The following is a 72,089-nucleotide window of genomic DNA, read 5'->3' on the forward strand; positions in this document are numbered from 1 at the left end:
GATGTTTCACTTTTATTTTACTCAAATTAATTAGTATAAATCAACTTTACATTCTCATTTTGTTTTAGAAAGCAGTATTAATATCTTTACCAATTACTGATTTTTGTTGGAAAATTAATTATATTAATTTTTAGTGGAATACTTTCTTTTCAATCATATATTATAAATATATACAAAACTCAAAAGACAATATTTTATTCAAATTATTCAGTAAATGGCTTGCAAATTGTAATGGTCTGTCGGATTCGGGAAAAATGTTTTAATTATTCATATGTATAATATACTAGTTGAGCGGCATAAAAAACATTTTTGGTTGGAAGCCATAATTAGTCGGAAAATCTTAGTACAAATTAATATTATGCCTTTTGTAGGAATCTTAGATAAACTAAAATAATCTATGATGTATAAGTGAGATAGTCATTGTTTTATAAATGAGTTCTCGAATAAATTGAAATTTTATTTTTAATATAATTCAGAATTTATCCTAATGATATATAATAATTAATTAATTAAAAATAAAATAAATTTATAATATATATATATATATATATATATATATATATATATATATATATACACGAGTTTGCTAATTTATGTAACCGATTAAAGTGTACCAAATTTTAATTGACAAAAAAATTGTTATTCATAAAAAAACATCTTTAAAACACATGGTATTTTAATAATTTTTATTTTTAATTTAAAATAAAAAAAATTAAAAATTATTTAAATATTCTTAACCTTAAAACTTATAATCCATTGAAGATATTTTTGTCAACTAAAATTTGGTACACTATTACATAAGTTATAAAATATAAATGAATATAATTTTTAACTTGCAACTTAGTTTTATAAAAATAATTAGACCTAAATTTATTTTTTAATATCTTTTGCTGACTAAATTCTAACTTTGGACGCATCTATATGACAATATTCCTTTATTAAAGAATAATAATAATGATAATGATAAATTTTAGGAAAGCTAAATTATCAATTAAATAAGATATAGTTAATTAATTTGATTATGATCATCCAAGGCAATTGATAGTCAATATATTTTTAATCAAGTAATTGGAATCTAACTTTTTTGAGTTTATAATGAATAAAATCTTGATTGTATCTCAATTATACCTTAATTTTTTTCAATTACTATAAGTAACGATTTTAAGACACTGAAAATATATGAATTTTTGCACCTCTTATATTTCCATTAATGAAGTACATAAACGTAGCAATCTGAGATTGGTTTTGCCAAAATGAAATTGATGCATGAGAAATGTGGGAGTATGCTTTGATGAACTCACTACAGTTTGATTTGAAATCTCAGTGGTGTATCTATTCTGTAAGCACTATAATATTTTTTATATAAATCTTTATTATAGCATCATAAGGTCATAATAATTTAATAAGGAACAAGTTGCCTTTCCCTGCCAATCTTTTAAAAAACGTTCACCTGCATATTGGTGTTACGTTCTGAAACTAATTAATGATTGATGTTGGTAATTAAGAATTATGACTATGTGCGTGTGTTTAACATTTTTTTCAAATTTATATTTTAAATCTATATTTTTTTTCGTTACGTTGTTATCTAGATACTGTTAATAAAGAAGCTTGGAGTTTTTATTATTAGATAATGTTATAAGTATACGACACTTCATTATTTTATATTTAAATGCTTGAAATTAAAATATAGTTTTGTTTGCATATTCACGCAATTCAACCTTCTACCAGTTAAACTTTCAATTACTTAAAAGAACATTCTAATACACCAATAGGTTTATATTTTTAATATTTTTTATATTTGGCTTCATGTCATATAAACTTCTATTGATCTCTAAACAACCAATATAGAGGTGTATAGTATGATATCTAGGTCAAACGGTTAGCATCCAAGACCGATCGGTCTATCTACTATAGCAGCGTTCGTCAATCAGGTCAAACCAAGTTAAAAGGTGTTGAGCCACAATCGAGCCAGCATTTAAATTATTGGGGTAATAATCCAGTAGGGGACAAAATAATCAAAGATATCTGATTAAAGATATTCATAAATCTGTTTATGAGCAACCGACCGGATTTTAAGGTAAATCTGTTTAAGGTAAGTCTGTTTATATTTTATTAGGCTTGTGAGAACGAACGGTTCGAATTGAAGGAGCGCGAGCAGTCCATATTGTAGGAAAGCGAGCGACATAGACGTCCAAAGGCGGCAAAGACACGTCAGCAAGGTTAGTCTCTCGGTCCCACACATCCATACTGAAACATTTTGGCGCCCACCGTGGGGCCGGAGATTTGAAGACACCCAATGGTGACCACAAGAAACATGGAAGAAAACAACACCATGATTAGAGAGTTACAAGCTCAGATAGAGGCGCAGGCAAGGACCATACAGGAATAGCAGGACAACAGCGCAAACAAGCAGAAGAAATTGCGGCGTTAAGGGCGCAACGACCCCCACCTGAACTATCTGCCCTTAACGCCGTAATTTCTTCTGCTTGTTTGCGCTACGTCTCCTGCTGTTCCTGTATGGTCCTTGCCTGCGCCTCTATCTGAGCTTGTAACTCTCTGATCATATCTTTGGTGTTGTTTTCTTCCATGTTTCTTGTGGTCATCATTGGGTGTCTTCAAATCTCCAGCCCCACGGTGGGCGCCAAAATGTTTCAGTATGGATGTGTGGGATCGAGAGACTAACCTTGTTGACGTGTCTTTGCCACCTTTGGACGTCTATGCCGCTAGCTTTCCTGCAATATGGACCACTCATGCTCCTTTAGTTCGCACCGTTCGTTCTCCTTCACTAGCAGAGGGGGATGTACCTGCAGAAGACACTCCAACGCTCAAGTTAGGCGTAGGTTATGGAGGCTTAGCTCTCAAGAAAGTGATCTTGTTATCACTGTGGAGTATTTTCGAGTGTGAGTAGAACATACATGGCTTTTATCCTTGGCCCTGTATTTATAGGTTATCACAAGCCTAATAAAATATAAATAGACTTGCCTTAAAAAGATTTACCTTAAAATTCGGTCGGTTGCTCATAAACAATTTTATGAATATCTTTAATTAGATATCTTTGATTATTTTATCCCCTACTGGATTATTAGCCCAATAATTTAAATGATGGCCCAACACCTTTTAATCTGGTTTGACCTGGTTGACGAACGCTGTTACAGTAGATAGATTGATCGGTCTTGGATGCTAACCGTTCGGCCTAGATATCATACTATACAAGAGGTATTTAAATTTCCCTTTCCTTCTCTATAATAATAAACTTTTTAACATTAATTAGGAAATCGTAACGTTAAGAACGTGTTCGGCAAAAATCAATAAATTATCTACTCACACTTGTTTGACAAACTTCATAACTTACTTTTATTTACCAAGACAAAAGTGTTAGGTAAGAATTTTAAAGTAGTTTATTTTGTTAACCTTTAATTAATATACAACTTTATTTTTAACTTTATAATTAAGTAACAAACTATTTTATTTTAGTTTTTTTTTCTTACAAAAGTGTAAATTCTAAGGTACTCCTGAATAAATCCTTCCTTATATCAAATTAGTGATAGAAAAATTATCAACTTCCAAAATTGGCTCTTAGGATTAAGGTTAAAATAGAATTGATTCACTACAATGATTTAATTAAATTTAAAATATATTTTATAAAAAAACTTGATTATTTATATGAATTGACTTTTGATTTTGGACTTATTTGATTTTACTTTTAGTTTGGATTGACTTGATTTAATCTTTGATTTAAACTTATTTAACATTACTCTTTAGTTTGAGCCAATTCACCTTAATTATTGACATAGGTTGACTAGACTTAAACTTACGATTTTGGCCGACTTGTCTCGACCTTCAATCTGGACCAACTTAGCTCAACCTTCAATATGAGTCGACTTAACTCGGTCTTCGATCCAAGCCAACCCAGCTTAACCCTCAACCCCAATCGACTCAGCTCAACCTTCAACTTTGTCCACTCAACTTAATTTTCAGTCCAGGCCAACTCAGCTCGACCTTTGAAACAACATGAAACAACCCTTTGACCCTAAGTAGACTCAATTCGACCTTTGCCTCTATTATCTTTTTCTTATGTGTACTTTTAAACCTTATGGACTTTTTTAACCTTAACCCATGTGGACAAGGACCTAGCCCTGTGAGTTTGACCAAATTGACATGTCTAATTTTTAGTTTATTAATTTTATTTTATTTCTATTCCTTAAATTTTAATATATTTTCTTGTTTTCTTCTACCTATTATTAAATTTATTTCAAAATTTTAAATTTACTTATTATTGTTTATTTGGTTAAGCATATTTTTAATCTTTAAACTTTGATGCGGAATTGAAATTCATTCTTATACAAAACTTTGATACATTATAGTCCCTAAACTTACAAAATGAATAAATATAATCATTTTAACTCAATTACGTTAAACGTTTTTTACATATCAAACGTGTTTTTCAGCAGATATTGAATCGGGAACATGTCAAACGATGTAAACAAATCTAATAGTAGCATGAAACACGATCCATGCATCACAAAAAATTAATTCAATTGGTTAAAATTATTATAATTATTCATTTTTAAATTAAGTACTAAAATGTATAAAAGTTTCAAAGAGAGACTAATTTCAATTTCAAGTCAAAATTTAGGGACTAAGAACGTAGTTATCCTTTCTTTATTTCTTTTTACCTATTATAATTTTTATTACCATTATTATTTGAATGTTATAAATGTATCATCCCATTTTTACCAAAATAAATACGAAATTTAAGAATAAAATCCTTGTTTATTTGAAACATCATTCTTGTCAAAAACATAGAACGAATTTTAAATATTACAACTTAAAACATTTTTCTCAATGCTTTCCAAAAACTTCCAAAAGTTCCCTAGGGTGTCTTCTCACATTTATACGTCTTCAACTATATTTGTATCAAAATTTGCTCCCATATAACATACACGTTAAAAAATTATCATCCAAACACAAACAAGTAGAGGTGAGCTAACATGCACAAGATCATTCATAAAGTGGGCATAAGGCTATTACTACACATACTATATTTATAATAACAATATATCATACGATAATCATACTAGACTCCGTCATCTGGATAAAACATTGATGTGAAATCTTAGGGGGTCGTAAACTTATAGGGGTCTGCACTACTCTTACAAAATCATTGTCAATACAATACACTGTGTCATCCACGAGATTAGCCCGTCAACACCTATGTCCAAAATCGACACATAGACTAGCACCTTATCCCACTCTCACCACATAACTTATCTGATAGCAACCTCCCTAGCTAGGTTGGGCCAAAACTAGGAGATGTGCATGGAGAGGGTGTTTCCTTGGAAGATGAGTGAGAAAATGGAGTAGGAAAAGGTCAAAGGTTACGTAGCTAGGGTTGTACAAAGTGATATGCTCACGGTTTTGGTGAATATGGTAATGGTGAGGTGGTGTTTGATGGCTCCAAGAGAGGTGAGGCCAACTCAAGGGTTGATTTAGTCTTGATTTAGGAAATGTATGGCCATAATTTGGCAACATAACATTACATTAATCTAAGATGAAATACAAGGGTGGAGACACCTTTATTTATAGGCCAAGGGTGTCTCCTTCTAACCCTAAAAGCATAATCTCCCACATTTTCTCTCATTGACCAAAAATGAAGCTATCTAAGGAGCGGACAGGTGTCCACAAATCCTCTCCAATGATGGGAGGACATGTGGTCACTCACAAAACATAATCCTCTCCATTCTTAGAGTGTCATGTGGCCACTTCTAAAAAGCAAATAATCTCCAATGGAAACATGACACATGACACACACTTTCTACTTGGTTTGGATGCCTGACTTAAGGAAAATTCAATGCTACTTAGGCCTTAATACAAGCCTTAAACAAGCTTACACTACATGATTGAATATCCTACACTACGCTTAAATTCATGCTCCATGATGGCTTCAAAGGTGGCTAAAAAAGTTGAGTTGATACTTCATGGATGACTTCCACTCTCTTAAAAGTGTTTGACAATGGTTAGGGGATTTTCCATCATTCCCTCCCTCTTGAAAAGGATTTGCCCTCAAATCTTCAATATGGAACAAGGCAAATTCTCTTATCTTCTTTGGAGTTTTTGTGCGCTTCTCCACCAAGGTCAAATAGTCATTTTATAACACAAGCTAGAATAAATATTATAATAGTGAATATATGAAGGATATAGCTCCCAAGAAGGATACACCTTGAATCAAATGAATATATAAGTTAAAATTATATTAAATGGTTATATTACCAAGAAAATTGTGTTGGCTTAGTGATATGTCTTGTATTGGTGTGCGATGTAAGGAGACACAGTCTTAAACTTGGCTGAATCCAAACGATGTTTTTATTTGCTACAGGTATTTCTTTTCTTTTTTAAAACACATTATAGGCTGAAACCCGCGAGAGAGAAAAGTTATTCGAGAAAACCTCTTCTCTTTTCTTTCTTCGTTCTTCTTCATTTCATTTTCCCTTCATCAAAATCACAAACCCTAAGAAAGGGGGAAGTGTTGGTGAAGCTAGGGAAAGAAAAGTATTGAATGCTCGAGTAGAAATCGTTTAGGTGAGTGAATGAGAATTATATAGAAAGAATGTAAGACCCAAAAAATGTGTATCCTTCTATACATAATATACTTATTAGAATATTTTTCAAATAATTTTTATTTTAGTACCTTGGTATTAGAAATTGTATGATTTCTTTTCATTCTATACATAATATACTTATTAGAAAAATTTTCAAATAATTTTATTTTAATACCTTTTATTAGGAATTGTATGATAGGAGAAAAGTCTTATGTATCCAATAGGTGAAAAAGAAGACGTTAAGAAGATATTAAATAGGTAGTATATAAGTGAAAGTAAACTGCCTTATGGCTAGGGATGACAAAAAAATTTGCGGGTATCCGCGAGTAAAATCCGTGACGAGTAGTTACTACTCGAGAATATTTATTACCTTGGGGTAACGGGTATTTTAATACCCGCATCTAAATGGGTCGGATGCGGGTATTAAACTATCCGTCCCGCGGGTACCCCCTACCTGCAAAAAATAATAAAAAAATATTCAATTTTTATTTTTTAAATTAAATTTAATTAAAAAAATCATATTTTATTAGGTTAAATTTAATTAAAATTAAGTTTTAATTTATATTTCATTTACTTTATATTATATATATATATATATATATATATATATATATATATATATTTTGTAATTTTATTTAAAAATATATAAAATATATTTTTTTAATTTTCTGTGGATATCCGCGGGTACCAATGGGTTTTAAAATATCCACGGTTATTTTATGATTTCTTTTCATTCTTTACATAATATACTTATTAGAAAATTTTTCAAATAATTTTTATTTTAGTACCTTGCATTACAAATTGTATGATAGGAGAAAAGTCTTGTGTATTCGATAGGTGAAAAATAAGACGTTAAATAGATATTAAATAGGTAGTATATAAGTGAAGGTAAACTGCCTTGTGGCTAGGATTGACAAAAAATTCGCAGGGTACGAGTATCCACGAGTAAAATCCGCGGCAGGTAGTTACTACCCAGGAATATTTATTACCCGCAGATATTTTAATATCCGCTTCTAAACGGGTCGAGTGCAGGTATTAAACTAACCGTCCCGCGGGTACCCGCTACCCGCAAAAAATAATAAAAAAATATTAATTTTTTGTTTTCTAAATTAAATTTAATTAAAAATAAAATTAATTTATATTTTATTAGGTTAAATTTAATTAAAATTAAATTTTAATTTATATTTAATTTTCTTTATATTATTATATATTTTTTTGTAATTTTATTTAAATTTTATTTAAAAAATATATAAAATATATTTTTTTAATTTTTTGTCGATATCTATGGGGTACCCTTGAGTTTTAAAATATCTATGGATATTTTCTAAGCGGATATCCGTGTAGGTAGCAGACGGATTGCGGATCAATTTTTTTTTACAAGTCAAATTACAGGTAGGCACTATCCATACCCAACCCAAACTATTGTCATCCCATGAAAGTGTGCCTCTGCATATCATTGGAGCATAACTTGTATATTTATTTTTGGTTGCATTTTATTTTTTTATTTTTGTTTTGGGCCAGAGGTAGAAGCCCATAAGCGTAAGAGTGGTCGTTAAAGTCACTGGAGTTGCTCCCTCCACCACCCCCAAATCCCTACACTTCCCTATTATTTTTTTATTCCAAAAAGCTTTAATAGCCTATTTTGTCCCCAATTTTACTGAATAATCTCAATTCAGTCCCTCGTTTTAAAAGTGTTTGAAAGTGGTCCTCAGTTATTAAATTTTGCGTCAAAATTGTCCCTTCCGTTAAATAGAACCAAACAGAGTTAAGGCAATGATGATCTGGCACAGTACAGTGGTAACGTGTCAATTTAAAGTTGTATACGTGGTGACATGTTACGTAGTTAGACGACATGTAAGGTTTTTTTAATTAGGGAAAAATTGATTTAGGGCACAACGATGTCATCCTCCTTCTCCTCCAGAACTGCCCCCAGTTCGTCTTCGCATTCTTGGGCTCCTCCTTCTGCGGCGCCACCGTCATCATCGCTAACCCCTTCTACACTCTGGCGGAGGTGGCCAAGCAAGCCGTGGCAACTCATCATAACATATGCGTCCTACGTTTATGCCACCCATCATTTTGGCGATTGCGAAGAGTTCACCGATAGTCCATCTGTATCCCTTACCTACTCCCTTTTAGATTTCCTCCTGTCACGGCCACCTGTATCCAGCCTACCATTAGTCCACCGATATCCCATTTTGGATCTACACAAGAAACAATAATCACAAATAAAAAGTAAAGACCGCCACAGGAGAGTGGGTGCACTGTTTACTAAATCAAGGTGGAAAAATGAGCTGAAAGGAGAAAACACAACAGGAACCCAATTAGGAAAAAAAATACTACCTTGTTGAAATTTAACTAAAACAAAACATGGAAAATTGTTATGAATTAACATTGTAATCAGATCCAAAAAACCCTGGCTTAAACAATCTAAGAACAAAACCACGATTGGGAAATATTATTGTATAAGAACGTACAAAACCTTGATGATAGGAAGAAGAGAGTATACCCTAGGGAAAAAAATGTTGCTTGGTGAGCGTGGCGCCGTTTGTGCCACCCATCATTTTGGCGATTGCGAAGAGTCCAGATTTGCAGCGATACGACCTGTTGTCGATTCGAGTGATTATGTCTTGTGTCGCTCCTGTGGGAAAGGAACTTGAGGATTCCGCATGGCCAAACTTCCCAACGTCATTGATTCAAAGAGAGAATCAAAGACGAACAACATTGACTCAAAGACATTGTCACTTCAAAGAACCCTAAATCAATTTTTCCCCAATTAAAAAAACCTTACACGTCAATGTCTAACTACGTAGCACGTCACCACGCATACAACTTTAAATTGACACATTACCACTGTACTATGCCAGATCATCAATGCCTTAACTCTGTTTGGTTCTATTTAACGGAAGGGACAATTTTGAAGCAAAATTTAATAATTGAGGACCACTTTCAAACACTTTTAAAACGAGAGACTGAATTGACATTATTCAGCAAAACTAGGGACAAAATAGGCTATTAAACCGTCCAAAAACTACCCTTTTTACTTTAACTTTTTTCTTTTTTACTTTTTTTATGAAAACCCTAAATCTATACCTCTCATTTTCACTCTCACATCCGCAGAGCCCCCCAACTCTCACTTTCTCTCTTTCTCTCCAGTCCAAATTCGTTTCTTCTCAACTCATTCTTCATATTCGTTTCCACTTCTTTAATTTTTTTTCTCCATTTTGGTCTCTTAGTTGTGCGGTGTTGGTGCGATGTTGGTTCGGTGTTGGTGCGGTGTTGGTTCGATGTTGGTGCGGTGGTGGTGCGGTGGTGGTTCATTGGTGGTGCTTCATTCCTGGGTGCGCCTATTGTTCAGTTTGGTCTACTTGTGGCTGCGTTTTCTTTTAGAGCATTTTCACTCAACTATATCAACTTGTTTGTTCGTTTTTGCTCAATAGCTTTAGTTTTTTGTTCAGTAACACTATTGTCAACTTTGGGACCTATTCTGAAATTAGCTTGATCTTTAGATTTTTGCCCCTTGCTCCGCAATGTGTTTTAAAACAAGCTTTTTCTCTTCCAATTTTGCTTTGATAATATATTTTCATCTAAATCTTTAATCAAACAACTTTTGTTTTCAAAGAAAACTTTTTTAACCTTTCTCAAGTAGTTATCTTACACTCAACAATTTTTTATCAATTTTAAGAACATATACTATTCCCTATTTTCTTGGATACAAGTGAAATTTTTAGTGTGTAATGCTTCATAGGATTGGGTTGGAAAAAAATAAAGAAAGAGTTAACAGGAATGATCCAGAAAAGGATAAAGACTTCATAAAAAATAAATGTCGAAAAAACTAGTTTCTGATTCTTTTAAATAAAGATTTTCTTAAAAGAGATATCCATCTTCATTTGTTCTTCAATGTGTTCATTTGACATCCATTTAAGAAGGGTAAAAGAGGAATCGGAAGGTGCACAGAGCAGTGGGGCGGTGGAGGGAATAACTTTCTCTTTCTTTCATTTTTTTCTCTTTTCTCGTTTCCTCCCTCTCTTTCTTCTTCTTAGATGGAAAACCCTAGGGTTTGGGGGAAACAAGGGCCTGAACGGCGCACGGAATCCAATGCGCAGGGGAAGTAACGGAAAGGAGAAATTAAGAGGAGGATAGGTGGGGTTTCGAGAGGAGTTTTGGAGAAGGAGAATTAAATTCCAGGGTTCGAGTTCTTTTGGGGTGTGCTAGAGAGAGCTTATAAATAGGACAAGCAAGTGATTTTAGTAATTACGAGTGAGGGTTTGAGTGAGTGGGAGACGTGTGGGGCTTACGGAGTTGGTGGAAGTGTTCTGCGGAGAGGACGAACAAAGTTTCCAGGTTTGGGGAGCTTGTCTTTTCTTGTTTTCATAAGCTGTAAATGTCTAAAAAAAATTGGTGTTCGTGGTTTGATTCTTTGGGTCCAGTTTCGTTTATGTGGGTTGTACTAAAAATTATACATATATGCTGTTATGATATCAGGAGCTATCTTGGTTTGAATTGGGTGTTCGAAATGTGATAATGTATGATTTCTATTGATTCGTAATTTTGTGTTTAGTGTTAATCTTAAATGGGTAATATCTCTGTTAAGTAGAAAAGTGAATATGATAGTTGGTGGGTGGAAATAGATAGATCATGTGTTTTACTTTCTAGATGTAAATTAAGAGTTGGATGTTCATATTGGACAAAATTATGAGTTGTAATAATAGGTGTATGTTTGGGGATGTTTAAAGGGTAAAATTGGATTGTATGAATGTAATTATTCTGATGAAAATATGTGTATCGGTGTTGTTATTTTCGTTTGGGTTGTAAAGTCATATGTTGTAAAGTGTCTATGAGTGAAAGTTGTTCTGCAAAATGTTCTTAGTTATGCATTCTCATGAATTGGTGGCTTATTAAATTGAAATGAAACTAGGAAAATCTGTGAGTGTCGTACTGCTGTCTGCCTGAACCAATGGAAGATTATTTTATTAACTTGCTCAATGTACTTCACTGAATTTTGTGGACATGTTAGGGTATGAAACGGTGTGATGCAGGATTTAATTAATGTTTACAAAGTTGCATTAATCTGTCTGGTTGTTATCAAAACTACATGAGTATCTATATTCGGTTTTTTGATATCAAAGATGATTGCAATATGCAAATAATATAATCCTACTTGCTTTTAAGACTGTAGCAATAAATGATAGATATGAGAAGGAAACGTGATTAGCTTCTGGTATGCTAGGTGATTGTTGAAATTAGTAAAACTGTTTTACACATGATAGCACTGTATAAGAAGAGTAGGTATGATAGTGTGACACAAACTGTAATAATTGTTGATGAACTTGGTTGATGGATAACTAAAGTAACTGTCTAAAATAATTTATTTGTATAGAATCTAATGCTTACTAGGTTAAATTGTTTGGAAAGCATATTGTATGTATGATCTGTAATGAGACGCCTGTGTAATCTCTTTGCTGCATGATTCTTATGGTAATTAGTTTTACACAATTTCATTGGGTTAGTAGTTTTGCGGAGCGTAAGGGGTGCTAAACCTTAGTGTTGGATGTAAACAAAATTACAAAGATTCTGTGGATGCACGTGAATTTTCTTATGGATGTGAATGTTGGTTGGACAATTTTTTTTTTCTGTGAACACTGTTTTATTGGATTTAAATATATAATTCTTGTGCTGTTAGTGTACTGGAAGTAAATCCAGGTATGAAATTTTGACTTTAGTTTAAGGAATTAATCTTTCTGTCCAATTAGTTGGTTGTGGTATTGAGATAGGCTGGAAAGGCTGGTTGTTTCTGGTTGAGAAGAAAATGTGCATCTGCTGTTTTGAGGATAGGTTATTAGTGCTTGTGTGGTTACATTTAACGAATCCAAACTTTGCAATTTCATGTATTAAATGGTGTTAAGTTCTGAAACAAGTATTGAAAAGATAATTTGTGTTTGGAAGTTGAAGTGTAAGTGGCTGTTTTTAGTTTTAGGTATGCAACGTGATGTCTGAAAAATTAAATAAACTCCTGATGCAGAGTTGTTTTGTTCTTGTTAGGAAATATTAGTTCTAAACTTTGAAATGGTGGTTTCGTGCTTAAGTTGATGGTGCCTTTTATCTCTTTTACTTAGATGTTTATTGGTTAAATGATTGATAACTTCCTCAAAAATCAGTACATAGTCCTTGACTGTATTTTCACGTGAAAATTGGTGTGCTGTTGAGTTTGATTTGCTGTTGAATTATCAATACCTGAAAATTGGGGATGCCATATGAATGATTTAGAAGCTGTTTTTTGTGACATCCGGGCACTGACGACGGCAGAGAGTGATTGCCGGTGCAAGAGGCACGATGTGCAAGGGGCACAGACAAGGAGCGGCTCCTGGCAGGCTTCCAGTGGAAGGGACACATGGATGAATCGAACATACACCGGAATGAGAGGGATCTAGAGACTGTGTAGGTATGGGACTATGCAGATGAATGATAGCTTAAAGAGATTGATTTGGCTACTTATATCACCAAATGCATTTGCTTTTTGGTAGCCTAACCCATAAGATCTTCATGGTTAAGCGTGCTTAGCCTGGAGTAATTTAGAGATGGGTGACCTTCTGGGAAGTTTTCCCAGAAAGTGTGCGAGTAAGGACAAAACACATTGGAAAGCCTTGTGGTGATGTGTGGGGTAGTCAATATTCTCTGTAAGTTGTCGGAGTCTTACAAGTATGTAAGACTCATGAAAAATATTTATAATACTAAATTTTAACATTTTATTAGTAATAATAATTTAAATTGATAGAAAATATAATTAAATAGAAAATTATGGCAGAAAAAAATTTAAATTTTGGATATAAAATTATAGTAATTCTAGAAGGAGAGGTTTAAATTTTTGATAACTTATTTAGAATCTTTTTAAAGAAAATTAAATAGTAAATAGTAAAAAGTGAATAATAAAAAGTGAATAGTAAAAAAAAAAATTTGAAAGGATAAGAATTCTTATTTAGGATTTTTTTGAAAAAAATTGAATAGTAAAAAGTAAATAGTAAAAATTGAATAGTAAAAAAAAAACTTGAAAGGATAAGAATTCTTACGTACCAATGGAAGGAGTTAGGATCAGATTTGATCAAATGGATGATTAAAATATTATTTTAAAATAATATTAAAATAATAAATAATATTAAAAAAATATTAAATAGTAAATTTTTTAACCATAAATAGTCATGAGAGGGAAGTGTATTCTGCACATAGAGAAGAAGAATCAAGAGAGAAATCTTGAAATTTAGAGAAGAAAGAGTTGGGAAGAAATTTTAGTGGTAAGAAGAGTAGAGAGTCTGAAATATTTTCGGGAAAGAGCTACTAGTAGGAAAATAATTCTTGAGAAGAGGTAAGGCGAACTAACCTTTCTAAGCTTTTATATTATGATTTAGTATTGTTTTATTACTATTCATTTCTTGAAATTCTGTGTGAATACTTTTAATGCTTACTGTATATTTATTTATATTGAATTTCTGTGTTAATATTATATGTTGTTATTTTGAATCTGTAAATAAGAAATTTGTTAAAACTAGTTGAGAAACACTTTGGCTAAAGAAAGATTTGGTACTTAAGTTGTCCATTGTGACGCACCTCTCTTTCCTGAAAGACTACTTGACAAATTTTTAATATAAGTTAAAAATTTGTCGAGTAGTCTTCTAGAAAAGAAAGGTGTGCCACAATGAATAACTTAAGTACCAAATCTTTCCTTAGCCAAAGTGTTCCTCAACTAGTTTTAACAAATTTCTTATTTACAGATTCAAAATAACAGCATATAATATTAACACAGAAATTCAATACAAATAAATATACAATAAGCATTAACAGTATTTACAGAATTTCAAGATATGAATAGTAATAAAACAATACTTAATCATAATATAAAACCTTAGAAAGGTTAGTTCGCCTTACCTCTTCTCCAGAATTATTTTCCTACTAGTAGCTCTTTCCCGAAAATATTTCAGACTCTCTACTCTTCTTACCACTAAAATTTCTTCCCAATTCTTTCTTCTCTAAATTTCAAGATTTCTCTCTTGATTCTTCCTCTCTTTGTGTAGAATACCCTTCCCTCCCATGGTTATTTATAGGTAAAAAAATTTACTATTTACTAATTTTTTAATATTATTTATTATTTTAATATTATTTTAAAATAATATTTTAATCATCCACTTGATCAAATCTGATCCTAAGTCCTTCCATGCTACGTAGGAATTCTTATTCTTTCAAGTTTTTTTTACTATTCACTTTTTACTATTCAATTTTCTTAAAAAAAATCCTAAATAAGTTATCAAAAATTTGAACCTCTCCTTCTAAAATTACAATAATTTTATATCCAAAATTTAAATTTTTTTCTACCATAAATTTCTATTTAATTATATTTTCTATCCATTAAAATTATTATTACTAATAAAATGCTAAAATTTACTATTATAAATATTTTTCATGAGTCTTACATTCTTCCCAACACAAAAATTTTCATCCTCGAAAATTGCGCTTACCAGAATAAGGAGGGTAAGTTTCTCTCATCTCGTTCTCTAACTCCCAGGTAGAGTCACCTGTTCTGTCCTCCCAGATGACCATGAGGAGTCTCACACTCTTCCCTTGAGGCTGTTTGGTTTGCCTTTCTTCCACTCTAATTGGTTGTACCTTTACAGACAAATCATCTCTAACTTGGACATCTTCGGCTTCTAGAACATGAGACAGGTCTGACACGTATCTCCTAAGCTGGGAGACGTGAAAAGCTAGGTGAAGATTAGCAAGTTGTGGGGGCATTGGTATCTCATAGGCAATTGGTCCTATACGCCTCAGGATCTGATAAGGACCAAGGTACCTAGGAGATAATTTCCTAGCACGAATGACTCTTCCTACTCCAGTAGTCGGAGTTACCCGGAGGAACACATGATCCCCAACTGCAAACTCTAATGGTTTCCGCCTCCGATCAACATATGATTTTTGTCGGCTTTGAGACGCCTTCATTCTTTCTTGAATCAACTTCACTTTATCCGTAATTTGTTGTACAAGTTTTGGCCCATCAATATAAACTCACCCTCCTGAAACCAACACAGAGGGGTTCGACAACGTCTTCCATACAAAGCCTCAAATGGTGCCATGCCGCTACTAGCCTGGTAGCTATTGTTATAGGTGAATTCCACCAAGGGTAATACCTCATCCCAAACCCCTAGGTGATCCAAGATACAAGTTCTCAACAAATCTTCAAGTGACTGAATCGTCTCGGATGATAAGCCGAGCTCATCTATAGTCTGCTTCCCATCTCACTCTGAAGGGTTTGCCAAAACCTGGATGTGAACCTCGGGTCTCTATCTGATACAATACTCGAAGGCACCCGATGTAACCTCACTATCTCCTTAACATACAGTTGCGCCAACTTCGCCATAGACATTCTCAAATCGATTGCCAAGAAGTGGGCACTCTTGGTCAATCGGTCCACTATTACCCATATTGCATCATGTCTTCGAACAATGCGTGGCAAATGGGTAACAAAGTCCATAGCGATGCTATCCCATTTCCACTCTGGAATTTCCAATGGTTGCAACAAACCTTCAGGCCTCTGATGTTCCACTTTTGCCTTCTGACAAGTCAAGCAAGAAGCCACAAACTGAGCTACATCCTTCTTCATTCCTGACCACCAGAACGATTTCTTGAGATCTTGGTATATTTTTGTCATACCTGGATGTATACTGAAACGACTACGGTGTCCCTCTTCTAGTATCGATCTTTTTAGCTCTCCATCATTAGGGACACACGTCCTACCGTTGAACCGTAAGAGTCCATCCGTCCCTGTATTGAAGTACTTTCCTTGCTCGGTACCAATCAGTGCTACTGTCTTCTGAAGCTCGGGGTCTAGTAACTGCCCTTCTTTAACACGCTCCAATAAGCTACTAGCCACCACCAGTTTACTGCATCTGATGCTGTCAGGCTCTAACTCTACCTGTAATCTCAAGTCTCTGAAGCTCTCCATCAACTCCAACTCTCTAATCATCAAGCACGAAACATGCACTGACTTCCAACTCAAAGCGTCTGCTACTATATTTGCTTTCCCAGGGTGGTACAAGAGTTCAAATTCATAGTCTTTGAGGAACTCCATCAATCTCCTTTGCCTCATGTTTAACTCCTTCTGATCAAATAGATACTTCAAACTCTTATGGTCGCTGAACACCTAAAATTGAGCTCCATACAAGTAATGCCTCCAATCTTCAATGCAAAAACAACTACGGCCAACTCCAAGTCATGAGTGGAATAATTCTTCTCATGCACCTTGAGCTGTCTTGAGGCATAAGCGATCACTCTCTTCTCTTACATCAATACACACCCCAATCCATGGTAGGAAGCATCACAGTAAACCTCAAAGGTTTTCCTTGTGTCAGGAATAATCAACACCGGTGCACTAGTCAACTTCTACTTTAACTCTTGGAAGTTAGTCTCACATCAATCAGTCCAAACAAAAGGCTGATCCTTCCTGGTCAATTGGGTCAGCGGCGCTATTATCCGAGCAAAGTTCTTAATGAAGCGGCGATAATAACCCGCTAAGCCCACAAAACTCCTAACCTCTGTAACGGTCTTAGGCCTTTCCCACTCCATTACTACTCGTACCTTGGCTGGATCAACAATAATTCCACCAGCCGAGATAACATGCCCAGGAAAGGCACTTCATCCATCCATAACTCACACTTAGACAGTTTCGCATAAAGCTTCCTTTCTCTCAAGATTTCAAGAACTGTTCTAAGGTGATCTTCATGCTCTTCTCGAGTTTTAGAATAAATCAGGATGTCATCTATGAAAACAACCACGAATTTATCTAAGAACGGTCTGAAGATCCTGTTCATGTAATCCATTAAGATGGTGGGAGCGTTAGTCACCCCAAAAGGCATGACCACGTACTCGTAATGGCCATATCTGGATCTGAAGGTTGTCTTCTGTACGTCATCAGCCTTCACTAAGATTTGATGGTAGCCTGACCTCAAGTCAATCTTAGAAAACACAGTGGCCCCATGCAATTGATCCAACAGATCATCTATCCTAGGCAACGGATACTTGTTCTTGATAGTGAGTTTGTTCAGTTGCCTATAATCAACACACAATCTAGAGCTGTCATCCTTCTTCTTCACCAACAAGACTGGTGCACCCCAAGATGAAACACTGGGCCTAATGAATTGCTTCTCTAGCAGCTCCTCAATCTACTTCTTCAATTCCGCTAACTCTGCTGGTGTCATCCGGTATGGGGCTATAGAAATTGGTCCTGATCTTGAGACCAAGTCTATAGAGAACTCCACCTCTCTCGGAGGAGGTAGACCAGGAACTTCCTCAGGGAATACGTCCATAAGATCCTCCACAACCAGAAGATCCACACTCTGGTTTTCAGGAGCTAAAGGGTTTGGGTCATGAACTCCGTCCATGTAAGAAATGATCAGGAAACAACAAGCGCCCTCTAAAAGGTCTTGTCTCAACACCCCTAGTGACAGGGGCATGTTCTCGTCTTCATCGGGGAATATCAGTTTCTTCCTACCACAATCTAAGAGAATTTGATTGGTGTTTAACCAATCCATGCCTAAGATCACCTCTAGCCCCTGCAGAGGCAAGCAAATAAGGTTCACTCTGAACCTGCGTCCCTCTACCTCAATAGGACATCCATAACACACATTAGATGTCCTGACTAACCCAGCTGCTGGTGTAGACACCACCAGATCGCATGGAAGCAGACTACAGATGAGCTCGGCTTATCATCCGAGACGGATGGACAGTCTGAAAGGACGATTCAGTCACTTGAAGATTTGTTGAGAACTTGTATCTTGGATCACCTAGGGGTTTGGGATGAGGTATTACCCTTGGTGGAATTCACCTATAACAATAGCTACCAGACTAGTATCGGCATGACACCATTTGAGGCTTTGTATGGAAGACGTTGCCGAAACCCTTTGTGTTGGTTTCAGGCGGGTGAGTTTATATTGACGGGCCATAACTTGTACAACAAACTATGGATAAAGTGAAGTTGATTCAAGAAAGAATGAAGGCGTCTCAGAGCCGACAAAAATCATATGCTGATCGGAGGCGGAAACCATTAGAGTTTGCAGTTGGGGATCATGTGTTCCTCCGAGTGACTCCGACTACTGGAGTAGGAAGAGCCATTCGTGCTAGGAAATTATCTCCTAGGTACCTTGGTCCTTATCAAATCCTGAGGCGTATAGGACCAGTTGCCTATGAGATAGCAATGTCTCATGTTCTAGAAGCCGAAGATGTCCAAGTTAGAGAAGACTTGTCTGTAGAGGTACAACCAATTAGAGTGGAAGAAAGGCAAACCAAACAGCCTCAAGGGAAGAGAGTGAGACTCGTCAAGGTCATTTGGGACGATAGAACGGGTGTCTCTACCTGGGAGTTAGAGAACGAGATGAGAGAAACTTACCCCCCTTGTTCTGGTAAGCGCAATTTTCAAGGACGAAAATTTTTGTGTTGGGGAGAATGTAAGACTCATGAAAAATATTTATAATAGTAAATTTTATTAGTAATAATAATTTTAATGGATAGAAAATATAATTAAATACAAAATTATGGTAGAAAAAAATTTAAATTTTGGATAGAAAATTATAGTAATTCTAGAAGGAGAGGTTCAAATTTTTGATAACTTATTTAGGATTTTTTTTAAGAAAATTGGATAGTAAAAAGTGAATAGTAAAAAAAAACTTGAAAGGATAAAAATTCCTACTTAGCATGGAAGGAGTTAGGATCAGATTTGATCAAATGGATGATTAAAATATTATTTTAAAATAATATTAAAATAATAAATAATATTAAAAAATTATTAAATAGTAAATTTTTTTACCTATAAATAGTCATGGGAGGGAAGGGTATTCTGAACAAAGAGAGGAAGAATCAAGAAATCTTGAAATTTAGAGAAGAAAGAGTTAGGAAGAAATTTTAGTTGTAAGAATAGTAGAGATTTTGAAGAATTTTCGAAGAAGAACTTCTAGTAGGAAAATAATTCTGGAGAAGAGGTAAGGCGAACTAACCTTTCTAAGGTTTTATATTATGATTTAGTATTGTTTTATTACTATTCATTTCTTGAAATTCTGTGTGAATACTGTTAATGCTTACTGTATATTTATTTATATTGAATTTCTGTGTTAATATTATATGCTGTTATTTTGAATCTGTAAATAAGAAATTTGTTAAAACTAGTTGAGGAACACTTTGACTAAGGAATGATTTGTTACTTGAATTGTCCATTGTGACGCACCTCTCTTTTCTGGAAGTCTACTCGACAAGTTTTTAACTTAAATCTTGTTGAACAGATTATACGGTTAAACTATTGTGCAATATATCTCGTTGGAATGAATTCATGTTATTGTGATAGATACGGAATTATGAATTATAATTGTGATGGTAGGATAGAGGAATCTTAAAAACCAGAGTTGGTACATCCCTGATCATAGAGCAGCCTTGGTCCAATCCAGTAAGTTGTGACTAGTCATATGTACTGACGTTTATGGTGAGTTTGATTCATCAAACATTTAATTCTTCTCCGGTGACCATTTATGGTGATATTTTAGTATTGTTAATTTATTTTGTGATATATTCATTTTGTATGATTGTATTTTATTATATTGGATTTGAATTTATGCGTCTGAACATGATATGATTATTATGGGAAAAATTTGTAAGGGTATAATGTGAGTTGAAGAATATGAGTATGGTATGAGTCTCGTGGAGAGATTTAGTAATGTTATGATATTTGAGTATATGTTGATGTTAAGGGTCCTGTAGTTGGAGGTTATCTTGATACTCTAATAGTCATCTAGTCTCAAGTTGAGAAGGATGAATTATGTGGTGAGAGGGACAAGAGGTCCTGGTCTATGTGTCGGTTTTGAACATAGTGTTGAGGACTAACCTTGTGGATGGTATGGAGTATTTTGGAAGTGTATTTATAAGAAGGAGTAGAAGTCATCACAAGTGCATAACCTCCCGTGACCGCTCACCAACATATTATCGGGATGAGTGTTTATTGTAGTATTGTGGGATGAGTATCTAAGATGCGATTGTTGTATGATGGTATCTGGTTATTCATGTTTTGGGTTAAGTTTCAAAGTGACAGTATGGTTCATGGACGTAATTCCATGATCCTCAAGGAGAGGATACATGGTGGTGTGTAGAATGATTCGCATGGTAGCTCAGTCTTGGGGGTTTTCCTGACGCTCAAATTGTCTTTCATTCTCAAGTAGAGAGGATTGATTCATGTGGTGAGGAGTAGCTTCCAGTATGGCCCAAGGGGAGTGATAACGGACTAACCTCGTGAGTGTGGTAGGGTGAAACCCATTGGCAATGGCTTTGCAAAGCAGTAGAGGCCACCACAAGTGCATAACCCGCCATAGCTCGGCAATCATTCTAGTCCGGACGAGTCGATTTATAAAGTAACAAGTCTTGCGATGTCATTTTACCATGTTTGAATGATTTTTGCATGTCGTGTGAGGTTGAATAACATGTTTTTTATGTCTAGCTCACCCTTGCTTGTTTGTGTTGTTTGTGTATGATTCTTTTGCGATGATCACCCACTTGGGTGGGAGCAGATGGCGAGGAGGATACTTTGGAAACAGCTGTTGATGGAGACGGCAGTGCTGCAGCTTAGATTTGCTAGCTTTGAAGAACTTTTGTGCATTTAAAGTTTTAAATTCTCTGTAATTTCTAGGGAGAAACTCTAATACTCTAGTTTTCAATTCCATCATATTCTAAGGATGACTGTAATCCTTAATTACTCTTGACTGCTTTCCTATATTATGCAATGATGACGTCTTTATTATATATGCTTTCTATATATAATTGGGATGTCACAATTTTGACTTGTTCACTAAAGTAATCTGTCTATAGAAATATCACTATATAAACTGGAAGTGATATTGTTAGTTGTTATCACATAATTTCTGACCATATATAATGTGTGCTGGCAACCAAATGATGTTTGGTTTGGGCTGTGGGGTTACACGTTATATGGGTGTTTGATGATCTATGCATGCAATTTGTTGATAATATATGTTTGATATTCTAATAATGGTTTGGGCGTGGGTGGTTGCATAGATGTTTTATCATTAATTGATTGTTACGATGTTGTACGTGGATGTTGATATCTGAGTTAGTAGGTTGGGTAATTGTGTGTTAAATATGCTTGAAGTCTGGACTGTCAGAGTTATATCATGAAGGAATATCAGTGTAGGTAACTTAAAGTTTTGAATTTGGGGGAATGTAAGATCGGGGAAATTCGTATGTTGGTATATGATTATTAGAGTATCTTTCAAATAATTTTTATTTTAGTACCTTGGTATTAGAAATTGTGTGGTAGGAGAAAAAGCTTGTGTGGAAGTGTTGGTGGTGTAAAATAATTAAGTAGCTGAATTAAAATGTGTAAATCCGAAATAGGTGAAAAAGAAGACCTTAAATAAGTAGTATATCAGCGAAAATAAATTGGCTTAGTGATATTAGTGATAGTGTGTGTGTGCATATTATTTCGAAAAACAATTCTCCCATGGTTTGTTGAGAAAACCATTATTAACTTTGATCAAGAAATCATTCTAACTAGCATTCTAGACAACGTTAGTTGAAAGACAACCTTAACTAACATAAACTAAAAATAATTTTGATTGACGTAACTAAATATGTTTAATAGCAGTAAAAATGAAAAACTACTAATGTTAACAAAGAAAACTATAACTATCTAACTAAAGTCAGTTTAGAAATAACACTAACATATATAAAATAAAGGTTTAATAGCCAATTTAGTCCTTACTTTGGTTGAAAAATCTCAATTTAGTCCCTCGTTATAAAAGTGTTTTGAATTAGTCCTAACTTTTAAAATAGTGGGTCAGATTGGTCCTTTCTGTTAAATATAAGTTAACAAAATTAATGGATGATGATGTGACACAACTTAAAGCTAACGAGGGACCAATCTAACACATCAGCTTTAAGCTGTGTCACATCATCATCCATTAATTTCGTTAACTTATATTTAACGAAAGGGACCAATCTGACCCACTATTTTAAAAGTTAGGACTAATGTAAAACACTTTTATAACGAGGGACTAAATTGAGATTTTTCAACCAAAGTGGGGACTAAATTGGCTATTAAACCTAAAATAAACTTAGAAATGGCGACAAAAAGGTCAGGATAGATTTCAACTTCAAGAAAACTCCTACCAATATCAAATTAGAAAATGATAGTGAGTCACTGATACCCTGACCTAGAGCCAATTGATGGTGTTCTAACCAAAACTGACCTGACGATGACCCAACCAAGGCCGAGGTGAAGAAAGACTACAATGAGAAGAAATATAGATTTGAAAGAGAAACATGAAGAAATTCAAATTCTTATTTTGTTGATGGAATTTGAAATTATTTAATTTTAAGTAATTAAATTACTCATAAATTCATAGAATTTGAATTTCTTTTATAATTCCCTATCCAAAAAACATATTGTTTGAACATTAAACGTTTCAAATTCTCTATAAAAATGAATTGCCCTCTAAGAATATAATAACAAAATTCATATATTTCAAAGGTATACATCACTAAAAGAAAATGTATTGAGGCCCAACATTAAAAAACTAAAGTGTAAAGTGAATTTGTATTGATTTATATACCATAATTTGGTTATATTTCATGTAAGATTTTCAACAACCACATTGGTTTTGATGCATATCAATGAAAGCTTCCAAACCAACAATGAAGTTTGTTATAAAATCATGTAAAAGTGATTTTGACTTAAACCAGTGTAAATCAATCCTTACCTCCTCTTTCTATTAACTCGGACACGCATACGAGATTCATTAATATATTCTCACTTGTCTTTAAGGATTACACTATAAAGCTAGACATACTCTTCCTTTTTGTAATTTCAATCCAACACTTGTTGTATACAGGGCATTATTTTTCAGAAAGTCCTATCTAAAGAGTGCAAAAGTTTTAATCCAAAAAGCCAGCTTGTTCATGCACTTGCAGTTCATCTCTCTTTCTAATCCAGAATTTTCCCACACAAATCCTCACCCATAAAATTAGGAAACCCAGGGACAGTAAACAACTAAAAAGGAATTAGTAATATAATAACAACGCAAAAGAACAAAGTTTCTCAACATAATCAAAGATCTTGGAAAGCATGCCTCAAATGAAAATTTAGAGGATCCACAATTGTAAAGAAGACTATTCAGAGCTTTCTTTGCATCAACACTTTTTTGACGGGTAATGAATTTGATTCTGAAATTCACTTTTCCATCATGAGCAACTCTATTAATAATTATATTGATGTCAAAGAAGCATGGTTTTCACAATTATAGCAGTATAAGGAAACACAAGCAGAAAATCCTATGACAGTGCTAAACTACACGCTTAGCAGATTCCTATCTACATTTGTTATGAATTGCATGTCACTAGAAACTTCCACTGCATCTCATAGTTAAAAAATCCCTTGAGCTTCAGAAATGAGAAATCAATAAATTCTGAGTAGGAGTGAGGCACACTCTAATACACACAAGACTAAATATTTGCCCAGCAATAAAAGCAAGCTTGCACTTAATTTGAGTAATCGGCTGTTGTATGTTTATAACTTGTATCACGAAAAAAATATCATTGACCATAACATTAGAACAGTTGAATTTGAAAGGTAAATTTCAAGGTCGACTTCGGCATCTTTTGCGGTGGCGAAAAGCTCGGCGACGATGTTGCCATTCTCGTTCTTCCAATTGCTGGAATGTGCCAAATAGTCGATGTAAATATTAGGGCCACAATTTCAATAGATTCTACATAATATTATAATTATAAAATAATGAATTTTACTTATTCTAAAAAATAAACTTACAAAATTATTATTTTTATTAATTTATTAAATAAAAGTATAAGTTATTAAAATTTATATGTAGGTTATACATATGGTCGTAAATATGCAAGTCAAATGTTATGCAAGATAGGATGGGTTAACTCTACCCATATTTTGTGGGTCTAATGCGAGATAGGTCAAAGTTGGACAAATCAACTCACATTCTCATCCCTACACACAAACAAAAGCACAATTAGGTGATTAATTTTTTTTTTCATGATAAAATTACATATATCAATAGTACACTGTTTGCTTGATTCAATTTAAAAGTATACAAAAGTATAATTAAAAATATAATTAAATGTGTTTTTTTCTTAAACTTTAATATAAATTTGAATTTGTGTTTGTCCTAATCTTTGATAGAAACCTTAAAAATAAAGGGTTAAATAACTTCGATTTGAAATTAGAATATGTCATTGTTTGAACCTTTAATATATTTTAGTTTTTAAACTTTAAAAGTAGATGAATATAACATTTTTAATCCAATTATATTAAATGTTTTTTACGATGTTGAAGTGAAAATATGTCAATCAATATAAACAAGTCAAAATGCATTAATTCATTTTTAAATTTTGAAAACCAAAATGTATCAAAGTTTCGAACTAAGACGATTTTTAATTTCGCGTCAAAGTTCAATAACTAAAACATATTTAAGCCCCAAAAATAAATAGATATAATTTTAGTAACTTTAAATTTTTTTACACATCAGACTACATTTTAAGTTGAGGGTTGATTGGTTTATATTGGTTGTTACATTCCTACACAAATATTAATCTAAAATATGCTTAAAATAAAAATAATGTCTTCGAATAAGATGATTACATCTATTATTTTTTAAGTTTAGAAACTAAAATATATTAAAATTTAAAAAATAAAAAAAATTCAATTTTACATTCAAATTTAAGAATTAAAATCCTATTTAACCTCCAAACTACGCTAAGTTAAGGTATAACCATTGACTTATATTTGCGGAATGAATTTAAATATTTGTCTTCAGTTAGAGGAGTAGACTTTTTATAGTAGAAAATAGTTTGTAATGAGAAAAATAGGTTTCTGTATGATCTTCCAAAACAAAAATAAAGAGAATTTAGTTTTTTTTTCACCTGAATGGGAAGTTTAAATAATAAGCAAGGGGTGCTAATAGTAGGGCCCATATACTTTTTTCAGAGCATGTGTTGTTTGGGTATTCCGTGATTTCTGCAATACAGGAGAGGCAGAGGAGGCTAGCGAGACAACCTCGGCGCGGTTGTGGTCTAACATCAAACACCCAAGAACTGTTCTCTTCAAACGACGCCGTTACAGCAGAATCCTTCAACTTTGGTCGCACTCTAATTCCCGATATGCAATTAGCACAATGGCGAAACTTGTCGTCTCTAAAGACTCGCGTTATTCCCTCTCTCTCGCATTTCTCCGAGTTTCATTCCACTCCTTGTACCTGTCAAAATTGGAAGAACAAATTCAGCTCCGTAAGTTTTTTTTTTTTTTTTTTTCTGATTTCAAAAGGCGATTTTCTCTTCCTGTTGAGCTGTGTCGTTCTTTTTCTTGATATTATATTGAGTTTGGGTTGGTTATGTATCATCTTTTTCTGTTTGGATTGTTTATGTTCTCGTTTCTTCTTGGATGACTTATTTGCACTTTACTAGCTATGAGAAAGTTTGGAAATTAATACAACGCTTTATATTTTCTCCTGCAGCATATAGGAAAGGGTCAACAACAACCATCAAAGGTATACATTTGGAGCATATAACTTTAGCCCCTATATTTCTAGATTTTTTCGGTAATTGTAGGAAGTTTATTCAACCGTGCCTTTTATGGATTGTAAAATCATGAAGTATTATTCAAAGGAGTGTATTTTGGTATTTTAAATTTCTCCTTTGATACAATGGTTAGTTAGTTACCTTTTAACTAGTTTTATACAAGTCAAAAGCTTTATCATGTTAATATGATGACGATGAAGCCTCCTGCATTCTGAGCTGGAGAAAAAGTTTAACTGCAATGCAGAGATTCTATTGGTACTGGTTTCCAGCTGCCAATGGTGAATTATTTGCACAATTCAGTTGTGAATAGTACTAGAATCATTTTCTAATCGTCATTTATTTAGGACAATGACAGATAGCTTGTGAGAGTTTTAGATCTTAGGTTTTACAGAATTTCCTAATATGAAAATATCTGAACCCTGAACTAAACAAACAGAGGGCAGCAATTATGATGAATAGAGCAATTTAGTCACTTTTACTTGAATGCCACTTGTACATATTCACACACGTCAATCCCTAAGTTGACTGGAACCTGTTAAGCTTTTTATGTAAGTTGAAGTTTTTGTACACCTTAAGTTAGGCATGCGGTGAAACTGCTATTATCATTTAACCTTTGTAGATAATTGAGCCAAGTCCTAACTAGAAAGAAAATCAGAGAAGGGTTGAGAGGAGGAAAGATATACGCACATATACAAGCTGTACCACATTCTTCAGTTTTTACTGTTTTCTTTGACTACACTTAGTGTGCTTAGTTAAGATATGACATTCTGTTTTATAAACCCCATGACTTTCAAATTCAATTTATCTAATTTTATGGTTAATGATACTTTTTTGGTGATATAAGTTACAAACAAACAATAGCCGATTACTCAAATTAAGGGCAAGCTTGTTTTATTGCTAGGCACATATTTAGTCTTGTGTGTATTAGAGTGTGTTTCACTCCTACTCAGAATTTCTTGATTTCCCATTTCTGAAGCTCAAGGAATTTCTTAACTATGAGATGCAGTGGAATTTTCTAGTGACATGCAATTCATAACAAATGTAGATAGGAATCTGTTAAGCTTGTAGTTTAGCGCTGTCATAGTTTTTTCTCCTTCTGTTTCTTTATACTGCTATAATTGTGAAAACCCTGCTTCTTTGACATCAATATAATTATTAATAGAGTTGCTCATGATGGAAAAGTGAATTTCAGAGTCAAATCAAATTCATTACCCGTCAAAAGCGTGCTGATGCAAAGAAAGCTCTGAATAGTCTTCTTTACAATAGTGGATCCTCTAAATTTTCATTTGAGGTATGCGTTCCTAGATCTTTGATTATGCTGAGAAACTTTGATCTTTTGCATTGTTATTATATTACTAATTCCTTTTTATTTGTTTATGGTCCCTGTGTTTCCTTAAAATTTTCTGGGTGAGGATTTGTGTGGATAAATTCTGGATTAGAAAGAGAGATGAACTGCAAGTGCGTGAACAAGCTGGCTTTTAGGATTAAAAGTTTTGCACTCTTTTACACTGGTTTAAGTCAAAATCACTTTTACATGATTTTAAAACAAACTTCATTGTTGGTTTGGAAGTTTTCATTGATATTCATCAAAACCAATGTGGTTGTTGAAAATTTTACATCCACTAGACATATGATCAAATTATAGTATATAAGTCAATACAAATTCACTTTACACTCAAGTTTTGTAATGTTGGGCTTTAATTTATTTTCCACGAGTGATATATACCTTTGAAATATATGAAATTTTTTTATTATATTCTTAGAGGGCAATTCATTTTTATAGAGCATTTGGAATGTTTAATGTTCAAATATGTTTTTTGGATTGGGAATTATAAAAGAAATTGAAATTCTATGAATTTATGAGAGTAATTTGAATACTTAAAACTAAATAATTTCAAATTCCACCTACAAAATAAGAATTTGAAATTCTTCATACTTCCCTTTCAAATCTATATTTCTTCTCATTATAGTCTTCCTTCACCTCAGCCTTGGTTGGGTCATTGTCAGGCCAGTTTTGGTTAGAACACCATCAATTGCCTCTAGGTCAGGGTGTCGGTGGGTCACTATCGTTTTTTCAATTGATATTGGTAGGAGTTTTCTTTAAGTTGAAATCTATCCTGACTTTTTTTTTTTTTTACTTCTAAGTTTATTTTATATATGTTAGTGTTATTTTTCAACTGACTTTACTTAGATAGTTATAGTTTTCTTTGTTAACATTAGTAGTTTTTCATTTTTACTGATGTTAAACATATTTAGGTATGTCAATCGAAATTATTTTTAGTTGATGTTATTTAAGGTTGTCTTTCAACTAAGTTGTTTAGAATGCTAGTTAGAATTATTTCTTGATCAAAGTTAATAAGGGTTTTCTCAACAAACCATAGGAGAATTGTTTTTCGATTAATGTTATGTTGGTTTTTTGTTGACACAAATGAAACTAATTTTTTATTACTGTAAATTATGGTTTTTTATTGATGTTGGTGGGAGTTAGTTTCTGGTTGATATTATTGAGAATATTTATTCATTGATGAAGGCATGAGTATTTCTCGGTTGATTTTTATTGGGGTTTTTTGGACTAATGTTAGTGGGAGTATTTTTCGGTAGATGTTAGTTAAATTTTCTCAGCTAAGTTTATAATGGTTATCTTTTTATCGATGTCTACAATGATTTTTTTTACTGACACCATAGTATTATTTGGTGGTAATTAAAATACTTTATATTTATATAAAAAAACTTCAATACTTTTGAACTGAATGAAAGCAATTCAGATTTAATGTGTTTGATTTGTTTAGAAATTATAAAGTTCCCTCTCCAAACACAAGATAAAACTAATATACTATCCAGAAAGGTGTCAAATGTCAGCATTTTCTGATCTGTTTACCTTTGAAATTGAGTTTTGGTTATTTTGGTGGTGAGTATTTTCATGTTGATGTTATATGATTTTTTGGACGCTTAACAAGGCCCATTGCTCTAGTCGCAGTTAAAACTAATTGAAACCTACATGTTGTTGAGTATTGTCTGTCAATAATTCCAATCCATTTTAGAAATAGAATAAGACCCCTTTCTCTAATATGCCATGAAGAGTTGCTGCAGAATTACTCTCTCCCTCTTCAGCTAACATCATTGTGAGGTTAAGGAATGAAACTATATTTACCAAAAACGGCCACTCAATCTTTTTCATGCATTTCCAAGTTGTTTTTGCTTTACTTAATACGTTTCATTGTGTTCTATTTGTTTTTATTACAATTGCTAACTGTCAATTTATGATGACAAGTATGAAGGCCTAGGTAGGCATTCCAATAAAGGTCAATCAAAGTCTGGTCAGCGGTCTGGTGGAAAACCACAAAAGAAAACTAAACGTGAGTTCTTTTTCAGCTCAAGTTTATAGTGCATTTTGTCATTTCTTTTTTAATTTTCTCAGCTTTTCTTCCCCAACCCACCCTCAACTGCATGTCTGTGTGACAGGACCACCAGAAATACAGAAAACCTTCAATATATGCTCTTGAAAGACTTTATTTAGAACAGAAGTTTTGTCAAGGTGACAGGATTACAACAATGCCTCCTAGGTACAAAGGTCTTTCGAGAGGACCTTAGCTCTCCCAAAACCCCTTTTCCTCCAAAACTGCTAACAATAACCTAAAAACAGACTATATATACTAGTCTGTTACAACCGGTTATAGCTACAAGTGGTTATAACTACCTCCTTTATTTATTTCTTCTAGTATAGACTTCCCCACTGAACCTATCAATACCCCGCCCTTGAAGTTTCACCTTGTCCTCAAGGTGAAAGTCTGGAAATTTTGTGTTGATGACATTTGCATATTCCTAACTCATCTCGGGGAGTTGCTGCCATTTGAGCAAGACTTCTAGTTCGCCTGCTGCATTCCTTCATCTGTCAAGCAACTTTTCAGCATAACTTCTAACATATATTCCTTGGACAACATAGGAGGTAAAGGTTGAGAGCATGGCACATTACTCACTGCTGGTTTGAGTAAAGATACATGAAAGACAGGGTGAATACAGTTGTGTTCTGGCAAGAGTAGTCTATAAGCAACCTTACCAATTTGTTCCACCACCTGATAAGGTCCATACTAGCGTGGGCTCAATTTTTCATTTGGTTTTCTTGCTAAAGATTTGAATCTATACGGTTGAATCTTTAAGAAAACCCAATCTCCATTATAAACCACATCCCTTCTGTGTTTGTCAGCTTGCAACTTATTTTTCTCCCTTGCTTTGCACAAATTATCCTTCGACTTTTTCAAAATGCCATCCCTTTCTTCCTGCATCTGATTAACACTCTCCACCTTGGATGGGATTGTTATACCTTTCAAAGTGAGAGGTGGATCACATCCATATGAAGCCTTGAATAGTGCCATTTGTGAAGAGGTGCTGTAATTGGTGTTAAACCAAAATTCAGCCCAAGGCAGCCAAGTGGGCCATTGTTTTGGTTGAGGCCTGACATACACCTCAAATATGTTTCCAAACAACGATTTATAGCCTCTGTTTAACCATCCGATTATGGATGATGAGTCATCTTGTAGTTCAATTTAGTTCCTGCTTGTTTAAAAATCTCCCTCCAAAATTGGCCAAGGAAAACCTTGTCTCGGTCTAACACAATGGATGAGGGAAAACCGGTCTAACAGAATGGATGAGGGAAAACCATGTAAACGAACAACTTCCTTCACAAAAAGTTGACCCACCTCCAATGCTGAATAAGGATGAGATAAAGCAAAGAAATGAGCATATTTTGTGAATTTGTCCACCACAACAAAAATGGTGTCTTTTCCCTTTGCTTTTGGTAGTCCTCCAATAAAATCCATGGAGATATTTATCCATACTTGTGTCGGAATAGGCAGTGGCTGCAGTAATGACGTAGGGGACAGTGTCTTAGTTTAATTCCTTTGGCAAACTTCGCATTGCAAGAAAAATTGTTTTATGTCCTTCCACATGCCCTCCCAATATAAAACACCTGCAACTCTTTGAAGAGTATGAAAATAACCACTTGTCCTCCCATGGGTGTTTCATGTAGCTCCTTAATAATGATAGGAATTCGGGAATAATTAGCGGGTAACACTAATTTACCATGATAATACAGTCTTCCTTTTCTGATCTAATAATGAGGGTGAGCAGTAGGATCCACTAGTAAATTTGTCATAATGCCACTCAACTTCATATCTATCCGCATCTCATCTTCCCAATCTTCCCAATCTTGGGGTTTTAACAAAGAGATACTGCTGAAATGAGCAATTCTGGATAAGTATCAGCCATAGTGTTTCTCTTCCAGGCCTATCTGATTTCAAAATCAGATCCAATTGATTTTGATGCTCATCTGACTTCTTCCGTTAAAAGCTTCCGCTCTGTCAGAAATTTTATGCTTTTCTGATCTGTTATAATCATGAAACGAGGCCCTAACAAATAATGCCTCCATTTATTAAGTGCTTGTATAGCAGCCATTAACTCCCTTTCATAAACCGATTTGTTTTGAGCACGGTCTGAAAAAGCCTGGCTCCAAAAAGCTAGTGGTCTACTTTCTTGAAGAAGGACTGCACCTAACCCCTTGCTTGAAGCAACTACAAAAGGTTTCGAAAAATATGGAATGGCCAAAGTGGGTAATCGTGATAGAGCTTCCTTTAGGATTTCAAAAGCCCTCTGAGCATCCATATTATATTGAAACCCATCTTTCTTCAATAACTGTATCAAAGGCTTTGCAATTTTTCCATAATCTTGCACAAACTTCCTATAATAACATGTAAGGCCCAAAAATCCACGTAAAGTAGTCTTTTGGAATCAGCCACGTCCACATTGCTTCTATTTTTTAGGGTCAGCAGATACACCTGCACCCAAAATCACATGACCCAAATATTTGATGCTAGCTTGGCCAAAAGTAAATTTTTTTCTGTTGACCTGCAAGTGATGCTCACACGGCTGCTGTAAAACTTGGGATAATGTAAATTAATGTCATCAAAAAACACTAGGACGAATTTCCTGAGAAAGGGTTTTAGAACCTCATTCATTAACGATTGAAAGGTAGCAGCAGCATTGGTCAGCCCAAAAGGCATGACAAGGAACTCATAGTGGCCTTCATGAATCCTAAAAGTTGTCTTGTCAATATCTCCGTCCTTCATTCTAATCTGATGGTAGCCAAATTTAAGATCAAGTTTAGAGTGTTAGGATATTTATCCTATTTTATCATCATTATAGTGTGTCAAGGGTTACCCTATTTATCATGATTATATTGTGTCTAGGATTACCCTATTTATCATGATTATATTGTGTCTAGGGTTACCCTATTTATCATGTATTTGTGTATCAATTTATTCTTATAAATAGAAGATTGTGAGAGGGATCAATTAAGCCCTCAAGAATTATTTCTTTTCAATCTTAAGTTGGTATCAGAGCGGGTCGATCCCGCTCTGGTTTCTGTCTCGTAATATATATCTGTTCAGCGCCACAGTTCTTCGTCGCCCGCCGCTGCCCGCCGGCCACCGTCGCCGCCGCCGGCCACCGTCGTCCGTCGCCGGCCGCCGTTCACCGCCCGCCGTTGCCGGCCACCGGTCGTCCATCACTGTCACAGTTTCCTTCGTCTAAACCCTTAGGGTTTTCTTGTTCCTCGCTAGTACTATTTGTCTTCTTCAGAGATGGCGTCTGGCAGTACTCTTTCCTTCTCTGGAAGTCCATCAATTACCTCCGAGAAGCTAAATGGAAAAAATTATCTATCATGGTCTGCTGCGGTTGAAATGTGGTTCCTCGGCCAAGGGCATTATGACCACCTTGAGCGAGATGGAAGCCATGTGCCTATTGAAAAAGCTGCTCAGTGGAAACAAGCAGATTTCCAGTTGTGTACCCTGTTATGGCAATCAGTGGAACCCAAACTTCTTGTATCTTTGAGGGCTTTCAAAACTTGTCACTCCTTTTGGAAGAAAGCCCAAAACATTTATGCCAACGATATTCAACGTCTCTATGACACTACGAACAAGCTTGCATCTCTTAAAATGGCTGACCATGATATGGTGTCCTTCATGGCTGAAGCCCAATCTGCTGTCGAAGAACTTAGGATGTTTTTGGAAGTAGATCCATTAGAGGATATCAAAAAGAAACTAGACAAATTTTACATGGTGTTGATCCTTCGTGCCCTACATCCCGATTTTGATCATCTCAGAGATCAACTTCTAACTAGTCATGAGGTCCCCTCTATGGAAACATTGACCACTCGCCTTCTGCGTGTCCCGGTATCTCAAACTCAAGAAGCGCATGAACTAGTGGAACCATCTGTCATGGTTGCCACACGAGGAAGAGGAAGACGTGGCACTAGAGGAGGAGGACGAGGAGGTCGGGGACGTACTCAATGCACATATTGTAAAAGGATGGGTCATACTCAAGAGAATTGCTACTCCTTACATGGTTTCCCTTCCAAAACCGCCAATACTTCGAAAACTGAAACCTCCACTTCTATGTTTTCTGAGGATGAATATCAAGAGTATTTAAGGTTAAAGTCTAACAGCTTGGCACAACCATCTCAATCTCCCAATACATCAACAGCCTGCGTTTCTCAATCTATGGAATGTCAAAATTCATGGGTAATTGACTCAGGTGCTTCTGATCACATTTCTGGTAATAGCTCTTTGTTCTCATCTATTTCCTTTCGAGAAAAACCTCATTTCATAACCCTTGCAAATGGATCTAAAACTTCTTCCAAAGGAGTCGGTCATGTTTCTTTGTCTCCCTCCCTCAATCTCAACTCAGTCCTTTTTGTCCCTAATTGTCCTTTTAATTTAATTTCCTTAAGCCAGTTGACTAAAATGTTAAATTGTTCAATAACCTTTGATCATAAATCTTTTGTTATACAGGAGCGTGGTTCGGGGAGACAGATTGGAGAAGGATATGAAGCTGGCGGATTATACCATTTTGGATCTCGTCCAAGGGTGTCTTGTGTTGCTGCTCCTAATCCTAAAGTGCTACATGATCGACTTGGCCATCCTCATTTGTCCAAATTAAAAAAGATGTGTCCTGAACTTAGTGGTCTCCAAACTTTAGAATGTGAGTCATGTCAATTAGGAAAACATGTTAGATCTTCCTTTCCTAAAAGGTCTCAATCAATATGTAATTCTAGTTTTTCCATCATGTGGATATATGGGGACCTAGTCGTATCTCCTCCTTTGGTTTTAGATATTTTGTTACCTTTATTGATGAATATTCAAGATGTACTTGGGTTTATCTTATGAAAAATCGTTCTGAATTGTTAGCTATCTTTACATCCTTTTTGAATGAAATCAAGAATCAATTTGGTCAAGTAATCAAAATATTAAGAACTGATAATGCAAAAGAGTATTTCTCATCCTCCTTTTCTGCCATCTTGAGTTCCCATGGTATCTTACATCAGTCTACTTGTCCTCATACACCACAACAAAATGGTATAGCAGAACGAAAAAATAGACACTTGGTTGAAACTGCTCGTACCCTTTTGCTTGGTGCCCATATTCCTGTCCATCACTGGGGGATGCCATCTTAACTGCATGTTATCTTATTAATAGGATGCCCTCCTCCTCTCTTGATAATAAAGTCCCTTTCTCCATTTTGTTTCCTAATGATCCTCTCTTTCATACATCTCCCCGAGTGTTTGGCTGTGTATGTTTTGTTCATGACATGTCTCCAGGTCTAGACAAACTCTCCGCTCGCGCTCTCAAATGTGTCTTCTTAGGCTATTCTCGACTTCAAAAAGGATATCGGTGTTACTCTCCTGAAACTAAGAAGTATTACATGTCTGCCAATGTCACATTCTTTGAACAGACTCCTTACTTCTCTCCATCTGTTCAGGATGTTTCTATCCTCCAGCAAGTCCTTACTCCTTATTAGAAAGTGAGTTTAAGCCTAACTCAACCCCACAAAACCGGCTTGTAAGGTGAGGTTTGCACCTCACTTATATATTATAAATTGGCCTTATCTCTAGTCGATGTGGGACTTCCAACACACCCCCTTCACGCCGAGGTATAGACATCTCGTGCGTGATAGTAGAAATTGGGTGGTCCAATAGCGGCCCGATTGCGGGTGGAATAGAAGAATAGAATGCCCACTTAGAACTCGCTAGGATAGGCACTAACCATAGCTCTGATACCATATTAGAAAGTGAGTTTAAGCCTAACTCAACCCCACAAAACCGGCTTGTAAGGTGAGGTTTGCACCTCACTTATATATTATAAATTGGCCTTATCTCTAGTCGATGTGGGACTTCCAACATAGAGAAAATGGTTGTTCCTACTAATTCATCTAACAACTCCTCAATTATTGGAATTGGAAATTTATTGGTGATTGTCAGCTTGTTAAAAGCCTTGTAATCTATACAAAATCTCCACCCACCATTCTTTTTCCTCACTACAATTATAGGACTAGAATAAGGATGGATGCTCGGATGATGCCAGCCATCAATATCTCACTAATTAGCTTTTATATTTCATTCTTCTATTGGTGAGAATATTTTGTAAGGCCTCAAATTAGGAACGGAAGCCCCTTCTCAAAGATGAATAGCGTGATCTTGCTGCCTCTTTTGGGGTAGGCCTTCTAAACTTTGAAAAACGTCCGTGTATGAAGTTAATAGCCAATCTACTTCTATTGGCACTGTAGTTGAACCCTCTGCTATATCCATCCCCCTGACTGCCTCCACCAAATACCCTGTATCTCCTTTTTTCAATTCAGTGATCAATCTCTTGAATGAAATGGCTGTGGTAGGAAAAGTTGGGTCTCCTAACACGTGATTTGATTACCTTCTCCACCAATAGTGAGCTGTAACTTTCTAACTTTCCAAAATCTGCCTTTCCTTCACCCAAACTAGCTAACCATTATAGGCCAAGAACAATATTTGCCCCTCCAATATCAAAGATAAAGAATTCTTGACAAATCCTTATTCCTTGAATTTCCAACATCAATTTTGTGCATTTTCCTTGGCATTTTAGTTTTCTACCGTCACCTACTTCCACCACATATGTAGGAGTATCAACATATGCCAGCCCACATCTTCCCATTAATTCTTTGGAAATAAAATTATGGGAAGCCCCACAATCTATCACCACAATGACTTGTTCTTGACCAATGTGTCCCCAAACCTTCAATGACTTCTTGGTGGTTAGGCCAGCTAAGGTAAACATGGACAGCTGCATGGCTTTTGCCTCTTCCACCTCAATCTCTATGTTTGTATCTTCTTCCAGCCACTCTTCTTACTCTTCTTCTGTAATTAAAAGCATGTGAAATTGCTTGTTGCAACAAATATGATTAGGACTATACTTTTCTTACATCTGAAGCATAATCCTTTTTCGATTTTGTCTTGCATCTCCTCATCTGTCAGACGCTTATAAGATGATCCCCTACTGCGATTTGAACCTTAGTTTTGTCCCAGAACATTCACAGCCATTTGAGGATGTCCTTCTCGAGCAAAACTCCTAGTAATCCAATTTAATTAGGATCTCGTAACAGGCTTGGTCTCTACTGCTCCTTTTCCCTTGGATACAATTTTAATTTTGTCTTCAACCATTTGAGCTTTCCTCATCATATCAGCCAAATTAGAAGGTTCATACAACTTAACCTCAGCCTTGATCTCTTCTTTTAACCCATTCAAGAATATTCCAATTAGATAATCTTGATTCATTCCTTTTAGGAGTCCTGCATATTGCTCGAATTGTTCCACATATTTCTCTACATTCCCTATCTGATGTAACGCCAGTAAAACTCAACAGGATTCTCGAGTATGTTGGGTTGGAAACGTTGCACCATTGCTATATTGAAAGATTCCCAAGTGGGAGATGGGTTGCAAGATTCCCACCATTGATATCGGATTAAAGCTTTTCCTTCCAAAGCCACCATCACTGCATGCATTCTTTCAATTTCAGAGACTTCTTGCAAACAGAAATATCTGTTCAATCTATTAGTCCAGCCAAATGCATCTTTCCCTGCAAAGATTGGAATGTAGTTTACATCACCTTGAACCTCCCTGCATCTTCCAATCTTGCTCATTGTCTCCTGACGTACAGGCTGAAAACACATTCTGATTTGACCCAGACGCCGCAGTGCATGTTATCTTTTCCACCACACCCGACAACCCACTGATTAAATTTTCCATCCGTTTCAAACGTTCATTTTGCACTTGTCCAATCTTTCTCTATCACGCTCAAATTCTTGAAACAAGCATTCCAAAGTCTCTAATCTTGAATCTATTCTGGTTTTAGCCATAAGCCCTTACGCTGCCACCACAGGGCCAAGAAAGGAGCTCTGAATACCAATTGATAGGACCACCAGAATTACATAAAACCTTCAAGACAGGTTCTTGAAAGACTTTATTTAGAACAGAACGGTTTTGTCAATGTGAAAGGATTACAACAATGCCTCCTAGGTACAAAGGTCTTTCGAGAGGACCTTAGCTCTCCCAAAACCCCTTTTCCTTCCAAACTCCAAAAACTGCTAACAACAACCTAAACACAGACTATATATACTGGTCTGTTACAACCTATTATAGCTATTGGAGGTTATAACTACCTCCTTTATTTATTTCTTCTAGTATAGACTTTCTCACTGAACCTATCACCATGCTTGTTAGGGTTTCTTGTTCTAGTGACAAGTTGACAGTCTGTGAGATTTTGAAATATTATATACACATGGCAAAGCGATAAATGACTGAAACCTCTTATTATAAATTTTAATACCAAAAGCTGGCCCCCTATTTTTCTTGTCAACGATTGTACTCCTATAATATACCCTATTTTCAGTTATATTTGTAACATTTCAAATCTCAGGAAATATATGTATTTCACCTAAGTATCCGTTTAATGGATTTTTTTGTCAGAAAGTACACTTTTCCAGCAATACTTTTTCGTTTAAAGTGCAGTTGTTATAGTTAAAAGTTGGCACTCTTAGTCATCACAATTTATTATTTGATCATTGCTCAGACTGGTAAACAATCTGATCAGACAATGAAGATGTTTTGCTTTGCCATCTGGGACTTCTTTGTGCGACTGTCTTTAAATCAGCATTTTGTTTACTTTCTTTCCACTGATCTCCACTATATATGTTCAGGAAAAATCAGAAGAGAAAGTTTCTCTGAGGACTTTGATAGCCAACCTGAGCAAATATTCCATGCAACATACGGTAACAAGTGTTATACTTGGTCTTATAGCAATTGGAGCGGTTGTTCTTTTGAACATTCCACATCGGGGTTTGAATGGAGGGAACATTCAAATAGGACAAACAAGTGGAAAAATGAAAGCGATGTTGAGCAGGATGATGATGACTCGTGTTGTGTGGGGTCAAGTTCCGATAGAACTATTCTTGGTCTGCCTCCAACAGGTCCATTAAAGATTGAAGATGTTAAAAATGCGTAAGTGCTTCAGGGCTTCTGCTCAGTGCAAGATCTTATAGCAAGCATAAAAGATAATGTACACACAATATAAACTGCTGATATCTGTTTATTTCCCTTGTAGTTTTCGGTTATCAGCTTTAAAATGGCATCCTGATAAGCATCAAGGCACTTCCCAGGTGAGTTTGAAATATTCTTTTGACCAAGTTTGAAATACATGTTAGACTCATGGAATTGACTATTTAGGGCGCAAAATTCTGCATTAGCTACATACATGATCCATCCCGAACTACCATTTTTATATTGAGTCATCTTGATGAATATACTTTGAGCACAAAAGTAGTTGCCAAGTACTGTGAAATTGGTATCATGTATGCCATCTCAGCCATCTGTATCTCTGGTGGCTTTTATGGTGTACCTTCCCACGAAGGGTGCACCAGTAGTTCTACTAATATTTGCCATTGATTAAAATGACTCTTGCATCAAAGGTTAATACTTAGTTCACTACTTATAATTTGTTAAACAGATTTTTTTTAACTTAATATTTATAAAAGGTCTCCCAAGAAATGGAAATTGTTTACCAGCCCTTCAAAATACAGGGAAAAATGGGAATTAACAAATGTCTGTGATGGGTTGCTGAGAAAATAGGTCTTTTGCATCTGTTTAGATTGTGGTAGAGGGGTGGTGCAACTACAGGTAACATTTTCCGGTGATGTGGTTTAGGATTCTCCAATCAGAGATTGTGCCCAGTTGCAGAAAAAGGTTGGGAGTAGTGATTTTTGGTCAACCTTCTCATGCCCTCGTTGCAAAGTTGCATTAGACATGAAAACGTAGTAGTTCATGTTTACTCATTTTCCATCAATTTCGCGTAGCTCTGATGGTCATTGGTTTCCAATGTTTGCAAAGGGACAAATGAAAATTTATTTCCATATATTTAGGATGAATGACAAATAAAGTATAGGTTTTACTCGGCATTGTAAAAACTTATTTGTCAAGTGTTCTTAAGGTTCTCCATAAAAGCAACTTTCATTTTGTATCTTTTTGGTTATCATTTGTGCTATCTGGTCTCATGCTTGCACTTTACCTTTATGTGATGGCAGGCCATGGCTGAAGAAAAATTCAAACTATGTGTCAATGCATACAAAACATTGTGCAATGCTCTCTCTCCATCTTAGATGGCCATATGGCTTGTTACACCTTACATAAGTGCACACTCTTACAGAAAGAAGTGAACGATTGTTCAGTCACGGAAATTAATTTTTCGCTCCTATGGGGTGGTTTTTGAAATGCTGCGTTGTGTATTGCGATGTGATAATCATTAGACATGACTATTCTTTTAAGAGTAACTACAACAAATCAGTCATCTCAGATGGGTTTGTTAACAGAATTAAATGCAATGGAATCATTCTCTTTTTTTTTTTCCTTTCATCAGGCTTACAGTTTCATGTGTATTTGTTTTCTTTTTTAAATCTTACTTCCTCTGCTGCATTATTCTTGTCTCAATCTTGGAAGAGGATGATCTTTTTCACCTGTCTTTTTAGAGATTTAATAATTTTTTTATTATACTCTTATATATTTTCTAGTTTTTGAATAATTTATATATTTGTTGTTTTAGAAGTAGAGGGGAAAGGGTAAAATAAGAAATTGCAGAGCTATTCTGTTTTTCTATGTTTGAGCAAAATAACCTTAAAATGATAAATGAAAAGAAACGAGAAGTATTTTAATAGGGAACTATTATGTATGGACCAGTTTAAGACTTTCGCAATAACTTTATTTATAGTAAATTTAAATTAACTGATAATATAAATAAATAACCTAGATTAAATGTTAGATTATATTTTATTTTCGATGAAATAAATACAGAACAGAATTTATGAATGAAGTCGCAACAGACTGACTAAACGTTATCTAAAATGTATCATTACGGAAAAGGAAGTGATGGACAGCAATAAAATAAAGTGGTTTCTTTTAACATTACTTACAAGAAATAAAAATTCAAAAGGAGAATCGGCAGAAAGTGGAAACAGAAAGATGGCATCGTCCATTGCTGGTTATCTTGCACTAGTTAGCCAAACGACAAGCACAAAAAAGATATTTTCTATGGTGTTTGAAGGCAACAAAAGAGAGATGGCAAGATGCTGTTGAGAAAGTGGATCAGGACAACAAGGGGGGGTCCCTTTTTGCTCTCTCCTACAACTCCATCATTGCGTGGCTAATTCTTCGCTTGTTGGGAGAAAAAGCCATTCTCAATTCGTGCCTTAATTTTTTGAGTAAAGTTCATTCCTTTGGTTGTACTGTGAGATGGATGATGGACCAAGTAATATTCAAACTTGAGGTCCCAACAAGCAACCAGTTTGCATTTATGCAGATACTTGGACCTGGACCTGTCATCCATAGATCCTTTCATGATGTAATCTATCCATAAGTAGATCATGTTTGAATTCAATTCAAACACGAGTTTACGTTGTGTGGACTTATGCTCTCACCCTCACAGAAGCTGATTCAATATCTTCGACCCTCTTTTTCACAAACACCATCTTGGTTGACACTTTCAAAGATGCATTCTTTTCATTTTTTTCAAACACTAGATACATGAATAAGAATAGAATATACTCATAGGCTACTATAAAGATACAGGTACAGTAATTAGAAAATGACTGTTGGTCTAAATAAAAGTAGAACAAGAAGAGTTACACATGCATAAGGAATGAAGAGAGATTGAAATGAGAATGGATTTGATTTCAGAACTAACACTTGAGAGAGGAAACAAACCAATTCCATCATTCAAATCATACAAAATCTATACCCATAACCATAATTAATTTGGCACATCTCTGTCAATCTCACTAAACTAATAAAAGAGCATCCTTGATTAAAAACACAAAAGAACGACAGAGGAAGAGATCATAAAAGCGTAGATCAAGATTAAGAAACCAAAATGAAGTGCCCAATTCCTCTTAAACTTTCCGAAGTAGCTCTCGGGGGGTTCCTGGTAGTGAATCTCGAACTCCTCATCGGCAACACCATCGTAGTCACCACCGTTGGCGGCGCCGAGCCTGATCTTGATCTCCCGGAGCTTCTCGGTGGCGAGGCCGAGAGTGAGCTTGTGGCAGCGGCGCTGGTACTTGAAGCCGTTGATGCAGCGGAGGGTCTGGGCGACGGAGACGTAGAAGATGAGGTGGGCGATGGAGAGCAGCGTGATGGGGATCCAGCAGTGACGGCATTGGAGGCGCGAGGACTGGGACTGGGCGAGGAAGAGGAGAGCGAGGAAGATGAAGAAAATCTGAAAGAGCTTGTGAAGCTCCTTCTTCTGAAGGTCTATGGCCCGTTTCTTCTCCAGGGTCTTCTCGAAGTGAAGCTGGATTATGGTGTTCAGCGCCTGAAACGCTGTTTCTTTAGACACCGGTTGCTGGTGGTGGTTGCTGTGGTGGTGGTTGTGGTTGTGGCTGGTTTCGTAGTCTGCCATGGATGGAAGCGGAGGAACAAAAGGTGGGTCGTATGGTGTTTGTCCCGACAAGAACGTTGGTACATCGTTTGTGGGGAGAGGTTATTATGCTTCCAACCCAAAACCAAAGGGTTAAAACCTAGTCATTGTCATTCTCACTGTCACAGTAACTAACACTGTTCTTTCTTCTAAGTAACTTTTTTACTTCTCAAACTCTTTTAAACTGTATTTAAAACCTTCCTTTATATTACTAACATCATATACTAAATGCTAATAACATGGTAGCAGTATATTTTTTTTTATGTAATTCAATTTTTATAGCATTATTTAGGTGGTATTGTGAAGCTGTTTATTACAGGAGAGATGGTGGGAATAGTGTAATTAGGCATGTTAGTGTTGGAGATCTGGATACGTTTTTATAGTAGAATTGAAATAGTAAAAGGGTTGGAGTTAGGAATGAAGAGTGATGATGACAGTGTGTTTTGAAGATGAAAGCTTTTAAGCAGTGAGAGAAGAGGGTAGGAATGTAGGTATGTAGATATGTAGGCATGGCAGCAACTGATAAAAGAGATGATAATGGCTAAATATCCGTGTTGCCTTAGCTACACTAACATCTTTTTTTACCATAACTAATAAAGCTAAGTTTTTTAATTAATGATTTTTCCTTCTTACGGAATTGTTTCCATGGTCAACATTTTTCTCTTAAATCTTTCATATCTTTCATAAATTTTCTCACATTTTCAAATTATCAAAACATCACATTTCTCGCACTTTGCTTTTGTAAATCAAAATTCTCTCTTTCTCGCTTCAACTAATTTTTAGGAGAAATAAGTGAGTTTTATCTTTGAAATTACAAAATTATGCCATATTTTAAAAAGTTTATAATGTTTATTAAAACAAATATATATTGATTTAAAACTAAAAATTCTGTGTGTTTACTGATAATATCAACCTATATTTAGACAATAAAAAATATAAGAACTTTTGATATTTTTTTAGTTTTAGGAATTCATGTAACAACATTTTCATCTTAGCCTGACCAAATTTCGTCTTTCCCGTTTTATAAAATATATTAGTTTGTCAATTTTAAAATCAAACGGATAATTTTTTAAAATTTAATAAGAGTTCTCAGTGATAAAAAAAAGTAATTATGATTTAGTTTTCAATTGCTGGAAAAAAAAAAGAGATTTGAAAGCATTTAATTTGACTCAATTCTTAAAAAAATGGTCGAGTTAAAAATAATAATATAAAATTTAAAGTAAAACAAGTAATGTGAAGACTTAATCGTATGAACTAAAACATGTAAAGTCAAATTTGCTCATAAAGTTATAGAAAGATGTAAACCATACATTAATTATATAATGAAGAGATTAACATGCAGTTAAATTTGATTTTAAAAAACAATTTCTTTTAATTTATACTTTTATTTGTATTAAATACAAAAAATAATATTAAAAAAATAAAATGATTTCTTTATCTAGCAAGTAAAACTTTTTTGAAAAATGTTACTGAAAATGTAAATTGTTCATGAATTATTACACAATAATTATTCGTATATAAGACAATGAAACTTTAGAGTTTTGAGTTTCAAACTCAGAAATTTCTCACAGAGATGAGAAACTGGTCTCTAACATGAAAAGTGATAAATTATTGCTGTACCATAAATTCAAGAGTAATAATAGAGGACTGTTTTATTGACTTAATATACTCTATTTAAAAATATTAATTTATGTCAGAGTTTTTGGATACTTTATTATAATTATGGCAGACAATATCTTCAATTTTCTCTTATTAAATACTGTAACTTTTTCATGGTTTTGTTTTCCAAATATATCTTTAACAATCAACTCACATTAATTAAGTCGATAATGAAAGAAGGCGATGGAGGGCCCACAAGAAGGGGACCCAGAAAAAATGCATATAGGCCCACAAACATCAAGATGAAAAGCGCAACCCAGTGGAATTTGGGCTCAACAACATTCCAAATTGGGCATTAAGCCTTTTTAATACACACACCCCTTAGTACAATTATGCCACTTTAGTATTAAATATTGTGTTAATTGGGTTTTTTAATTGCATTATGGAATAACACAATAGTATAACTTTTAATCCTTTTATCACCTGAACATGCATGATGGAAATGGGTCTACACTGCTAACATAAGACAAGTCATCTCATTTATGAATTTTTATTTTTAAATACTTTTATTCAATTTGTCTTTCTACCCAACTGGCTTTTACCATTGAAAATTTCGAGCATAAATTAATGGTGGACCAAATATTTTTTAGTTTTAACAATTTAAATTCCCTTCTTTAAATGAATGTGCCAATAACTATATGTATACATATTGACATTACCATGCTTCTTTTACCTTTTGTTTCATAATACACATACACACATTAAGCCCAAAAGTTATTATATATATATATATATATATAAAAGGTTTGCTAATTTACATAAGGTCTTTTTTTAGTTGGTACATTTTAGTAAAGTGTATAAAGTTTTAATGGATAAAAAAATTCTCATTCAAAAAAAACATACTTTAAATCCAAGGATATTTGAATAATTTTAATATTTAATTTAAAATAAAAGTTAGTTATTTACAATCCATGACTTAATAACTACCTTTTATTTTTTATTTTAAAAAATATCCTAAACCTTAAACCCTAAACCATAAACCTTAAACCCTAAACCCTAAACTATAAACCCTAAACCATAAACCCTGAACCCTAAACCCTGAACCGTAAACCATAAACCATAAACCATAAACCATAAACCCTAAACCCTAAAACTTAAACCCTAAACTAGGGATGGCAACGGGTCGGGTCAGGCACGGATAGTGCCTACCCGCAACCTGACCCGACAAAAAAAAATCCACCCGCTACTCAACCCGCTACCCGCACGGATACCCGCTTAAAAAATATCCACGTGTATTTTAAAACCCGCGAATATCCACGGATACCCGCAAATATTAAAAAAAAAAATATTTTAATAAATTATTAAAATAAAATTTAAATAGAATTACAAAAAATATATAAAATGTAATATAAATTAAATTAAATATAAATTTAAATTCAATTTTAATTAAATTTAATCTTGTAAAATATAAATTAATGTTAATTTTAATTAAATTTAACTTAATAAAAAATAAATTAAATTTTTATTTTTATTTTTTGTAGCGGGTATCCGCGGGTACGGATAGTATAATACCCGCACCCGACCCGTTTATAAGCGGATATTAAAATATCCACTACCCGTGGGTTGCGGATAGTAAATATCCGCGCGTATTAACTATCCGTCGCGAATTTTGTCCACGGATATCCGCGAGCGCGGATTTTTTTGCCATTCCTACCCTAAACCATATGATCCATGATTGCTGCCACGTAGTTATTTATTATCCATGATTGATGTCACGTGTATTAGTAGTTATTACCTTTTATTATATATTTTTTAAAAGGTAGTTGTTTTTCAAAATAAAAAATAAAATAAAAGATAGTTGTTTTTAAAAATAAAAAATAAAATAAAAGGTAATAATTACTAATACACGTGATGATAAATAACAACCTTTTATTTTTTTATTTTAAATTAAATTTTAAAATTATTAAAATACCCTTGATTTAAAGTTAATTTTTTTTAATATGAATTTTTTTGTAACCTAAAACTTGGTACACTTTGCTAAAATGTACCTATTAAAAAAAGCCCTTACGTAAATTTGCAAACCCATATATATATATATATATATATATATATATGTACATATATGTATACATACATACATATGTATATATATACATACATACATATGTATATATATACATACATACATATGTATATATATACATACATACATATGTATATATATACATACATACATATGTATATATATACATATGTATGTATGTATATATATACATATGTATATATATACATATGTATGTATGTATATATATACATACATACATATGTATATATATACATACATACATATGTATATATATACATACATACATATGTATATATATATATATATATATATATATATGAGAAATCTTTATGTTTTTAAAGATTATACAATTCAATCACTTCATCCTGGAAAAGGATAGAGAAAAGGGAGTATCATTATTGATTGATGACTATTGAAAATTAACAAATTAAAATAATGTTATGCTATTTTTTAGGAAAATAAAAGTCATGTTAACTGGTAGGATTTATTTGCTATTTTCTAGGCACTAGGAGCACTAGTCTATTAGTGGTTGTAGATGCTAATATTTTAATGCATTTATGTTCAGTTATTTGCTTCATAAAAGCGATAACACTCCTCAATAAAAGATATCTATACAGTTTATATTCTTCTGTTCCACTCTCTCAATTTTTTTTTAATAAAATAACCTACAAATTGGTATCAAGAGCTACATCTTACGGGACCTGAAAAATGAATGTTGAAACAAGTTTCTCTCAAGTTGCTCCTCCTATCTTTGATAGAGATAGATATGATCTCTGGGCCATAAAAATGCAGAACTTCCTAGAGTCTTTGGATCTTTGGGAACCGGAGGAGGATTACGATATTGCTCCGCTACCCGACAACCCCAGTATAGCCCAGATGCAAAACTACAAAGAAAAAAAGACCAGGAAAGCAAAGGCAAAGGCATATCTGTTTTCTAGTGTTTCAAAACTAATTTTCACCAGGATTATGTCTCACAACAGAATAAAAGCAATTTGGGATTACTTGAAGGGAGAATATGTAGGAGATGAGAGAATTAGAAGCATGCAAGTATTGAATTTAATGAGAGAATTTGAGCTGCAACGAATGAAAGAATCTGACACCAACAAAGAGTACTCAAATACGTTGCTTGGCATTGCCAAAAAAGTAAGATTGCTGGGCAACGCTTTTTCTGATTCAAGAATTGTTGAAAAAAATTCTTGTCTCAGTACCAAAAAGATATGAAGTTTCTATAGTTACCTTGGAGAACACAAAGGATCTATCTAAGATCACTTTGGCAGAGGTGCTACATGCCTTACAGGCCTAAGAACAAAGAAGACTTATGAGGCAAGAAGGATCTGTGGTGGGTGCTTTTCAAGTCAAATTCCAGAGCAATGGTAACAAACACAAGAAGAAGCAGAACAATGATACTAGACCTGGAAGAAAACCAATCATCCACAAAAAAGGTGCTGGTGGAGACCAGATGCAACGTGTCATAAATGTGGGCAGCTAGGGCACGTGGAAAAGATTTGGAAGTCTCATCAACAACAAGGAGAAGTTAAGGGTGCTGAGGATCATCCACAAGAGCAACAATTGTTTGTTGTTACATGCTTCGCTACCAATAGCTCCACAAAAAGTTGGCTAATAGACAGTGGTTGCAAAACCACATGAGTTATGATCGAGAACTCTTTAAAGAACTTGACAAAACTGCACTTTCTAAAGTCAGACTAGGTAATGAAGCATATATTGCAGTAAAAGGAAAAGGAACAGTGGCAATTGAAGGTCAAACAAGTTTGAAACTGATTTCAGATGTTTTACATATTCCAGACATTAATCAAAACCTGTTGAGTGTTCCTTAATTTCTTGAAAAAGGTTATAAGTTGTTGTTTGAAGATAAAAACTGCATGATTAAAGATTCAACAGGCAAGGAAGTATTTAAAGTTAGAATGAAAGGAAAAAGCTTTGCTTTGGACTTCATGAGTGAAGAACAAGCTGCAGTGCACAAAGAGGTCAGTAGTACAATACTTTGGCATAAAAGATTGGGCCATTTTCACCAGAATGCTATAATATTCATGAAGAAGAATAACATGGTCAAAGGCTTACCTGATATAGAAGAAGCATTTCCTACATGCATTGCTTGTCAATAAGGAAAGCAAACAAGACTTCCATTTCCACAAAACAAGACTTGAAGGGTTATACAAAATCTACAATTGATACATACAGATGTTGGAGGTCCTATGAACACACCATCATTGAATGACAGTAAGTATTATATTACTTTCATTGATGACATGACAAGAATATGTTGGATATATTTTATGAAGTTTAAATATGAAGTTGCTAACATTTTTTGGAAGTCTAAAACTTTGGTGGAAAATCAAAGCAAGTGCAAAATGCATATGATTAGATCCGATAATAGAACTGAATATACTTCCAAAAAATTTAACAAGTTATGTGAAGATACAGGTGTAGAACACCAACTTACAGTCCCATATTCACCTCAGCAAAATGGCATTGCAGAAAGGAAAAATAGGACAATTATGGAGATGGCTAGGTGCTTACTTCATGACAAAGAGTTGCCTAAAACATTCTGGGCAGAGGCTGTAAATACAACAATATTTTTACTCAATAGACTACCAATAGAAGCTTTCCAACAAAGAACACATTTTGAAGCATGGTATGGTTACAAACCTAAGTTGTTTAATTTAAAGATATTTGGTTGCTTGTGTTTCTCTTATATTCCTCATATTAAGAGAGACAAATTGGATAAGAAAGCAGAACCTGGAATTTTTGTAGGCTATAGCTTGATTTCAAAGGCCTGTAGGATCTATATCCCACACAACAATAAAGTCATTGTTAGCAAGGATGTGAAATTCTTGGAGTTTGATTGTTGAAGCTGGAAAGACAACAGATACCTTGAACAATTTGATTGTTTGAGCTGGAAAGGCAACAATGAGCTTGGAATGTAGGACGAGAATGAAGATGTGGATGACGAACCTGTCAGAGGAACAAGATTGCTTTCTGACATCGATCAAAGGTGTAATGTTGCAATCATGGAACCTAGTGGATATGAAGAGGCTGCGATTGACAAGAGGTGGATAAATGCTATGGAAGAGGAGCTCAAAATGATTGAAAAAAAAAATCATACTTGGGAGTTGGTGGATAGACCTGGTCATAAAAAGGCCATTGGAGTAAAGTAGGTTTATAGAACCAAGTTCAATCTTGATGGTTCTGTGAACAAGTACAAAGCAAGACTTATTGTCAAGGGATATGCTCATATGTTTGGGGTAGATTTCTCTTAAACGTTTGCCCTAGTTGCTAGGCTAGACACAATAAGGTTGCTGCTAGCACTAGCTGCACAAAAGGCTGGCTTATACATCAATTGGATGTAAAATCAGCCTTTTTGAATGAATATTTGGAGGAAGAAATTTTCGTGGAAAGCCAAAAGGTTTTGCTCTTCAAGGACAAGAAGACAAGGTTTATCTACTGAAAAAGGCATTATATGGTTTAAAACAAGCACCAAGGTCTTGATATAGTAGAATTGATGCACATTTAATGAGCTTAGGCTTTGTGAAAAGTCTAAGTGAGTATACCTTATATATTTAAAAGGTGAATGAAGATATACTTATGATATCTCTGTATGTTGATGACTTATTTATTACAGGAAATTGTAAGGAGATGATTGACAAGTTTAAAGAAGAAATGGAAAATGTCTTTGAAATGAGAGACCTTGGAAAGATGACACTTTTTCTTGGTATGCAAGTGTAGCAAAAGAAAAATGAAATATTTGTGTGCCAAGAACAGTATGCAAAGGAAGTACTTATGAAGTTCAACATGGAAGAGTGTAAGTCAGCTGCAACTCCAATGAACCAAAAAGAAATTTTTTGCAGAGAAGATGGAGCTGAAAAGGTTGATGAAAAACTGTTTAGATCCTCAATAGGATGCTTAATGTATTTAACTGCCACCCTATCATGCATTCAGTGAGTTTGTTATCAAGGTACATGCATCGTCCTAGTGAATTTCATTTTCAAGTAGCAAAAAGAATTCTTAGATATGTTAAAGGCACAATTGATTATGGTATATGGTTCAACAAAGTTGAAAGCTTAAGTTTTCATGGTTATTCAGATAGTGATTGGGTAGGATGTGTTGATGATATGAGAAGCACTTCTGTTACTGTCTCTCTCTTGGTTCTGGAGCTTTTTCATGGTGTTCCAAAAAGCAAGAAATTATAGCCCAATCAACAATAGAAGCAGAGTATGTCGTTGCTGCTGCTGTAAATCAAACTGTCTGGATAAGGAAAATCATGACTGACTTACACATTAAACAAGAAGATAACACAAAGATTTTTGTGAATAATCAAGCTGCAATTTCAATTGTCAATAATCCAATTTTTCATGGCAAAACAAAGCATTTTAAGATAAAATTTTTCTTTTTAAGAGAAGTTCAAAGAGAAGGACAAGTGAAACTAGTTTACTGCAAAATAGAAAATTAAGTGGCTGATATCCTAACCAAGGAACTTCCAAAATCTAGATTTGAGTTCTTGAGACAAAAGCTTGGTGTTGATTGATGACTATTGGAAATTAACAATTTAAAATAATATGTTATGCTATTTTTTAGGAAAATAAAAGTCATGTTGACTAGTAGGATTCATTTGCTATTTTCTAGGCACTAGGAGCACTAGTCTATTAGTGGTTATAGATGCCAATATTTTCGTGCATTTACGATGAGTTATTTGCTTTATAAAAATGATAACACTCCGCAATGAAAAAATATCTATGCAGTTTTATATTCCTCTATTTCACTCTCTCAATTTTTTTTTCAATAAAATAACCTACAATCATAAAGTGTTAGAATTTATTTATATTTTACACTATTTTATGAAATATATCTTATTTCTATACAAAATTCTTCTTATTATATTAACTCACTACATTTAAATTTATGATTTTTTATTTAAAATTACCAAACATCAATCTTAAAAATCTTGATGGTTATCTTATATGTTATTTTAAATGAATGAGAAACATTGTTTCGTGTAAATTTCTTGTTTCGTGTAAATTTCAAATCATTCGAAGATTTTAAGAGAACACAAAAGGAGCGAAACAAATAATTATAGTTTTATATCTTTTAAATATTGTGGTAAAATAGTTGCTGATAACAAAAGTTAGTAAAAGCTTAGTCAAATAAATCACTAATAAAATGGATTGAAACTAACTGTTTCAAATCAATTTTTAAGAATTAAATAATGTAAAGTATAAAACCATTTGTGCCTCTTATCACATAAATTAAATTATTAAGAATTACAGGTGATAATGAAATGGATCTCAGTGTGACGTATGAATTAAGTGACCCACTCAATTATTTTTGTCGAGGTGAATTGAGCGATTCACAATATTCATTGGATTAATTTAAAATCAATCACACCTATATTAATGATTTTTGTATTTTCATTATCAACTTATAACTCTAACTACAATAATTTATGTTATTATCAATTCATTTAATTCTATCAATAAATTTTTCTCGATAAATTCAAATTTATCAACCGGTTTTATCATTTTATCAGTATGATATTTTAATAATTTAAAATTTATATTATTGGTGATTTGTTTTTAGAAATTTATCTAACGGTTAATTTTATCCGTTACTTACACTTTTATATCGGTAAATCTATTAGTAAATTAAGTTACAAATTTCACTGAACAAATTACACATAAATAATTATATATTTGTAGTTAAATTAGACTTTACATATAGCTAAGAATTAATATACATATGTACCATACGGACCGGACGGTCCAGAGAGCAGCGCCGACATCAACCTAATCGTCGACATTTCCTCAATCTTTTTTACTGCATTCTCTGTCTCTCACTCACGGCACTCAAATTCCTTTTTCCCTTCGAGTTTGGTCCTCTCATAGCATTGCTAGACAGCTTGCATAAACACTCACTGCGTACTGTTCTACTCGATCATTCATCCTTTCACTCAAGTGAGTAATAACCATGTACCGTACGGACCAAGCGGTCCAAAGGGAGCAACGCTGAATCGATTTAACCGGACGGTTGTACAAGATCGGCCGGTAGGTGAACTGGGTCATTAAAACCATGATTAAGGTAAATAGTGATTAGAGCCATTGGGTTAGAATTGGATCGTGATTAACTTTTCACTAATCCCAAGTCCATGACAAAAACTATAAATACAGGTCAAAGGTAAGTGGTAGATAGGTTGCATTTACTGCAAATTTATTACTGTTCTATTGAATTGCCGAACGGTTCGAATACTGACTTTGGCATTGGAGGATCTTTGACAGGTTCCCTCCCGGACGGAAGAGCAATACAATGGAGCTCGGAGCGAGACCGGACGACAAGAAGGCAAATTGTAAAGGAGTTTGGCGACTCAGCCCCATAACCGAAACATTTTGGCGCCCACCGTGGGGCCGAGTACTTGCTAAACCCAATGGTGACCACGAGAACCATGAGCATTGACGACCCAGTGGAGATAATCCGGATGCTACAACAAAAGATGGAGGAGATGTAGCAGCGTCATGAGACGGAACTCATAACCGTCAGGGCCGAATGTTCGGCGCGCATTGCCCGAGAGGGGGCAGGCGAGAAGGGAAAAAGGAATTTGAGTGCCGAGAGTGAGAGATAGAGAGTGCAGTAAAAAGAGATTGAAGAAACACTGGCGATTAGGTTGATGCCGGTGTTGCTCTATGGACCGTCCGGTCTGTATGATACATAATGTATAAAATTCTTAAATAATTGGATATTATTCAATATTACATATGAAAGAAAAAGACCTTTTGTAAAGCAGGTAAATTTACATATAAAAAATATCATAGATAAGGTTGCATACAAATTTTATCTATCGATAATAGAATATGAAAAAAATTATATACAAATTATTTCATACAAAATAATTTGTATGTAAGTTATATATGAAATAATTTTTTAGATAATGTTGAATGAATACATACATGTAATTTACATAAATAAAAATTCATCGATAAATTACATATAAAAAGATCCATAAATAATATTGTGGGCATTACATCTAGAATAATATCTAAGTAATGTTGGATGAATTACATACATATTATTTGCTATGTGTATTGAAAAATATATTTGTTTATTTCTTAAAAATTTTATATCCCTTGTCAATTCCAATGAAATTTAAATTAAACAAAACAAAATTTTACCAGTACATCATTGACATTAAAATTTGATACCAACACTTCACTTAATCCAAATCCAGTTATAAATAACATAAAGTTGAAATCAAAAGTAACAACATCTAATATAAAAAAATAAATATCGACAACTCATAATCCAAATTTAGTTTCTAAAAAATGATGTTTTCCAAATTTAATTTTCCAATATTTTAAATATTTAAAACTCATATAAAATTTGCATGTAATGCATGTCTTCGTTCTATGGATTCATACATCATTACATGGGGGAATATATCCTTTACAAAATATTCCTCAATTACACTGAAAAATGTGCATATAATTTTATTTTACATATTGTTTTGGTTATAGGCTAAGTCGTCAAACTCTTTCACAATTTGCCTTTTTGTCATCCGGTTTCATTCCAAGCTCCGTTGTACACTTTCATCCGGGAGGGAACCTGTCAAAGATCCTTCGATGCCAAAGTCAGTATTCGAACCGTTTGACAATTCAATAGAACAGTAATAAATGTGCAGTAAATGCAACCTATCTATCACTTACCTTTGACTTGTATTTATAGTTTTCGCCATGGGTTTGGGATTAGTGAAAAGTTAATCACGGCCCAATTCTAGCCCAATGGCTCTAATAACTATTTACCTTAATCATGGTTTTAATGACCTAGTTCACCTATCGGCCGATCTTGTACAACCGTCCGATTAAATCGATTCAGCGTTGCTCCCTTTGGACCGCTCGGTCCGTACGGTACATGGTTATTACTCACCCGAGTGAGAGGATGAATGATCGAGTAGAACAGTACGCAATGAGTGTTTATGCAAGCTGTCTAGCAATGCTATGAGACGACCAAACTCGAAGGAAAAAAGGAATTTGAGTGCCGTGAGTGAGAAACAGAGAGCGCAGTAAAAAAAATTGAAGAAACGCCGGCGGTTAGGTTGATGTCGGCGCTGCTCTCTGGACCGCCCGGTCCGTATGGTACACGCCGGCGGTTAGGTTGATGTCGGCGCTACTCTCTAGACTGTCCAGTCCGTATGGTACACAAGCCCCACAAGCCCTAGTGCACGTAGTGAACGTTGGGTTTAAGGCCGACTGGTATCTTGGTTACGGGTGTGTGGTCTCCGGTTGTTGACCGTCCGTCCTCGTCATTGGTTGGGCTGGAGGGCGCTCAACTTGGCTACTGGACCAACTCTGTTGGGATTCTACTTACTGATTTTTGAAAATGGGTTTAGACGGGAATATACGTGTCGTGCGCACAGAGGTGGAAGTTGAAGCGTCCCCGCATCTGGACCGTTAACCGTGATGATTTTTTACGGTGAGGATGCATCGAGGGTTACAAATTTTTTCCTATAAATAGGAGGGTGAAAACGTTGTCATTTTCACTCTTCTTCTTCTTCCGTTTTCAGAGCATTCTTTTTCCCTCAGGTAATAAATGGCAGTCGTCCATGTTGAGTCTTCTTTGGAGTCGTCGGGCAGAAGTGGCGGGGGGTCGACGGGCGGTGAAGGCGGGTGTGGTTCTTCTCCAAGCTCGGTGTCGTCCTCCTTTTTTGGAAGAGTTCGACCGGTCACCGGGGTTGCACTCTCCTGTAAATAATGAGGATCAGTCGCCGGAGCCTAACTTCCCCATGGATGCAGATAAGAGGATTATCTTCGGGATACCCATCCATCTTCTCAAGGGTGGTATTTCGGTAGATGATGCGCCATTGGAACTGGACGGTGATGGGACCGTTATTCCGGGATACGACTGGGCACCACACGATGCCAGTTTGTTCGCACCGGAGTATGGTACTAAAAAGGCGTTAACGTGGAGAATCGGACGACTCTACATTGTCAGAGACGTGGAGGATTCCCGATTGATACGGACGAGAGTTAGCCTAAGGAACGAGCGGGTTTATCACGAGAAGGGGTCGAGTCCAGATGATTTCTTCTTTATGTACGCCGATTTTTTCGATCAGCTCTGTATTCGGGTGCCTTTTACTGAGTTTCAAATGGCCGTTCTCCAGGAGTTGAACGTTGCCCCTGCACAACTACATCTGAATGCTTGGGCGGTCGTCCAAGCATTTTTGGCGATGTGTTCGGCGATTGGAATAACCCCAACAATCCCGATTTTCTTTCACTACTTCGACGTCTGCCCGCTCCCGAAGGGTGGTTGGGTTTCTTTGACGTCCATCAAAGATAGGACCCTCTTCCGCCCATATTCTGATTCGTACAAGAATTTTAAGAATCAATTTTTTAAAGTCATCATTGACGAGGCCAACCGTCACGAGTTGCATGATGCGGCGGAAAATCCTTTGTTCCCCTTTTATTGGATAAGGAACCCCAAGAAAATAAAAGCCTACTCGGTCGGTACGATGAACCCGGTCGATTTGGAAGTCGTTCGCACCATCAACGCTCTCCCCCGCCGCCTCTCTGCCCGCAACTTAGTCAAATGCCTTTGTCATGAGGATTGTGAACGAAAGGTGTTTGGTATGGTATTTTATGTTCAGTTTGTCCTTTTCCATAGGTCGGTGTTAACTTAACTGAATTTTCGTGTTTTTGTCAGATATCATGTCTGCTCCCCCACAAATCCAACTTCATGGCTTCGAGGAAAGGAGCCGGTGCTAGCTCTTCGAGTGCCCGGGAACGGGTCGCCCCGACCGCTCTCCGTCCTCCTATCATCAAACGTGCATCTTATACTAGTCGGATGCCGACATTTCCTCCGGTCGGCTCCCAAGCTGCTCCAACCGTTAATGTTCCTGAAGGCGTTGCTGTTGCTGCGGGAAGTGGGCCCCAACAAAGCCTTTCAGTCGTATTCGTAGATCCCTCATCTGAAGCGGCCACCACTTCCGCCCAACCCTTGGTTAGGAAGAGGAAAGGGCACAAAGAGGGGGAGAAGTCTGCCTCTAAGAAGGGGCGTAAGGAGAAAGAAGGGTCTTCCTCCAGATCGGCCTCCAAGAAGGCGTGCAAAGGAAACGATGGGTCCTCCTACTGGCCGCTTCCGGATGGGGTTTTCAGCCCTGCGTTCAACATGAGTGACCAGACGAACTTTCATATGAGTTCTACACACCGGGCATTGATCGAGCCGCTTTTTGAGGCAAAGTTGACTAATGCGATGTTGGAAATGTCTACCCGGGCGGCTTCTCTGGCTTGGTATCTTAGGGAGTTTGCTGATCGTAGGGGAGTTGGGAACGTCCGGGAGCTGCTCGCCGAGAAGAAGGTTACTGAGGATCTACAGGCGACCATGGAACAGGTGCTGGTGGCTTAAGACGAGTCCGATAAGAAGATTGACGAGCTCCAAGCTGAACTTGATGAAGTCAAGGAGGAGTTAGCCGAGACCACGGATCGGCTGCGCGACGCCCGGGCAAACTATGACTGGCTGGTGGATGAGTGCGGGCAGCTGAAGGTGGTAGTTGCCCGCCAGAAGAAAATGGAGGGCAAACTCCTCTAAATGAATCGAGCACTGGCGGACGACTTGGCGAAGGCCAAAGAGAAGATATCCGAGCTGGAGGCGGGTATCGTGTTTGAACATGAGGAGGGTTTCAACAAAACTCTCCGCCAAGCGTCCGTCCTAATGGGAGTCAAGGAGTCGTTTGCCCTTGGTTTCGACATTGAAAAGGACGTGTTCGATGGCATCTTGGTCCCACTTGAGTCTCCCGCCGCCGAGGAGCATCCAGAATGCTGAGGCCGCAGAACAAGGGTGAGGCCGCAGAACAAGGGACTTGTAAAAGAATCAAGGCAATAACAACACATCAATACTATTTATATAACTCGCCAACAAACATAATAAAACCAAATTAGTTTTAAGCAATTCGATAATTGATAGAAATTACATGATTTTATAATGTTGTACATGTTTATAAGAGTACTATGTACACATTTGTCTAAGAGTGTCAGTAACACAAAAACATATATATGGTATCTTGTTCCTCAGAACACATACAAAGTAAAAAAAAATTATCAGAACACATCCAAGGTATGTAATAATGCATATTGCTTTTGTTATTTGTTTTCAGTTAGTGTAATTTATTTTTAGTTCTTTGAATGTTAGTGGGCTTCTTCGTTGGCATCTTGAGCATAACAGACCAATACAAGAGCCAATTTTCGATCTTATTAGTGATTAGTTCTCTTAAAGAAATGAGCATCACTTCCCAGATCCATAAGTTTTCAACTCAACCTTTACAAAATCAAGATGAGCGTTTTGTTTAAGGAGTAACGCGTGTTGCACCGTTTTTTAGGAGTACATCGCACATAGAGAGACATGTTATGTTATGGAGCACATGAAGGAAAGTGATGAGTGCATGAATAAAGGACCAAAATGAGTATTTACAAGTTATGAAGCAAATTCTAAGATACCCAAAGGATCTCTAGCCGGGTTATCTGCTTCTAACTTTGTTGCAGATTTTGATGTTAGATGATCATAACAGGCTACGTGTTCATGATTATTGGGTTATTTTATATGGCAGTACAATATAGTCTTCGCCATAGAAAGCCAAAAACAATAATGCTTTCGAATTAAAAGGGATAAAATATGTGTAGAGAACGGTGAAATGGTAAAGAAAATGAAAAAGAATTGTAAAAATATCATTTCTAAAACAAAAGTGAACTTTCGTTATCGTTACAGTTCACCTCTAACTAGGCTGTGATGGGGAAAGTACAGTATGCCATTCTTTATTGTCACTACCAAACAAATCCAACCCTCTCCCACCTGACTACACATGGGTTTGCAAACTTCTAGGGAAAAAAATTACTAAGTATTAAATCTCTCTCTTTTCTTTTTCTTTTTCTCTGTGAGCGTGTTCCTTCTATCATGTTTCCCCAAAAAAATATGATGAAAAATAGAAAAGAGACAGTGTAATAGATACAAAAACAACACCCTTCAGATTCTTTTGTATTCACTATTACCACTGGAGGCCACCAACACAACCTACAACTACTCCTCCTGGTTCATGACTTTGGATCCAGATTCGATAAATGATTGGAAAGTCAAAGGAAGTCATGTTGTTTGTCAGAGAAGAAGTTCAATTTTAGCAATAAAGAATCTCTGAAGATTACCAAGCTTTTAACTCATGATTGCTCTGGAAGGACTATTTTCAAGCATCACATTCTGAAACCCATTTTGATCTTCTTCATCTCCCTCACGCTGATCCCTATCATCTTTCTCCCCATCTTCGGATGATGAGTGACTCTGTACCTGTTGTTGCTGCGCTTGTCTCTCTTCTTGACTTTGACTCTCCATGATATGCAACAACAGCTCCTCGGGCTTCAACTCCTTCCCAAAATCCTTTACATCAGCCCTCTTGGGCTTCTTGCTGTACAAAACCTCCAGGTGGTGATAATAGGGACAGGTTTTGGAATCCTGAGGTTTCCTCTTGTTCTTCTCCTTCATCCTCTTGAAATACTTGTTTATGTTCTCCCATTTCTCTTTGCACCTCTTGGCACTGCGTTCGTAGCCAAGGCCCTTCATGGCCGAAGATATGTCCTCCCAAAGTGGCCCCTTCGACACACCATTACTGCTATTATTGTTCCCCTGAGACTGCACATCAAGTTCAGTCCTCAACCTTATCAAAGCCTCCACTTCATCCTTCGGCCACCGCGAACTACTCATATGCACGAAATTCCTAACACTCAGATTATTCCCACACTCTCGCTTATCCATATCACTCACATCACTATCACCACCACCACCTCCATTAGCCGCAGCATTGATATTCCCACTTTGTTGCATGTCCCTGTGCCCGTTGTTTTGACCCTGGATTTTCTCCAGCAACTGCACCACGCCTTCAACTTGGGTGAACTTTCTTAGAAAAGCAAGGACGACTTCATCTTTAGCCGCGGCGATGGAGCGTTCCTGAGCCAGAAGCTCGCGCTCTTTCTTAATCAGCGCCAGCTCCTCCTTCTTCCACGCTTCCTCCCTTGCCATTCGATCCTTCTCGCACTTCTCCAACACCTCCACGAACTTCCTCTGCAGCATATCCTGCTTCTCTATCACTTCCCTCATCAACCCATCCAGAAACTGCGTCAGCTTCCTCTTCCTAAACCCCTTACCGGAGCACGAAGTCGTCGAACTAGAATGCTCCCCCACGTACGCACTCACGGAACACGGAACCGCATCTAAAATAACATCGACGTTGGTGTTGTTGTCGGGCACGTGGGTCGTCGTCGTCGTCGTTGCTGTTTCTGGGGCGCTTACAGAGGGAGTCGGAAGTGAGTGGTGTCCTTCTAAAGCTTCCAATTGCTCGAAAAATCTGTAAGTCTTGCTACCGTTGGATTTGCCACAACGACCTTCCTTGGTTCTCCTATGGTACTTGTAAATGTTCTCGAATTTCTCCTTGCACTTCTTCGAACTCCTGTTATAACCTAGCTCCGCTAATTTCCTGAATATACAAAAGATTTTCAAATTAATTCAATCACCACGTTATTATCACACAGACAAAAAGAAATGGTTCAACTTAACTATGTCAAGCTAGAATGTATACAGTATCGTTGTAACACTAGCATCACTGATTAGGGAATAAGCTTGAGAATAATGGGGATTCCAGGGGAAACGAAGAGGGACTTACTTTGAGACTTGGTCCCAGAGAGGGGCTTTGGGGTTTGTATCCCTGAAAGCAACGTCCATGTCAGACCTTATCTTGAGCAAAGCCATTGTTTCCTCTTTAGGCCATCGACTGGCGGCGGAATTCCGGTCACCGGCTTCGCCGTCCTCCGCTTTGAGCCACTCGGAGACCGCCGCGGCGCCTCCCTCCGGGTTGGCAAGAGGAGTTGCCGGTGAAGCAGAGACTTCCAGCATCGGTTTCACCGTAGTTACAGCTAGGAAACACTTGAGGGTGGGGGCAAGAGAGGAAAAAAAACAACCTTGGTGAAACCTTGTCAGGGAAAAATAAAAATAAAGGTACTGTAATAACTGGGGTTGTGTTGAGTGTTTGTTTTGATGTAGGGGATTTGAATTGTTTGTGCTATTTCAAATTTCAAGGTCTACTAACCATTGTCGTTACTTACAAGTTTAAAAAGGGCGAGCATATGGACAGGTGAATAATAATAAGAAGAAAAGAAAAGGTTTAAAATTCAAAAGAAGTGAAATGGATACGATCGGATAGATTCCATGGAGGTAGAGGTCCATACGTGGTGGCATGGCATTGGTTGATGGTTCATTACAAAATTTCCCACTTGTGTAAGTTTGACCCTTTGCAGACAGGGAGGGAAATTAAAAATTGACAGCTAAAGTCAATATTTGTGGGCTTTTCTAGGGTAAAATGAGATAACTTGGTGATGGGAGGAAAAGTGGGTTTGTTTTATTGTGTGGTAGTAATGGAATTGGGTTCATAAGGGAAGGCCCACAGAGCCCACATTCTTGTTCTGTACGTTTCTGTCACTCCGCTGGCTTTGCCCCACGCCACACATACCACAACTCAATTACGTGTGCCGTAAACTTACGAGTTGCGGCCACCGCATTTTTCCGAGTCGGTGAAAAACGAAAATATCCTCACCCTACTCCTTTTTATAAAAAAAATATATATTGCGCCAATCAGGGCACAATTGGGTGTCACAGAGCGCCAATGCACGAGTCTCGGGTTTATGGGATAGAATTTACCAAGAAAAATAAATACCCCCTTCAATTAGAAATTGAAATTCAAATATGTTTTCAAAATTATCCTGTATGTTATATGACTTATAAGGCCGAGTTCGTTAAATAACGAATATAAACGCGTATAGGTTGGTAAGTGTGGAAATGGACAATTAAGCATGTTAGCATGTAGTAAAAGCCGCGACAAAAAAAATGAAAGTGGAGGTTTTGGTTTTGTCGTAAGTATAAAGTGAGGAATTTAAGAAGTAAAGAGCGGATATATTTGAGACGGTCCAAATTATCGGCGTGGTTCTTATTGTTTGGTAGAGTGAGTTTGGGTTTTGATTTTGAAAATGGGATCCATGGTTTACAGTAGGATACGACAACATTGATTTATTGAGTTGCGTAAACCTCTCCAACACTCCTCACGCGATAGGAGGTCTAGTCGCGTCGTTTTCTTAAACTCTTTTTCCCTTTCATCTTTATCACCTCCTCTCACGCACCACAAGAGAATTTTAACTAAATTTTACATTTAAACAACATCATGTCTTACGTCTTACATTAACACTTCAACTATTTTAGCTAACGTTAATTTCGTCTTTAAGAGCCCTCTAAACCAAAACTCCCAAAATTTCACTTTGAAAAATTAATACATAGACAAAACTAATATAGAAGCTTGACCACCCTTCTTATCTTTGGCCACCGTACCACCACGCTCCTGCCAACATTCAAACGCATTGCAACCCACTACCTACCAAACTACATCCTAAACTTTTCATATTTACATATAAATCGAATTCTTTTTTTATTTCATTATCGTTTTTATCTTACTACTATAAATTACTTTATCTTTTAAAATTTATATTTAACTTTTATAGTTATTCTTTTAAGAAAAAAAGATTTTTTTAGATTTAATAACATTTTTATTTTAGTAATAATTACAATAATTTTTTTTATAATCATAAAGTAAAAGGATATATATATATATAGAGAGAGAGAAAAAAGTACATGTGTTTTTAGTAGTATCTGTGATGTAGTACTTTATTCATGATTGTCATATAAATTTAATTATATTGTGATTTTCATTTTATTTCTTTTTCATCTTGTTCTCTTTTATTTTATTTTTCTTTCTTTTTTTCCTTTCTTCTTATATCTTAGAAGTTTCTTTTAAAAAAACAATTTTTAATATATATAATTAATATTCTTTTAATATATATATATATATATATATATATATTTATTTACTCTGGTTTTTTTTTTCTTATTATATATTTTATTATTATTTTCATTTTATTTAATTAAAAAATTTCTTAAAAGTTGATTTGTTTTTAAATCTTCATCAAAATACGAAACGTTTTTTTAGTACATAATTTAATCATAGAAGCAAAAACGCAAAATTTTCTAACTCTTTATTTTAGAGTCAAGATAGAATAAATAATGTAGTTATTTAAAAATAGGAATGATACACTCTTAATTTTATAATTCTTATACATAAGTTTTGACTTGTGTTGAGATGAACACACGTTGTTCAACGTCAATAAATATTTAATGTCATTTCGTCACAAAGACTAAATTAATTCATTAAAAAAAATTGAAGATAAAAATAATTCAAAGCTATAACATGAATGAAATCTAATTTTACATAAAAATTAATTAATTAAAAATATTCTTAACATCTTAACAAAGTTATATATATATATATATATATATATATATATATATATATATATATATATATATATATATATATATATATATATATATATATATATATAAAAGTATTAATGAATATGTGTCTACTAATTAATTTAAAATAAGGTATTTTAGTTAATAATAAAGTAGTTTTTTATATTAATGTTATAAATATTTAAATTATTTAATCATATAAAAGAAATATAAAATAAGTTAAGAAACATATCAGATTACAAGAAAATAAAATAAAATCTTAAATACTTATATTTTAATCTTTATTCAATGTTAATAAACTATTATTTACAATTTTTTTAATTATTACTTTATTTCATATATAAAATTATATATAATGTGTTGGATATATTTTTTTTCATCAAGTCAAAATCATCTATTAATTAGGAAACATATTTTTTTCTTTTAATTTCAAAAAGTTAAATATATTTTTAATTTTTAGCTTGTTTGAAAAATTAAATTTTGCTTCCATTTTCAAACTTTGAATTATTTTTATCTTTAAATTTTATTAATGAATAAATGTAGTATTTCTAATCAAACAACTTAAAGAATTGTTGATGTAACGAGTGACATTATTATGTCTGTGTTCAATTTTGTATAAAAGTTAAAAAACTGAAAACACATTCAACCATTTATTAAAACATAAATAATCAATTAATTTTCAAAATAATATTGATTGTTAAGTTTTACAATTTATCCATGAACAGTTATAGCAAATTATTTTGTCTTATTTGACAAGAACACAACCACAGTCCCAAAAAAAAAAAAGTAATTAATCTGTTTTTTGTTTTCGGTTATAAATTAAATATTTATTTTAGTGAGCTTAAATGCTGTTGTGCTTTTAGAACAGTGTGGGGGAGAGTTTGCGGATTTTCTGGATAAGAGTCTGGTATTCAAAGTTGTCTAAAGATGATAAAAATTTTCGTTTTGAACAGTCTTTCAGAGTTAAAAAAAGTTTGTATTGATGGTAATATAATTGAAAAATTTAATGATGTGTTACGATTACAAAGGTATATTTTATGCGGTGGTTTGTTTTGATGTCTAAAGCATTGAATGTTTGTTTAGCATAATTTTTTTGGTAAGTTTTACAGGATTTGTTAACCAAGTTTGCAAATGAGTTGAATGATTCTGCCTCCCAAGTTGTTGAGATGAGTACACATATTGTTTTCAACGATGAGGTCACAATCACTGTATTCCATCACGATAATTCGATGATTGCAGTAAAGGTAGTACTTTGTGAGCCCACCACCACTTGTTTTAGGATGTTTTGTATGCCATGAGAGGTTTTCATAATTGAACATCACTTTTATTTTTTCATTCATAGACCTTTTAAATTTCTTTTTCTTATAATGAGGTTGTCATTATTGTGGGTATCTATAAAGGGCATAAAGACACTGTTTTGCCTCATTATCAAATCCTACAGACACGAAATTGGCAACCTTTGCATACAAATAAAACTTTATTTTTCTGCTACCTTTACCTTGTGTTGCACCATCTCATATTTGTGGATGTTTTGTTCTACAATAATTTGTAAGCAATCACAACATACCAATGCTACAATTTCTATGTTTTGTATTGACTGTTAGTTTTCTGGGTTTTTTTTTGTTTTAAAAATCCTTATGATTTGTTATAAATGTCTTTTACCCAACTTAGCTTACTACATTATATTCTGAACCATCAAACATGGCATTTGCAATAAACACAAATATTTTGATCAACTACATTTCTTAAAAAGAATATCAAACAATTTCTTCTCACTTCATTACGAAAATCCTGCAATCATGAATCCTACAGAGAAATAATTCAGAACTTTAACAATGTAATAGAATTGCATTTCTAACAAATAAAGTATACTTGTTATTTTTCATTATTCCTTTTGTCAAACTTTATGTGTAGTTTGAGGAGGAGTATGAATTAGTCTCAGGAGGAGTATGAAAAATGACTATTCCTATAGATGATGTGGGAATTTACTTATCATACTGATAAAACTCTCTTAAAAAAAATGTAATGATTCTGCATATCATGAGAGTTATAACAAATGCAAAATTTAATATGAATCTCACTCTATTACATAAGTCTTTCGAAAATCGAGTTACATAACTCATTCGGAAATCGAGTCTAGAAAAAGTATATATCTTTTTGTGAAATGTTTAAATTGCACTTGATTTTACACATACAAACATAAAAAAAAATATAGATTCAAACAAACATATACATGTGCGTACATCCACTCATACTATTCTATAGATCCTTATATCCTCTATTGCATATAGTGACAAGAAGGAAGACTAAAAACAACAACCTATATAAATATAGATGAAGAGCAGTATAATTTGGTTGTACTGTAACCTACAATATTGATTGGGTACTAGTGTAAGCAATTCTTTAATTTTCAATTAAATGAAAAAAAAACACACACATGATCTTGAATTTTCAATACTCACTATTCCCTCATACACAGTGGAAAAGAACTTACCTGGATCCATTGTATAGTTTCTTCCTGTTAATGTTCTCCCTTCTCTTACTCCTCTTTAATGCTTTCTTGATGATATAGAAAAATTGAGGGATGCCACAGTTTCTTTCTTTTTAGAGAACGTCAGAGAACGTAACCTTTGTTTCTCTCTTTTCAGAAACTTAACCTGTCAACCGTAGTCTCATCTTTTCCCTCTTTTATGATATTTAATTAACTTTAATAAAATACCAAATGCCCTTTATTGAAGTTAGAAGAGAGGGATTAATTTTAATAACTCTAAAATAATACTTTAAATTACATGAACCAATCTTAAATATTAATATAATTTAACATTCTCCCACTTGGTTCATGTGATGACTTGAAGATCTAAACTAAACTTTAAGTGCGCACCATTCATTAGAATTATCAAGTCATCATCCTTATATGAATTGAAATGATCGGATCATGGCGGGCAAAAGTCATGAACGACAAGATTCCTTCCATGTATCACATAATCAAACCAACTCAACATAACTTTAATCAATCTTTTAACTTTCATGTCTCTAAAAGAGATATAACATGTTACCACAATCAATAATATATGTATATAACTTAATGTGGATAACAATAGAATAAAGAGAAACATAACTTTAATTGAATTCACAGGTGTCATGACAATACAAGCATATAACTATACATATCCATAAAGATAGATAACATCATCATGTTAATATTGACTTATCCATAATGCCCATACTTTCAACATGGCCAATAAAAGTTTTGGGCGGTAGTCCTTTAGTTAACGGATCTGCTATCATCATATCAGTACCAATATGCTCAATTAACACTCTATGTTTCTGCACTTCTTCTTTGACCGACAAGTATTTCAAATCCATGTGTTTAACACCCTTTGAGTACTTGTCATTTTTAGAGAAGAAGACGGCTGCAGAATTATCACAATAAATCCTTATCGGCCTAGCAATACTGTCAATAATGCCAAGCCTCGATACAAAGTTCCGCAACCACAAAGGATGAATCGTGGCCTCAAAGCATGCCACGAATTCAGCCTCCATGGCGGAAGTAGCAATGACTGATTGTTTTGCACTTTTCCAAGAAATTGCTCCTCCAGCTAATAGATAAACATACCCAAATGTGGATTTTCTTGAATCCAGCATAGTTTGAATCCGAGTAGCCAACCATCTCAAGATGATCTGACCTTCTGTAGGTGAGCATGTATTCTTTGGTACCTTGTAAATACCTACGAACTTTCTTTGCAGCTTTCCAGTGATCCATTCCGGAATTACTTTGATATCGGCCTAACATTCCAACAGCAAAATTGATATCTGGCCGAGTACAAGTTTGAGCATACATCAAACTCCCAACCACTAATGCATAAGGAATAGACTTCATGGCCTTTCGTTCCAAATCATTCTTGGGACATTGCATTTGACTAAACTTGTCTCCTTTTTGAATTGGAACTATTCCAGGAGAACATTTTTCCATTCTGAATCTCTCTAACACTTTATTAATATAGCCTTTTTGAGACAAACTTAACAATCCTTGTGATCTATCACGAAATATTTCTATTCCTATCACATAAGATGCCTCATTCAAATCTTTCATTTCAAAGTTGCTAGAGAGAAACTTCTTTACATCATGTAACATACCAACATCATTAGTAGCAAGAAGAATGTCGTCAACATATAGAACCAATATAACAAACTTACTCCCACTGATCTTCATATATATACACCGGTCAACAGTGTTCTCTACAAAACCATATGAAGTTATGATATCATTAAATTTTAGATACCATTATCGGGAAGCTTGTTTAAGTCCATATATTGATTTCTTCAATTTACACACCAAATTTTCTTTTCCTGTTGTTGTGAAACCTTCTGGTTGGTCCATATAAACTTCTTCTTCTAAGTCACCATTCAGAAAAGCGGTCTTTACATCCATTTGGTGAAGCTCTAAATCATAATGAGCCACCAAAGCTAAAACAATTCTCAAAGAGTCCTTCTTAGAAACAGGAGAGAAGGTCTCTTTGTAGTCAATGCCTTCCTTTTGAGTGAAACCTTTGGCGACTAGTCTAGCTTTATACTTTCAATATTGCCTTTTGAGTCATGTTTAGTCTTAAAGACCCATTTACAACCGACTCTTTTTGAACCCTTAGGCAATTCAACTAGATCCCATACTTTATTGTCATCCATTGATTTCAATTCTTCTTTCATAGCATTCAACCAATTCTCTGAATTGTTACTTTCCATGGCTTGTCTGAAAAAGACTGGATCCTCATCAATGCTTATGTCACATTCATGTTCAACAGAGTAAACCACATAATCATTCGAAATAGCAGGTCTTTTCTCCCTTACGGACCTTCTTAATGCTGCTTCTTGTGGTTCCTCTATCAATTGCTCATTTATGACTTGCTCATTTGTGACTTGCTCATTGTCAATTGGCTCAACATTTATATGTTCATTTTGTGGGATTGGAACATTAACTTGTTGTCTCTGCTTGTTGTGTGACTGTGATACAACAAGAGGGATAACAACTTCAAAAGATACATTAGATGTAGAAACAGTACCAGTATGCTCTTGAATATCCACTATGCGTGATTCCTTACTCCCACTAAATTGACCACTTTCAATGAACTGAGCATTTCCAGACTCAACTATTCTTGTACTATGGTTAGGGCAATAAAATCTATATCCCTTTGATTTTTCAGGATAACCGATGAAGTAACCACTAATGGTTCTTGCATCAAGCTTCTTTTCATGTGGATTGTATAATCTTACCTCTGCCGGACAACCCCAAACATGAAGATGTCTCAAATTGGGTTTCCTTCCAATCCATAGTTCATAAGGAGTTTTAGAAACTGCTTTGCTAGGAACCTTGTTAACCAGATATACATCAGTCTTTAATGAATACATCCACAAAGATAAAGGAATATTACTATGACTTAACATACTCCTAACCATATCCATAAGAGTACGATTTCGCCTTTCTGCTACACCATTTTGTTGTGGTGTACTGGGCATTGTATATTGTGCACATATACCCCGACTTTCAAGAAACTTTGCAAATGGACCTGGACATTGTCCACTCTCATCAGTTTTACCATAATATTCACCACCTCTATCAGATCTCACCACTTTTACTTTTCTATCTAATTGCCTTTCCACCTCATTTATGAACACCTCAAGGGCATTCACTGATTGAGATTTTTCATGTAATAGATATATATAACAATAACGTGAGAAATCATCAATAAAGGAGATAAAATATTTTTCACCACTCCAGGATTTAATGTCAAAAGGACCACAAATATCAGTGTGTATTAACTCAAGAAGTTGACTACTTCTTGTGGCAGGATATTTTGATATGTATTTTGTTTGTTTACCCTTAATACAATCAATACATACATCCTAGTCATCAAAATCCAATTAAGGTAAAATTTCATTTTTAACTAACCTCAACATCCTTTCTTTGGATATGTGACCTAATCTTTTATGCCATAAGAAAGCAGAACATTCTTTTCCTGCACCACAGTTTCTATCAACAACATGTTCAACATTAAACAGGGATTCAGAAAAATTAACATCGATTCAGAAAAATTAACATCAAGATTTAAACGATATAAACCATCCAATAATGTACCAGAACCATAATAGTACGAAAGTTTATACAAATGAAAAATACCATTTTCAATCTTAAAGTTAAAACCTAAATAATCCAACTTTGCAACAGAAATTAAATTCCTAGCACAACCAGGAACATAGAGACACTTTTCAAGATTCAGACAATAGCTAGTGTCTAGAATCAATCTGTAAGTCCCAATTCCTTCTATTCGTGCCTTCATTCTGTTCCCCATATATAAATACTTTTCAGTTCCTTTTATGGGCTGGATTGAAAGGAATCCCTGCATAATATTAGAAACATGAGTAGTAGCTCCAGAATCCAACCACCAGGTATTATTAGGCACTTCAATTATATTTGCTTCAAAACTTACAGAAACATAAAAAGTACCTTTCTTTTCGAACCAAGATTTTCTTTTCGGACAATCTTTCTTGAAGTGACCTACTTTCTTGTAAAAGAAACATTTCTGGTCCTTTTGGATATTGCCCTTATTCACTTTCATTGGGGCTTTGTCCTTCTTGTTCTTCTTTCCTGATTTGGCTTTACTGAAGCTAGCACCTTCATGAGTTGTGAGATGGATAGAATGATCTTTCATTTTCTTCAATCTCCCTTCCTCTTGTATCAACATGGCTTTAATTTCTTGAAAGTTCCATTTGTCTTTAAGAGTGTTATAGTTCACTTAGAACTGGCCAAATTCAAGAGGAATAGAGTTCATGATGAACTGTACTAGATAAGACTCATTCACCTCCATTCCCATAGACTTCAATCTTTTTTGCTGCTATATTTGCCATTCCAGTTACATGGTCATGTATGGGCTGCGACCAGTCAAACTTTTTGGTAGTTAGCTCACTCATAAGAGTTCCTACAATAGACTTGTCAGTTATGTCTGATTGTGAGTACTCCTTGATCAGTTTCATGAATTCCTTTGCGTTTTCTGTTTTAGGCATAGAAGGCTTTACATTCTCTGCCATAGACATGCGCATCAAGTTTAGTGACAGCCTGTTAGACCTATGCCAAGCCTCATGAAGAGACTTCTCATCATCTGTACTAGTCACTGTAATGGCTGCGGGCATTTCATCCATCATAATTGCCATGTCCAAGTCTAACACACCCAGTTGGAACTGGATTTGTTCTGACCAATCAGCATAATTGAGCCCATTAAACTTGACCACATTGTTGCTCAAACCTGATAAATTCATGTAAGCTGGAAATGATACACAAACTCATACATTAATGCTTTGATAAAATTAATGGATTCAAACAAATTACTACACTAGTCATACATTCAAATTCACCTTTGGGTGACACTTAAACTGATAGGTAATCATTTAAGTCATTCATTTAAGTTCACCTTTGGGTGATACTTAAACTGACAAATTCCATATACACTTTAATAAACAATCAATCATACTTAAGTCTATATGTATGTTATCTTTGGATATACAAACATATTTACTAAGTACATGAAATGTCTTACTTTAATGTCATCAATTATAAACAATGGTTCACCTTTGGGTAATCCATAACATCCTTATATCAATGACTAATAACTATATATATATATATATATATATATATATATTCATAATTTAACATCCTTTATATTATGAATAATGTTCACAATAACATGAGCAATTTAAAAGAACAACGAAATTGCTAAAACTTTTAATTTTGATTAGAATTATAACTCATCCGAAATTCAACTTAATTGAATTTTCTTCATCCAAGATTAATAAACAATTACATATAATTCATAAAACAAAATTATATCATACATGTTAGTAGATACACTTTTCAAATTAAAAGTATTTGAAACCTTCAAACTTTTAATTCACATTTAATTTTGATTCAGTAAGAGTAACCATGTTTAAAATATTATAATATAATCTGCTATAGTAAATTGCTTTACTGTGAGAACAAGTGTCGCAACAGTAAAGTTGCGTTATGCCAAAATATAAAAAGAAAAACCCCGTGGCTGGAGTTATGAAACACTAAATTGCTTTAATGCAATAATGAATAAAAAGTTTCTCTAATTGAATTGAAAAAGTAAACAAAATTGCGGCTTCTAGGGTGAATGAAATTCACGTTCCAGTGAATTCAAACAATCATGTAATAGTAAAAAAAAATTTGCTTTACTGCTTTTTCAATTGGCTTTCTTTTTCAATTCAATTAGAATTGACATTTACGGCATCCAGATGATTTCATGTAATTGACTTTCTTTTTTCAATTGGCTTTCTTTTAAAATCTCTAATTTTATAATTCAAAAATTAGGGTTTCACAAAATTGAGAAAATTACCATTCATGGAGAATCATAAAATTCAGAACCTGGCTCTAATACAACTTGTAAGCAATTCTTTAATTTTCAATTAAATGAAAAAAAAACACACACAGGATCTTGAATTTTCATGATACTCACTATTCCCTCATACACAGTGGAAAAGAACTTACCTGGATCCATTATATAGTTTCTTCCTGTTAATGTTCTCCCTTCTCTTACTCCTCTTTAATGCTTTCTTGATGATATAGAAAAATTGAGGGATGCCACAGTTTCTTTCTTTTTAGAGAACGTCAGAGAACGTAACCTTTGTTTCTCTCTTTTCAGAAACTTAACCTGGTAGTCTCATCTTTTCCCTCTTTTAAGATATTTAATTAACTTTAATAAAATACCAAAATGCCCTTTATTGAAGTGAGAAGAGAGGGATTAATTTTAATAACTCTAAAATAATCCCTATAACTTTAATACATTATATTCTAATAATCATCACATTAAAATTTGTACATCAAAGTTATACTTTAAATTACATGAACCAATCTTAAATATTAATATAATTTAACAACTAGCGATAATATTTTAAGGGTGCATGTTTGTCTAGCTTAGGTTTCTCACATTCAATTATCATGTTTTAGTCCTCGATGAACACCAAATGGCTTTAGATAAGTTAGCCAGAGCGAAGGAAAATGTTTTGGTCCTTGTCATAACTGTTACTTTGTTTTGTCAATTATTTCTTTTTACTTGTACATTTAAAATATTGACCTTTGATGGTAGAGTATAATACCTTTTTTCTCTTAATAGATGTTTAATTTCTTAGTAGAAAAATTGTTATGCTAAATTCTTCTTAGAATTGTGATAAGTCTCTTTTTTATTTTCAAAATTAAATTTTTTTATTTCTTCATTTTTTATAATCAAATAAATTATAAATAAATAATGCAAAAAAAATAATATGGTTACATTCCCGGTGGTTTTGAAACACCCGTTAGTATCAAAACTGTAATTAGTTTCTATAGTTTCTGCTAACCTCTATAAATACTGGTGATTTTATAAAAATCTTTGCTAATACCAATGATTTTATAAAAACCTCTGCAAATATCGGTGGTTTTGTAAAAACCTCTACAAATACCAACGATTTCCCAAAACCCTACCCTCGGAAATCACTATGGTTAGGGAAAAAATTGTCGGTAACATTTAGTGACACTGCTCTTCCCAGCAGGTTTTTTAACCATGAGAATTATATTTTTCAGGGGTTAAAACTACTGGAAATGTTAAAAAAAACCCTGGTAAATATTTTTGTAATGAATACATATTGTTAAGACAAAGATCATCTAGAGAGACAAGACCGTCTAACAACTCTTATTTTGAAGTTTAAAAAACAAACATTCAATGAAATAACGCTTATAACTTAAACCGTCTAAAAAATATGTTTGATAAAAATATCGTTGAACACGTGAGCCAAATGTCTATGTTGAGCATGAGTAATATTTTATAAAACTAAAAACAATGTCTAATGAAAGTTTGTTTAATATTTCAAATTGTTTAAAACAAACTTTTATCAAACGATGCACTTTGTAAATACTATGTTACTCAA

General features: G+C 34.6%; 3 protein-coding genes and 1 long non-coding RNA gene across 5 annotated transcripts; 2 read left to right on the forward strand and 2 right to left on the reverse strand.

Annotated features, from left to right (window-relative positions):
• The first annotated feature begins 10,500 nt into the window (after positions 1 to 10,500).
• LOC148203619 (uncharacterized) lies at positions 10,501 to 21,413 on the forward strand. 2 transcript variants are annotated; one of them, XR_015784209.1, is made up of 3 exons: positions 10,501 to 10,940; positions 12,903 to 13,038; positions 20,005 to 21,413. It is a non-coding gene; the product is annotated as an uncharacterized LOC148203619 (long non-coding RNA). The 2 variants fall into 2 exon arrangements; XR_015784210.1 differs by having other exon boundaries at positions 21,182 to 21,413.
• Positions 21,414 to 25,618: 4,205 nt separating this feature from the next.
• On the forward strand, positions 25,619 to 39,990 carry LOC124820897 (Chaperone DnaJ-domain superfamily protein). Its single transcript, XM_088106415.1, has 7 exons — positions 25,619 to 25,937; positions 26,165 to 26,197; positions 27,421 to 27,519; positions 29,500 to 29,584; positions 38,283 to 38,583; positions 38,687 to 38,741; positions 39,663 to 39,990. The coding sequence occupies exons 1-7, from the start codon at positions 25,812 to 25,814 to the stop codon at positions 39,735 to 39,737; spliced, it is 774 nt and encodes a 257-aa protein (XP_087962541.1). The 5' UTR covers positions 25,619 to 25,811; the 3' UTR covers positions 39,738 to 39,990.
• A 1,280-nt stretch (positions 39,991 to 41,270) lies between these two features.
• Positions 41,271 to 42,270, reverse strand: LOC124849169 (uncharacterized). Its single transcript, XM_047327059.2, has one exon. It carries the CDS (start codon positions 42,026 to 42,028, stop codon positions 41,435 to 41,437), a length of 594 nt encoding a protein of 197 aa, XP_047183015.1. The 5' UTR covers positions 42,029 to 42,270; the 3' UTR covers positions 41,271 to 41,434.
• Positions 42,271 to 57,427: 15,157 nt separating this feature from the next.
• LOC124847691 (trihelix transcription factor GT-2-like) lies at positions 57,428 to 60,215 on the reverse strand. The gene is made up of 2 exons (XM_047325238.2): positions 59,428 to 60,215; positions 57,428 to 59,241 (listed from the first exon to the last, which is right to left on the reverse strand). The coding sequence occupies exons 1-2, from the start codon at positions 59,655 to 59,657 to the stop codon at positions 57,927 to 57,929; spliced, it is 1,545 nt and encodes a 514-aa protein (XP_047181194.1). The 5' UTR covers positions 59,658 to 60,215; the 3' UTR covers positions 57,428 to 57,926.
• Between the last annotated feature and the right edge of the window lie 11,874 nt (positions 60,216 to 72,089).

The sequence above is a fragment of the Vigna umbellata genome, chromosome 2 (assembly GCF_029865625.1).
Source record: "Vigna umbellata cultivar VRB3 chromosome 2, Vumbellata_1.0, whole genome shotgun sequence".
In the NCBI taxonomy this organism is placed as follows: domain Eukaryota; kingdom Viridiplantae; phylum Streptophyta; class Magnoliopsida; order Fabales; family Fabaceae; genus Vigna; species Vigna umbellata.

Excerpts from the sequence above, each read along its gene's own strand:
- LOC124820897 (XM_088106415.1), top strand. The coding sequence starts at position 25,812 with ATGCAATTAGCACAATGGCGAAACTTGTCGTCTCTAAAGACTCGCGTT. Across the intron at positions 25,938-26,164 it reads GGAAGAACAAATTCAGCTCC|CATATAGGAAAGGGTCAACA; the intron begins GTAAGTTTTTTT and ends TTTCTCCTGCAG. Across the intron at positions 27,520-29,499 it reads CCTCTAAATTTTCATTTGAG|TATGAAGGCCTAGGTAGGCA; the intron begins GTATGCGTTCCT and ends TATGATGACAAG.
- LOC124849169 (XM_047327059.2), bottom strand. The coding sequence starts at position 42,028 with ATGGCAGACTACGAAACCAGCCACAACCACAACCACCACCACAGCAAC.
- LOC124847691 (XM_047325238.2), bottom strand. The coding sequence starts at position 59,657 with ATGCTGGAAGTCTCTGCTTCACCGGCAACTCCTCTTGCCAACCCGGAG. Across the intron at positions 59,242-59,427 it reads CTCTGGGACCAAGTCTCAAA|GAAATTAGCGGAGCTAGGTT; the intron begins GTAAGTCCCTCT and ends TTGTATATTCAG.